Below are 68,696 nucleotides of genomic sequence, written 5' to 3' on the forward strand. Positions count from 1 at the left end.
GTGCCAGGAGCACTTTGGGGTTTGGCTTGGAGCGAGAATCACCTGTTTCTGTTCTCGGTTTTAAGTCTGTTTCTCCTCAGCTTTTAAATCTGAAACACAGCATTGTGAGCCTTGGTTGTGATGACTCATTGCGCCATCCTCCTCGAGCCTGCCAGAAGCTCTCTGCTGCGAGATCCGAAGCTGCAGCCTGGCTCGGACTCCGTCTACATTTTCTGCAGAGCTTACATTTTGCCAGCTGTTGATGAGTTTTGCTGTGCACAGCGCCTTGCGTAAGAGATCTGAAGGAACGGCTGGAGCCTGGGCTTGGTATTAAATCTTTTCTGGAGGAGGCTGAAGTGACTCCAGGTTTGGCATAATCTTCACATCTCGTCTGAAGACGTCAGAGTGACTCAATCTGGGCGTCTTATCTGTATGCGCTGGATGTGGTCAGCATCCAGGCATTCGGCTGACTTAACAGATCTTCCCCCTGTTGTGGAGCCGCCGTGTGGGATGTTACAACCAAGTCACGCTCCTACCGAGAAGGGCAGCTACCTGCGTTTGGCAATCGCAGGGAGGGCGGCCGTGAGAAGGGACGCCCTGTTTTCTCTAACCAAAAATCGAGCTGCCCTACACCTCCCTGGGACTGCCGTCACGAGCCAGCGCACTGGAGCGCGGGCTGGCCTGCAGCTCTTAACTCTGTCTTGGAGATGACAGCCAAGAAATAAGACCCTCTTTGTTCAAGCTGCTTTTGAAAGGCAAGGTGTCCCCTCCGTGCTGTAGGGACGGCTGCCCGGCCTCCATCGGCAGCCTGTCGCAGAGGTCAGGCCACACACACCTGGCTAAGCCTTAGCCAACCGTGACTTGAGTCCCTCAAGGGTAGGATGACCCTTGGCCAACCATGGCTTGAGTCCCTCAAGGGTAGGATGACCCTTGGCCAACCATGGCTTGAGTCCCGCAAGGGTAGGCTGACCCTTGGCCAACCATGATTTGAGTCCCGCAAGGGTAGGATGACCCTTAACCAACCATGGCTTGAATTCCTCAAGGGTAGGATGACCCTTGGCCAACCATGGCTTGAGTCCCTCAACGGTAGGATGAGCCTTGGCCAACCATGGCTTGAGTCCCTCAAGGGTAGGATGAGCCTTGGCCAACCATGGCTTGAGTCCATCAAGGGTAGGATGAGCCTTGGCCAACCATGGCTTGAGTCCCTCAAGGGTAGGATGACCCTTGGCCAACCATGGCTTGAGTCCCTCAAGGGTAGGATGGTCCTTGGCCAAACTTGACTTGAGTCCCTCAAGGGTAGGATAATCCTTGACCAACCATGGCTTGAGTCCCTCAAGGGTTGGATGACCCTTGGCCAACCATGACTTATGTCCCTCAAGGGTAGGATGACCCTTGGCCAACCATGACTTGTGTCCCCCAAGGTAATGCTCTCCACTCCCCACACCCTGTGCTTGAAAGAGACTGGTGTCGCGCAGCCTCCGTTGGAGGGACAATGACATTTATGTTTCTGACTCCTCTCATGGCTTTTGAAAAGGTTTCTCTGGGCTGGTTTGAGGTGTCGGTGGGTGAAGGCTGCTATCGGTGATACTTTGAAACAACACGTAGTTGCACAAGTCGTATGGGTGAGTGTGAAAATTCAAACACACGTGCATTCCACTTTGGATGCTTAAGGGCAGTGTAATATTGGACTGCTGAAATGCTTACAAGGTTTTAAAATATATTTCCCTTGGCATTTATTGATGATTTTCAGGAATAAGCACTAATAAAATATTTTTTTCCTTAAATTTCATACACGTAACTAAAATGTGTACTTGATTAACGAGACCCAGAGGATATCTGCACAGTGTCTCTCTGGTGCATTTCCTTCTTCATAGCCAGATAGCTTCTGCACGAAACATTATTGTTTTTTAATTTGAAGCAGCAGCTGTTGTCTTAAAAACACAATTCTCTAAAATGAATTTTGTCAGCGCCCCTTCTTGCCCCCACCCGAAATTTACTGCGGTCAAAGACGTGGGCAAAGACACCACACCTCTCAAAGCACACTTCATATTCAACAATATTTTAACTGTTAGTACTTAAGAAAGCATCGGAGCTTCTTCTACCTTTTAGTTGCCCTTGTTTCAGAATGACCAAGTACGATGAACTCAGCCTGGTCATTTGCCTACCAATTTAGGTGAAAAAGCCATTATTTTAACAAGTCACTGTTATCCCTGCATGCATTTCCCTGCTGCTGGCCTGTCTCCAGCCATCGTTCCCACGTCTAGTGCCCGAAGCGTCCTCTCAGTCCTCTGCAGCTTTGGCAGTGCCCGTGGCCATCTCCAAAGCACAAGGAAGGAGCTGGGCCACCCGCTCGGGTGCTCAGAGCCTCGGTACCTGCTACCTCAGACTCTGGGAGACACATTTTGCAGGACTGTGCCCTAGAAGGCGGCACTCCCATCCCAAGTGATGCTCTTAGGAAAGGAACAAAGCACCTCCTTTCCGGATAAAGAAGAAATGCTGACTGTCGTTAAATGTTAATGTGTGGTATTTTTGCTCCGCACTGGGAAACTGCCTCTTGGAAAGCCCTCGGTAATTTTCCACTTAAGAAGGAGGTTTGGGGTGTGCTCGGGGCGATTGTGAAAGTCTCATTCAGGTCGGTTTTCACCAAAATGCTTGCCTGACGCCGAGTGTCAGTGCGAACGGTCCGGATTCAGGCAAACTGCGAAATCATTAAGAAGAGATAGAAAGGTGGGAGGAGGGAAGAACATGACTACATCACCGTAAAACATATTTTTCCAGATGCCATAAAGATAGGAGAGTCCACTTACTCACTGAGACCTGTTCCAATGCTCTTGCTCTTTGATTCTCTCCTGCACTGCAAAGCGTATTTCTGGGTGGAGTCAACAATTTGGCAAAAATCTGTTAACCACACCAAGCTGATGAAGACAGTAAATTTGTTTCCTCTTTACGCCCTTGTAGACCCAGCCCACCTCCAGGAGCGGATAAAAGGGAATGCCTGGAGCTGGGGAGCCAGAGAAGACTGTGCAGACTTCTCTCTGCATTCACCCCTCAGCAGCTCAGCCCCGTTGGTCCTTCTGCTCGCCTCAACTCTGCTTGAAAGCAACAGCCATGTCTCGGCAGTCAATCTGCAGAAGCTTTGGAGGCGGAAGCAAAAGGGGATACAGCTCTTGCTCTGCCGTCGGTGGTGGCTTTGGAGGAAGTGGGGGCAGAAGCAGGATCAGCTATAGCTCGTTCTCCACATCCAGGGGAATTGGAGGCGGCGGACGTTGTGGAGGTTTTAGCAGCAGGAGCCTCCATAACCTGGGTGGCAGCGGAAGAATTTCCATGGGTGGCTCTTATGGCGGTGGATACGGATGTAGAATTGGAGGCTTTGGTGGAGGCTATGGAGGAGGATTTGGCAGCATTGGAGGAGGTGTCATTGGTGGAGGAATAGGCAGCTTTGGTGGCCCTGTGAGAGGTGGTCCTGGGTTCCCCGGAGGCATCCAGCCGGTGCAGGTTGACCCAACGCTCCTGCGGCCGGTCCATGTTGACATTGATCCGCAGATCCAACAAGTGAAGTGCCAGGAGAAGGAGCAGATCAAGACTCTTAACAATCAGTTTGCCTCTTTCATTGACAAGGTGAGAGGCCGGAACGGTGCGTGCTTGGGAATGGGGGTCTGAGGAACTTTCCTGTGCTGTGGAGAGGGAAATATTGTCCTCTCAGCTCAGAGCTGGCAGGTCTGGAGGGCTGGTAGGGTTTTCATTGAGTCCTCCTAAGGAAATGCAGAAAATTTACATCTGCAGAGGAAGCAAAGGACTTTCTCTAGTTTTGGTTGATCCAAATTCCCCCTCAGCGTTTCTCTCTGGTGCGCTCTGTGCAGTCAGGCCAAAGCGATCATCACATACTCGTCATCCCAAGCGGCTCTTTAAATCTCTGCTTTTTCAAGGGTGGTTTCTTCTGGAGGAACTTAGAATGTAGGAATGAGCTATCAGTTAATTCCTGGCCGTTCCTTATTTCAGATCAAGTACAGATGAGTATTCTTTAGACTGTCCGCACTGGTAGAACATTGGTTATACAGGTGCTTCATAGATTTTTGAATATAGGACATACTCATTGAATGCTTTTTGTATCTGATGAGAGGAATGTTCTCCAATATGGACACTTGTGGGATTTCATTCACTGAGAGGTAAAAAATGAGCTGATGCTTCTGAAAACTAGTGTGGGTCAAAATTTGTAATTGGAAATTACAATAATCTGTAAATCTGGAATATAATCATTCCAACCGGTAACAAAAAAAGATCAGAAATGTAGCAGAAAGAAAAGAGGAGACATTTAAGGATAATTGAAAAAAGAGAGGAAAGAATGGAGGCATCTTCCTCTTGAAAACTGGCTTTCAGCTAGCCATGGTCCTGTTGGGGCTGTGGAAATGATGCCCTTGGCCTCCCAAACAAGCAGGAGGTTTGAGCAGCCGGGTGTCCCCCGAGTGAATGGCTCACGCGCCCCTTTGTGGGCTTTCAGGTCCGCTTCCTGGAGCAACAGAACAAGGTCCTCTCCACCAAGTGGGAGCTCCTCCAACAACAAGGGCCTTCGGGGCCAAGGAAGAACCTCGATGCCATCTTTGAGAATTACATCCAGAACCTGAGGAGGCGGCTGGAGTCTCTCCTGGCGCAGAGGGGGCAGCTGGAGTCGGAGCTGCAGAACATGCGGCAATACGTCGAGGAGTACAAAACCAAGTAAGTGCGGTGCCGGCCTAGGGAAGAGGTGAGCGCCAAGATGGGGCCCTAAGACAGCCTGGAGAGCCCACCCTGCCTTCCCCGTCCAGAAACGGGACCGAGGGTGCCCTGGGGGGAAGAGGGGTTCCACTGGTGCGCTGATGAGCCGTCCAAGAGCCTCGGGCTGTCTTGTCCCCTTCCACAGGTATGAGGAAGAGATCAACAGGCGCACCGCTGCTGAGAACGAGTTTGTGGTGCTCAAGAAGGTGAGTCCCAGGGGCACCGGGAGAGAGCGGGTGCGGGGGGCCAGATGCAAAGACGTTGGAAGGAGGCGGCACCAAGCCGGCGGTTCCGATGGGAGGCACTGGCTGCCAGCAGCACTTCTGGGGTGGGAGGAAGCCGTTGCCTACCGGTGTGATCCTTCTTGCAGGACGTGGACTGTGCCTACATGACTAAGGTGGAGCTGGAAGCCAAGGTGGGAGCTCTGACTGACGAAATCAACTTCCTGAGGTGCATCTACGAGGAGGTAAGAGCCCTCCCTTCCCCAGGGCTGGCTGGAGGTGCAGCGAGGAGCGTGGTGGCCACAGACACTGAGGTTGGGCTGGGGGTCCATGTGGGTTTGGGCTGGAGAGGCTGCCTGGAGCTGCTGCTCTTTCCTTCCCTCCTCAGATGGTCAGGCTAACTCATGTCTCGGTTGTAGGAACTGGCCCAGATGCAGACGATCAGCCGGGACCTGTCTGTGGTGGTGTCCATGGACAACAACCGCCACCTGGACCTGGACAGCATCATCGAGGAGGTCAGGCGTCAGTACGAGCAGATCGCTCAGAACAGCCGGGCTGAAGCTGAGGCGTGGTACCAGAGCCGGGTGAGTCGGGAAGCGGCCAAGGCACCTGGGACAGTCTCTGCCGCCGGCTGCCTCCCTCGCACAGAGCAGGGGAATCGCCTGAGGTCTTGGTAGGTTGTCTCACTCATGGGTTGCTTTGCCCCCACGCCGTCAGTACGAAGAGCTGCAGAACACCGCTGGAAGGCACGGGGACAGCCTCCGCAACACCAAGATAGAGATCCAAGAGCTGACCAGGAACGTCCAGAGGCTGCGGGCTGAGATTGAGAACGTGAAGAAGCAGGTAGGGCCTGGCTACTGTCCCGTGGGGTGCTGGCATCAGGCTGGATCACAGAGCACCGCGTTTGGGCAGACATGGTTCCTTCAACCACCCCTTGTCTACTTCATGTAGATGTTTCATTTTCTCTCCTTGACTTCTTGACTTGGGCTTGAAGGGCTGATCCTAAGTGACAAAAAGAGATCGGAGAAAGAGTCCTCTTTTCTCCCTCAGAACCAGCAGCTGCAGGCAGCTATTGCCGAGGCCGAGGAGCGGGGTGAGATGGCCCTCAAGGATGCCCGGCGGAAACTGGAAGAGCTTGAGTGTGCCCTGAGCAAAGACAAGGAGGAGCTGGCTCGCTTGTTGAAGGAGTACCAGGAGCTGCTGAACATCAAGATTGCCCTGGACGTTGAGATTGCCATGTACAGGAAGCTGCTGGAGGGAGAGGAGAACAGGTACACCTCTTGCTTTGTTTCTATTTGACTAAATTCTTGACAGATTTTACAATGTGTGGGTAAAACCTTTTTTTACCCCAAAACAAAAATGAGGTCCCCACAGGGTATATATCTCAGTGGTTTTGACTGAAGTTAAATGAAACAGGAAATAAAAGGCGTCCTCGGGAAATTGCGCGGAGCTTAATTGCTTTCTATTAGATGAGATCCACAACTTGCGTTCCTTTCCCTACACAGGCTCTGTGGAGACAACCCGTCCAACGTCAATGTCTGTAAGTATCTGTGCTCCGTCTTCTCGGCAGAATGGCTTTTTCCCTGGGTGCCGTGAGGATTCCCAGGTTGTCACTCGATGTACAGTGAGCCTGTCCTTCTCTTGCAGCCGTGGTAGGCAGAACCACCATTGCCGCAGGCAGAGCTGGTGGCTTCGGAGCCAGCAGTGGCCTGGGAGGAGGAGTGTGTGCGGTCGGAGGAGGAAGCGTCCTTGGAGGCCCCTGTGGCGTGGGAGGAGGGATGCTCAGCGGTGGCTTCTCCTCTGGAAGTGGGAGAATGTGCAGCGCTGGAGGTGGCAACTTCGTCTCTGGGGGTGGGTCCTCCTCTGTGCGGAGATGTGTCACAACCACAACGGTCAAATCTTCAGGTGTAAAATACTGAGCCCTGACCTCAGTCCTTCCAAGGAAAGAAGCATCTTCTCCTTCCTCCAGCCAGCAGCACAGCCCCTTCCACCCCGAGCCGGTATCCAGCAAAGAAACGAACTGTTTTCCTTAGAGCTCCCAACCTCCTTAGGCCATCCTGCCCAAGGGGAGATTTGCAGCGAAACACCAGCCCGTTGGCAGGGCCCAGCTCCCCTCTGAGCTCCAGCAGCCTCCAGGGATGAAAGACCTCCCTTGTGGGTGCCAGGGACTGCAGAGCTCCTCGGAGCATCTTCCGCTGCGCTTCTTGCTGCTGCCCCCGGCTGCTGCGCTGGCTGAGGAGGAGCGTGTATGAAACTGCTCTTTCCTTTCACTTTTACGGTCTCTTTTTCAACGGCCGAGTTTCCCTTGCGACTTCCGCGTGTCCTGCATGTCACCCACATGCTTGTTTCAGCTAGTTCAGTAGTTCACGTAAGCAGAAGAAACGTGATAATGCCCCATAGTCAGATTTAGGGGGGAGAAACAGGTCCACCTTCTCTTGGTGGAGTAATTTGGCAGCTTTAATATTTTATAGGTTCCTTTCCCTCTTCTCCTTCACACCTGACGTATGTATGGCCTTATTGCAAACCTCCTGTTGCGCGAACCCTACTGCACGGTTGCTTTCTACCAGCACCCCTTTCCTCCAAGTTCTTTCATTGCCAATAAACTGCAGAGAGATGAAAAGATATCTTTGTGTCGTCTTGTTACTTAACGGTCCCCAGGGGAGGGAAAACAGGCTTTTTTGTTGCCGTAAGGAACGGCAACGCCTACGGGTTCTGTCCTACGGCGCACATCGCTGAGCGCCATGAACTGCCCAGCTGAGGTGAGGAGGAGGAAGACGAGCCTTCTTTCTCCTCTTAGGAGGTGCCATCTTGCTCCTCCACTGTAGACTCCCATCTCTCTGTGGGGTAGGAGAGCCGCGGCCGTGAGAAGTGTGGCACAGGAAGGGAACACGTGATGTCAACCTGGTGGCCATTAGGTGGGAAGGCTGTGCTCATCCCAAGTGTAGCGGGATGACGTGTCCAGCCCTCAGCTGATGGGCACCTCGGGGGCGAGGCAGGCAGAGGCACCAGTGGGGACATTGTGGTTTGGATGTGGCAACAAACGGTGGCAGTTGGTCTGTGGTGATGTGGATGTGATGGTTTGAACGTGGTGGTCTGAACAGGGCAGTTGCGGCATTTGGACCGGGCGGTTCGAACACGGCCCGTGTTCATGATGATGGATGGACGCCCAACACTGGGATGTAGCAGTTGGACTTGGTGGATTGAACGCAGCCTTTAGAATGGGGTGGTTTGATCAGGGCCGTTGCGATGTAGCAGCTGGGATGTGGCGGTTGGCCTGGGGTGGTTTGACCACTGCCGTTGGGCTGCGGCCGTTAGCGCCAGTCATAGAACCATAGACCCACAGAACGGTTTGGGTGGGAAGGGACCTTCAGAGGCCATCCAGCCCAACCCCCTGCCCTGAGCAGGGGCATCCCCAGCTCGACCAGGTCGCTCAGAGCCCCGGCCAGCCTGGCCTTGGATGTCCCCAGGGATGGGGCACTGACCCCCGCTCTGGGCAACCTGGGCCAGCGCTTCGCCACCCTCAGAGTAAAAAATGTCTTCCTTCTATCCAGTCTAAATCCCCCCTCCTTCAGTTTAAACCATCCCCCCTTGTCCTGCCACAGCAGGCCTTGCCAAAGAGGCCGCCCCCACCCTTCCCACAGCCCCCCTTTGAGCACTGGGAGGCCGCAATAAGGTCTCCCCGCAGCCTCCCCTTCCCCAGCTGCACAGCCCCAGCTCTCCCAGCCCGGCCTCGCAGCAGAGGGGCTCCGGCCCCCAGAGCATTTCTGTGCCCCCTCTGGTCCCGCTCCAGCAGCCCCGTGTCTGTCCCGTGCTGAGGAGCCCCGAGCTGGAGGCGGCGCTGCAGGGGGGTCTCACAGAGCGGGGCAGGGGGGCAGGACCCCCTCCCTCGCCCAGCTGCCCACGCTGCTGGGGATGCAGCCCCGGGCACGGCTGGGGGTCGGGGCTGCGAGCGCACGTTGCCGGCTCGTGTCCAGCCTTTCCCCCCCAGCACCCCCGAGTCCCTCTCCGCAGGGCTGCTCCCCGTCCCCCCGTCCCCCAGCCTGTGCGGGTACCGGGGGCTGCCCCGACCCCGCTGCAGGACCTTGCCCTCGGCCTTGCTGAACCTGCTGAGGGTCTCCCAGGCCCCCCTTTCCAGCGTGTCCAGGTCCCTCTGGATGGCATCCCGTCCTTGTGGCGCAGCCGTCCTCGGCACTGCTCTCACCCCAGGAGGACACGTGGCCAACTCATCACCACCACGCAGTGGCTCAGCCCTGATGGTGCCTGGAGCTCCCAGCCAGGCCCCCTGGAGGCCTCCATGGGGGAGGACACCAGCGACAGGTCAGCAGTAGGCGGCTAAAGCGTTGACGTAGGGTGGCTGTCCTCCACCCTTGGCTGGCACAAGGGCAAGCAGCACCATCTATCTGACGAGTCGGGCTCTTACATGGGCACCGCACCGCATACGTGAGCGGTGGGAAGGCCTGAAGACGTTATGTGGACACAAATTACTCATGAAAAAAAGCCGCGTGAAAGTATGAGACACAGCCTGGAACCTGCTATTATAACTCCAGATTGCCCAGTCAGGTTTGTCATTAGCCCTCTCTAAATCACATCCCATTGCAACCAAATTAATTTGATTAATTCTTGGCTGGATTCTTCGCTGGCGTTGGGAGGAGCAGGAGCCGGACCAGTAGGTGAATCAACCCTGGGTGTACTGTCGTGCGCGCGTTGTCCTGGTGCAGTCTCGGTGTTTGTCAGATGAAAGTCCAGGCAGGGAGATGGTCCGTGCTGCAGAGCCCTCATCATCTAAACGAACTCAACAAACGAGAAAGAAACGGCAGTTCTTGTTTGAACTATTACTTTCATGTCGTTTTTCTTATCTTCCCCCAAATATTCTTTCAGTGGACAGGCCTGACTTCTTAATCTGATGTTTGTACCAGGCTATAATATGCCTTATTCTCTTTTTTGAATAAACAATGACATTTCTCATTCTAAATTTTATAGGTCGGGATGGGAGAGACCAAGAAGTCGTCTCCTACTTCCCCGTCCCAGCGAAGTCTCCAAGGACGGGTACCGACCAAGAGGGTGCAAAGCGTTCCTGGGGACTTCCCTGGGAGGATGGCAGAGAGGGTGAAGATCTCCAGTGTGTTGAAACCCAGGAAGCCAAAGATGCAGGCTTTAACCTGCAGAAAACCACAGGCTTTTTATAAGTTCCCTGAGTTCTCCCTGGAGAGGGGCCAGGCTGTAACACGGAGGTGCTGGAGTTTATCTTTCCCATCTGCTGTGCTCATGAAAAAGGGAGTCATGTTAATTGCTCAAGGACATCACGCTTGAATGAAAGATCGTAGCAGCCCCGCGGCGGGGCTCCCCTCCATTTGCTCCACGGGGCGCGGCGCTAGCTGCTGGCTCTGGTGGAAAAGCAGATCCGTATTTGCAGCAACGGGGCCTGTTTTGCTTAAAATGAGTGAATTTACTTGTGAAAGAGCCTCGGTGTGATCAAGCAATGATAACTCTTCAATACTTTTTGGTAGACCTGTTGTCTTTTTGGACATAGAGGATAAAAAATACAGAATAAATTTTTTTTTTCAAGTTCTGGTTTTCTTCAGAGGAGGACATGTGGTGTCTGTGCTAATACAGAACTTGCCCCCAGGACCCTCCTGTGGGCCCTGCTTAGGTGCTCCTGAGAACCTGACTGCATTTTCCGATCATTTTTTGGCTTGCAAAGAGTGGAGTTCAAAGCGAGATGGCAAAAGCCCGAGCCCATCCCGCTGAGTCTCCATCACTCAGCCCGGGTAACGGGGGGTCGTGAGGCGCGCGCTGGGATTGCTGGCCTCTCCAGTTCAGTGCAAGACCAGCTCGGGCTGGCGGGACTCGGAGCACTCTGCCTTCCACCGAGCGGTGTGAGGCGGGACAGAAAGGAGACCTCACCCTCAGCGAAGCCAGAGGCAAAGGGGACGAGCTCTGCAGAGCCCTCAGTGGAGCCAAAGGGTTGCTTGGCCATGCGCTGAAGGAATATCGGGACTTGCTGAGTGTGGAGATGGCCCTGGCCGTTGTGATTAACGTGCGTGGGAAGCTGCTGGAAGGAGAGGAGAGCGGGTAGATGTGGGTCATATAACCTGGTTCAGGGCGTGAGTGGTGCAATGTTCTTTGCATTAGAACATGGAAAGAAATATAATAGGTGCGACATTTTATGAGCTTATTGGGGAATGAATCCAGGTAGCATTATATTGGCTCTAATTAGAGCTGTAATGAGTTTTTAATTGCTACTAATCATGTATATTATGGGAGGGCCTCAGAAGCTACCAAGTTTGCTTCTCTTGGGTTGATCACTGTGCAAATACGGAGGAGACTCACCCACCTTGTAGCTGCATTGGATATGACAGTGAACAGCTGGTGAGCAGGAAGCGTTTGCTTTTATGAGTGGCACGGCTTTGTTGAGAGGATGGGAACAGTGTCTGCTGAGCTTATCTGCCTCTGCATCCTTGGTACTCTATTTAAGTGGCGCATACCTGCTGAGCAGCTGGAGTCCTTCATGATCCTGAAGGATGAGATGTTCAGGGCAATGCAGCAGAGCTGCAGAGGTTATAGGAGGTTAAATGTGGAAATCAGCGTCCTTTGGTTGCTTATCTACACTTCAAAGAGCAACAGCAACACCCCCAGCTCACTCGTCTCCTACTCGACTCGTCCAAGTTCAAAACTAGCTCAAAAACTCACTAGAAAACCCGCTGACTTTCTCAAGAGAGACTGGAAACAGCATATCATGAAAGCAGCACTGACCATGAAGCATCTAGGCTTGGAAGGAGTTTTAAAACCCAACAGTCAAAGACCTAAAAGCTTCTTTAAGCAAATACATTGACAAACATACCTAAAGCTACATAGCTACCAAAGAAATTTAGCTAAGGAGCAAAGTGGAGCTCTTCTGTTCAGTTTTTTTTTCAAGCCGTGCTCCTATTCTTTTCTTCTAGATGCTAAAACACCTCCTTTGGATCCCGGCTGCCCTTGTTTTGGATTCATCACGAGAGAAACTGGTTCTGTTGCCAGCCTCCAGGGATGTCTTGTGTCAGCAGGGTGAATCTTGCTGACTGGCTTACTGTGATCCAAGGAAGTCCGTGTCCTAGAGCATCATCCAGGGCTTTGCAGGAGAATTTGGGCCCTTCACCTGAGCTAATATTCCCCTCAGCTTTGATTGTAGAGATTGTGCCCACAGTCAGGTGCCTTTCGCCGCAGCCTTTTCTTCCTGTTTGATATCAGCCCCCCTGTGAGCGTGCGCGAAGAACTGCAAGCAGATCACACGCCGCTCCTGTGCTACGTGTCTCTGAACGAGCTATCTGCTCCCACGTAGCCAGGTGACCTGGATGAGTGCTGCCAGTGGATGTGGTGTTCCTCCAGCTCCCTCCTGGCCCCATTTCATCCAGTGCTCTCTCAGCTAAAGCTGGGACAGGTAGAGCAGGATTTGCAGAACTTATGGCAACCACATCGCCTCTGTCTGGTGCTGAGAGCAAACCTTCCTCCTCTTCTTCCTCACACCCACTCTGGCTTGGGTGTTGGTGCACCTCTGCCCTTCATCTCGCTTCCATGCTCACAAGCTCTGCCCTACGAGTGGGCTGATATTCCTTTACATTCACATTCACGACCCACAGTCTGCATTTTCTGACCAACTCTTTTGTCGGTGTCCATCAGGCCTAGCTGAATGTCTACGTGCTGTGCCATGGCATGGCATAGCATGGCAAGGCATGGCATGGCATGGCAAGGCATGACGTAGCATGGCAAGGCATGATGTAGCATGGCAAGGCATGACATAGCATGGCAAGGCATGACGTAGCATGGCAAGTCATGGCATGACATAGCATGGTAAGGCATGACATGGCATGGCAAGGCATGACATGGCATGGCAAGGCATGACGTAGCATGGCAAGGCATGACATGGCATGGCAAGGCATGACGTAGCATGGCAAGGCATGACGTAGCATGGCAAGGCATGGCATGACATAGTATGGTATTGCAAGGCATGGCATAACATGACATAGCATGGCAAGGCATGACATGGCATGGCATGGCATGACATAGCATGGCACAGCATGGCAACATCCACTCTTAACTAGAAGTATGGGTTGCAGCAAGTCTACATCTCCCGTAGCCTGGGGACCAGGGCTTGCTGGGCCGACCCGATGAAGATAGGGCAGCCACGGCCATCAAGGCCACTAGAGGGCTTGCAGCCTGCGCGAGGGACACTGCCCCGCTCTCAGACACACCTGAACCTGCTCTCGTCCTCCAGGTCGATGACAAATTGACTTTCCCATGAATTATTGGTCAGGTTGAGATGGGGATTTCAGGTTATGTAGAAACCCACTACTTAAAGGAAGGACTGGCTCCATTCTTAGTGCAGTCACCGCCCACAGGTGACAGCCTGGTGAAAGATGAACGGACAAGTGGTGTGTCGCATTTGCCAATAACCGTGTTTGTGGCAGAGCTGCCTGAGCTGCAGGTCCTGCGCCTTGCCTGAACTTTATAGGGTGTGATATGGGGCCAGAATCAACCGAAACAGGAACCAGTCCTTGTCTCACACTTGGACAGCCACTTCATGCGGGTCCTGGGGGTCCTCGGATCAGCCTCCCTTCCTCCTCCCGCACGAAAACACTCTCTGAAGTGCCTAGAATAAATTCTATAATTTTTCTGTTGTGCCTCCACAGGTATTTGAAATCCACTGGAGTAAAGGCTGGGCTGGCAGCCAGGGAACCAAGCCCTTCAGCTGGCTGGCATCGCTTTCTCTTCACCTCTCCAACCAAGCCCAGCTCCTTGCAGACATAACAAGAGGAAACACACTGCTCCTCTGTTAGAAGGTCTGTTTTAGTGCCACAGCCTCGTCCATTTGAAGTAAAGCAGCTTCACAAGAGCAAGGGTAGGCTGGTATTGTCATACCTGCCGGCAGCACAGCCTGCCTGAAGCCCTTTGGGCTGGGAAGGAAACGCCTTCTGTGGCTTTGCAGTAGAAGTGTCCCTAGAAGTGGTGGGAATAGAAGCGTTTCCTACAGGTGGGAAGTTCTCAGCTGGGAGGGCATTTTGGTGCTGGGTGCTCCTAAGGCGCTGTGGCAAATCTGTTTGGGGAAAATAGGTTGTTGCTTGGAAAAAAGATACGCTTGGTTCGCCTCCATCACATCTGCCGGCATCCAAGAAGTCACCCTGAACCAAGACTTGCTGGCACCTCGCAGTCTAGATGTTGACCAAGTCCAGAAGGTGTGAATGCTGGAGAGGGAGCAAATCAAGATCCTCAATGAAAATGTTGTCTTCTTGGTAGATAAGGTAGGAGTTGTGATTTTTTTCACATTTACACTTGTAAAGACTTCTGGCGGGATACGGCATCCAGGGGTAGGTACATAGGTCCCGTTTCTGGTCAGTCCTGCCTGACCAACCCAGTGGCCTTCTATGATGGAGTGACTACACCAGTGGACAAGGGAAGAGCTGCAGATGTCATCTGTCTGGACTTCTGTAAGGCCTTTGATATGGCCCCCCTCAGCACCCTTCTCTCTAAAGTGGGGAGATGTGGATTTGAAGGATGGACTCTTGGGTGGGTGAGGAACTGGCTGGATGGTCACATCAAGAGGGTCGTGGTCAATGGCTCAACGTCCAGATGCAGACTGGTGACCAGTGGTGTCCCTCAGGGGTCTGTACTGGGGCCAGTGTTGTTTAGTATCTTCATCAGGGACACAGACAGTGGGATCGAGCGCACCCTCAGCAAGTTTGCAGATGACACTGAGCTGAGCCGTGTAGGTGACACAGGACAGGACGCCATCCAGAGGGACCTGGACATGCTGGTGAGGGGGACCTAGGGAGACCCTCAGGAGGTTCAGCAAGGCCGAGGGCAAGGTCCTGCAGCGGGGTCGGGGCAGCCCCCGGTACCCGCACAGGCTGGGGGACGGGGGGACGGGGAGCAGCCCTGCGGAGAGGGACTCGGGGGTGCTGGGGGGGAAAGGCTGGACACGAGCCGGCAACGTGCGCTCGCAGCCCCGACCCCCAGCCGTGCCCTGGGCTGCATCCCCAGCAGCGCGGGCAGCCGGGCGAGGGAGGGGGTCCTGCCCCCCTGCCCCGCTCTGTGAGACCCCCCTGCAGCGCCGCCTCCAGCTCGGGGCTCCTCAGCACGGGACAGACACGGGGCTGCTGGAGCGGGGCCAGAGGGGGCACAGAAATGCTCCGGGGGCTGGAGCCCCTCTGCTGCGAGGCCGGGCTGGGAGAGCTGGGGTTGTGCAGCTGGGGAAGGGGAGGCTGCGGGGAGACCTTATTGCGGCCTCCCAGTGCTCAAAGGGGGGCTGTGGGAAGGGTGGGGGCGGCCTCTTTGGCAAGGCCTGCTGTGGCAGGCCAAGGGGGGATGGTTTAAACTGAAGGAGGGGGGATTTAGACTGGATAGAAGGAAGACATTTTTTACTCTGAGGGTGGCAAAGCGCTGGCCCAGGTTGCCCAGAGCGGGGGTTGGTGCCCCATCCCTGGGGACATCCAAGGCCAGGCTGGCCGGGGCTCTGAGCGACCTGGTCGAGCTGGGGATGCCCCTGCTCAGGGCAGGGGGCTGGATGGCCTCTGAAGGTCCCTTCCCACCCAAACCGTTCTGTGGGTCTATGGTTTTATGAATATCAGGTTGGCAAACTGGGCCTTGGACAAGGGTTTGTCTCGGGCTTGGATGTGACAGGCTGTGACAGGAGGTTTCTCGCACCAAACTACCAAATCCCTGGTGAATGCAAGGGGATCCGTCAGGCTCTGGCCGTGCCGAGGCCTCGGTGCTTGTTTTTACACCAAGTTGTGCCGCACACTGCTGCTGTGGATGATTTGCAAAGCACAGACGATGCCAAGCACCACTAGAGGGCCCAGAAAAGGTTTTAAATGTATAAAAGATAGGCCTAAACTACTCTTTTCTGCATGGTGTTGGCAGCCTGCGTCCCTGCGAGGTACAGAGCCAGCGTGCCTGTGGCTCCAAAGGGGATTTGGTGGCAACGTGTGAATGGTTTTGTTTGTCCAGCGCCTCGCACCGGTGATCGATGGCCCCGGCTGAGGCTCCCAGTGACAATAAATAACTGGATTTAAAACTTTTGTGTATCGTTCACTGCTTCTGGCATGGGAAGAATTGAAAGCAGCATGATTTGGGGAAGACGGTGACCCTTTGAGTCAGAGGGTTACTTGTAGCCGTCTGCAACTCGCTGGCTCTTCCCGGCGGTGGCATCCCGTCGCCGGCCGTGCCGGTGTGCAAAGCTGGTCCTGCAGCCTGGCATTCCTCCGCCTTGGTGAGTGAAGCGCAGCTGCAGGCCAGGGTGGAAGTGGCTGACGGATGAGATAATTCCTGAGATGCTAATACTTCACTTCCAGCCCTCTTGGGCCATGTAGCAATGCTGATGGCTTCCTGCTAACACGGGCAAGGGCTGCAGCACATCCCCTGACGGCGCGGAGTGCTCAGCACCTTCTTCTTCTTCCCCAAACCAGAGGTTGAATGTGGGCTTGGGAGAATTTCCTTTGCTAAAGGACAACTTTAGCTGGCAGCGCCAGCAGAGAGAAAGAAGTCATCATCCCGCTCTGCTCAGCGCTGGTCAGGCCACACCTGGAGCACTGTGTGCAGTTCTGGTCCCCGCTGTACAAAAAGGATGTGGCCAGGCTGGAAGGGGCCCAGAGAAGGGCCACCAGGATGATCACAGGACTGGGCAGCTGCCATACAAGGATAGGCTGGGAGAGCTGGGTTTGTTCAGCCTTGAGAAAAGGAGGCTCAGAGGGGATCTCATCCCCATGTACCAGCACTTAAGGGGCAGCTACAGAGAAGATGGAGACTCCCTTTTTCACACGGAGTCCCATGGAGAGGACAAGGGGGATGGACACAAGTTGCCCTTGGGGAGATGCCGATTGGACACGAGAGGGAAGTGTTTCACAGTGAGGACAGTCACCACTGGAATAATCTCCCCAGGGCAGGGGTCGGCTCGGCCTCGTTGGGCACCTTCAAGAGTTGTCTGGGCAGGGTGCTGGGCCGTCTTATCTAGACTGCGCTCTTCCTAGAAAGGTTGGACTAGATGATCCCTGAGGTCCCTTCCCACCTGGGATTCCGTGATTCTGTGATTCTGTGAACTTTGAGTGGCAGCTCATCATGAGTTCCTCCTGAAGCGCCAGGACCGCCCGTGGACATCATGCGAAACGCCCTATCCCTGTACCGCAATATGAGCCACAATATCTGGAGGTTTTGAGTGATCAAACCAGCCTTTATAGATTTTATGATACTCTCCCACCTAAGACAAACCATACTAAATGTTGCCCTACGAAGCTTGCCCTAAATCCTACAGCCTGATGTCGTGGGACTTCTTACCGCTCGCATGATAAATACTGCTGCAGTCTGGCCCTCTGAGCAAGCGACGCCCACCCCGACTCCCCCCTGAGATTTATGGCCACCACGTAGCAGATCCCCGGGGCCACGAGACAGGCAGCCAAATGCTACCCAGAGAGCTTTCCCAGGTGGGAGGGACGTGGTCGCCCGGCCCAGCGACCCCTTGCCAGGGCTGTGCAGAAGCGAGGGGCGCTGGAAGGAGGCGACGGCATGCTGCCCTCCCTGGGCCCATCGCGGCACCGGCTCGAAGGCGCACGCCAGCAAGCCGTGCCCCACCTGCCAGGCAAAGCGCGCGGGCCCAGACCTGGACGGTGCTCCGTGGCTGCGCTCCAAAAGCTGTCAGACGCCGCTCTGGCACGCAGTGAGGCTGCCAGCCTCAGCTTCTTTGGAAAAAGCTGGACTGAGGGCTTGGGTGGCAAATAAGGGTGGGCAGTTGCTGGTGTGAAGCGGGGCTTTTAACTGGGAGATGCCATGGGATAGGAACTCGTCGTTTGCTGGGGGAGCACCAGGTCCTGGGCTTCAGACACCGTAAGCCTTTGGTGTCTGGAGAGAGGGGTGCGGGCATGGGACTGGGACAACGTTGGCATGACGGGATGGGTCTTCCAGGGTTAGCACCATTTCTGATGGTCTAAAACTGTTCCTGAAGAGGTGTCCCATGATGCCACAGGCCTCTCGAGAGGACGAACGCTGGGGAACCTTATACCTTTGTGTCAAACTCAGTTGCTGGTCCTCATCACGCCTCACACCAGTCAGACCGCTGCAAACCCAGGAGGGACTGGGAGAATGTGGCTCGTCTGAAGACAGCACACCTGGCAGAACCCCTCTGGGGGAAGAGCCCTCTCGGCTAAGAACCGCCGTCCTCTAAAAACACCGCTGGCGTCATCCATGGGGCTGCGTTAGAGGAAACTTGGACTAACTTTGCTGTAATGTGGGGAGAGACGCCTTTGAGGATGGGGTCTCCAGAGAGGGGGTCACCTTCTGGAGGTGGCGGCCTCTCTTTGTGAGCTTTGCGAAGAACCTAAATGGCCGGAGTAGCCAAAATACTTCCCTCCAGAGTCCGGCATCGCATGATGCCCACCCTGGGTGGCCCTTCCTCAGACCTTTCCCTTGCTGGGCAGGAGGTCTAGTCTGAGCATTATCAAAGTTCTGCTGCTTTTTGTGTTGCTTTACCTTTTCTCCTCCTGTTTTGTTGTCCTGTGGACGCTGTAATTGCTGCTGCAGGGCTAATGACAGCGATTGAGGTGCCAATAACTCAAAAGAGCGATTTACTCAATTGATCACAAAGTCTGACCTTGATCGGAGTAATTATCAGCTCTAAGTCAATTGGGAGGCCAGCCCAGGTGATATGCAAGTGTGACTGGGTGTGGTGAACTTCCCAGGTGTAATGACGCTCTGCCCAGAGAAGGCAGCACTGGGACCCACTTCTTTTGTAGGCTGGTAATCACATTGTTTACTGGATTCTGAACATCTGCCAGAATTATTTCCAACTGTTTCAACTTCCTGTGGGAAGGGATGTTATTAAAATTGTTCTCCATCATACACAGTGTCTTTTGATGCTTGCTGTACCTCTCTTAGCCTGTTCTCTACCTCTGCTCTCTGACCGGGCGAAGCGGTCCCCAAGGCCCCAAACCCTTAGAGAGGTCGTCCCTGTGAGCCCTGATTGCTGGTGTCAGTCGCTGAAGTTCCAGCATCTCCCTTTACTTTTTCCCACCATAGATCTTGATCAAGAAGCTGCTTTAATATTTTCGCTCTATTTATATCACGGATGCCACATACATTGGCTGTTTCTCTGCTGGGAAACAGCTGCACATTAAAAAAAGTCGTGTTTTCTCATGACACCTGGTGCATTTAACCTAGCTTTCACCCCCGTTTCCTCTTCATCCTCATTTTTCTTTTTTTTTTTTTAATTTTCTTTCTTTCTCTCTGCAGGCTGCACCTCTCCTCCTGAAACCCTTTGGAGATGCCATCTCTGCCTTGCTCCAGCACCACACGCCCCAGCTCGAGGGCATCAGCTGCAGGTTTGCTTGTGTGTGGAGGAACCAGGACTTGCTCAGCCTTTCAGAGGTCTCAGGGATCAGAGAACATCACAATTTGCATTAGGTTAGCCAACAAAGTAAAAAAAGTATGAAGCTTCTGCTTCAGCCGCTCACTGCAGTTGTTAATAATAACAGCGACAGGAAAATTACTCCACTACTTTAACGCTTTATATTAAATCGATGCATTCACATTCTTGTAAAGGAGATAAGAGATTAACAGATATCATAATTATGATTAGTATTTTCTGAATAGATAATGCAATATTATAGGCGGTTACAAGTAAGTTATTGACTTGTTTACCTTCCTGTTAACCCAGAATAATTAGCCATTTCTTAAAATGGCCATTAGTCATTTGTTAACGGGGTTGTGAGGTAGAGTAATATTTTGGTTTGTGTTAGAAGAATACTTGCTGGTCCAGACCTCAGACTAAACTCAAGCCTTAACACAGCCCACCTCTCTCCCCACCCAGAGTGTCTCAAGCAGGCAAGACAGAGATGGGACGTGACCTACCCCGAGACATAGGGGACCTACCCGGCACCCGGTGGGATCCATCCCGCCTGACTCTGGCTTTCTCAGAGTCAAAGGTCTATCTCCAGCCGTCACGCAGGCTGCCTGCACAGCCGAGGAGGGAGGTTCGTAGCGCCAGGGACAGCCCTCCTTGCTCCCAGCAGGACTTCCACCACTTCCCACGCCGTGTCTCCTTCACTTCCCTCGCTGTCACTGTACTTACGAACGGAGCGCTTGGTTCCAGCCTCTTACAGGCTGGTCTGTGCTGCCCCGACCTCTTGGTCTCCACCTTATTCTGCTTGTTGTCCTTCCTCCGCTCAGGAGATCCCTCACACGCCAGCAGAGATGCGCTGTGGCTTCGCACCCTCCGAAACGTCCGCTTCCCTACGTCCGTATGACGGAGCAGCCACTGATGGAGAGGCAGTGACAGGTACCGGGCCACGTTCCTCCTCATCTACCCATTGCCCTCGCGTGGGCCGGGGAGGCCAGCTCTGCCCCCTCACCTTCGACCCCAGCCTCCACCCTGGCTCTGTGCAGTTTGACCAAAGCATTTCCACAAGATGCTTCTGTTTATCAACATTTCCTCCCCCCAAAACACTCCCAACCAGCTGAACGTGGTTCCCTCTTCCATCAGCCTGTGGAGCACAAAGCCCCCCCACCTCAGGGGCTTCCCCGACCTCCTCACATTATCACAGCTTCGCTGCGAAGGGTTGACAGCTCGTGTAATTCTGCACATGCCCTGATATCGGGCGCTTTTTCTGTGCTCTAATAGCAGCTCCCAGTCTCACCCAGACGTAGGTTTGTGTCTGATCTCTATGTCCCACAGATCACGAACGTGGGATCATATTCCTGCTCCCCCCTTGAGGGGTCTGTATAATTAATACAATATATTCTTGCAGACAAGGTGCTCTCCGAGCTGGGGAACCTCAGTATTAACGTAGCATAAACCTTTGGTAGAATACCAGCATTTCACTTTTTTTTTCCTGCCATTACAAGGTTTTTGATGCTTTTCCTTTTGTCTCTCCTCAGAATCTCTTATTGCCTTCACCAGCCACAGAAAAGAGTTATCGTTAGTCCCTGCGATGGAGGGTGGGAGAAAATGAAAGTCTGTGGGATGAAAGGCATTTTTATTAGTGTGTCTGTGTGATCTCCGTCCCATTTTAAAGTGAGTTAGGGCCCTACTTATGCAGGTATTCAGGCAACTACTGACCTGCTACTTCAACCCGGGGTGTGTGTGTCTACCTACTTTACCTGGGCAGCTGTTAAATCTAAGTACTGTATTTATTAAGCTGCTACTGTACCACACTGCTGAGTGTCCACCGTTCAGGTGTGCTGTAGTTATTTAACAGTAATAAGTACGTTGCTGTACTTCTTTAACTCTGCGCTGCCAGTGTGGCTTGTAAAGATCACTAGTTTATGTTCGGCAGAGAGAAAAGCAGCTAGATCTTCCGGGACATCTGCAGGATTTTAGTCATTTAGGCTCTCTATTTTGAGGTGATTAAAATGGTCCTGTAGGAATACCTGGACACGCTGGTGAGGGGGACCTAGGGAGACCCTCAGCAGGTTCAGCAAGGCCAAGGGCAAGGTCCTGCAGCGGGGTCGGGGCAGCCCCCGGTACCCGCACAGGCTGGGGGACGGGGGGACGGGGAGCAGCCCTGCGGAGAGGGACTCGGGGGTGCTGGGGGGGAAAGGCTGGACACGAGCCGGCAACGTGCGCTCGCAGCCCCGACCCCCAGCCGTGCCCGGGGCTGCATCCCCAGCAGCGCGGGCAGCCGGGCGAGGGAGGGGGTCCTGCCCCCCTGCCCCGCTCTGTGAGACCCCCCTGCAGCGCCGCCTCCAGCTCGGGGCTCCTCAGCACGGGACAGACACGGGGCTGCTGGAGCGGGGCCAGAGGGGGCACAGAAATGCTCTGAGGGCTGGAGCCCCTCTGCTGCGAGGCCGGGCTGGGAGAGCTGGGGCTGTGCACCTGGGGAAGGGGAGGCTGCGGGGAGACCTTATTGCGGCCTCCCAGTGCTCAAAGGGGGACTGTGGGAAGGGTGGGGGCGACCTCTTTAGCAAGGCCTGCTGTGGCAGGCCAAGGGGGGATGGTTTAAACTGAAGGAGGGGGGATTTAGACTGGATAGAAGGAAGACATTTTTTACTCTGAGGGTGGCGAAGCGCTGGCCCAGGTTGCCCAGAGCGGGGGTCGGTGCCCCATCCCTGGGGACATCCAAGGCCAGGCTGGCCGGGGCTCTGAGCGACCTGGTCGAGCTGGGGATGCCCCTGCTCAGGGCAGGGGGTTGGGCTGGATGGCCTCTGAAGGTCCCTTCCCACCCAAACCGTTCTGTGGGTGTAAGATTCAGTGTAGTGGCATTTCCTTGAGCATTAGCCTAAGTACTAGAATTTATTATTCCTATTTATTATTTGGGTTTCCTGGAGGTGGACAGAGATGGATGTGGGTTGTGGAGGCTGGCAGGTTCCTGCAGCCCTTGTGCTCAAAGAGTTAATCTTGGGTCTGTTTGTGAATTGTCCCCCTGTGCTCGGCCCTGGGGAGGCCCCACCTCGAGTGCTGGGCTCAGGTTTGGGCCCCTCGGGACAAGAAGGGCCTTGAGGGGCTGGAGCGTGTCCAGAGAAGGGCAGCGGGGCTGGGGCAGGGTCTGGAGCACAAGTGTGCTGGGGGGCGGCTGAGGGGGCTGGGGGGGTTTAGCCTGGAGAAGGGGGGGCTGAGGGGAGCCCTTCTCGCTCTCTGCAGCTGCTTGAGAGGGGCTGGAGTGAGGGGGGGGCTGGTCTCTGCTCCCAAGTCACCAGTGACGGGACGAGAGGGAACGGCCTCAAGCTGCGTCAGGGGAGGTTTAGGTTGGAGATGAGGGAAATGCCTTCCCTGCCAGAGGGGTCAGGCCCTGGCACAGGCTGCCCAGAGAGGTGGGGGAGTCACCGTCCCTGGTGACAAACACCGTGGAGACATGGTACTTGGGGACATGGTTTAGGAGGCCTGGGGGTGTTGGGTTGGGGGTTGGACTTGATGATCCGAGAGGCCTTTTCCAACCTTCATGATTCTGTGATTCTATGATTCTGTGAATTGTCTCTATGGTTTGAAGATGTTAATCCTTGGCGCAGCCTCTGTGACACGGGTCTGATGGAGGACAGCTCAGCTCGCGTTACTTTCACCACCTGAAAGGCAGGAGTTGAGCGAGCTCTCCAGGTTCCCTTATGGCCCACAGAGGGAAATGGGACCATCCAGAAGGGCACGCTCAAGTCACCTGCCTCAGAGGCTTCTCCAGATGGGAGGAACGTCATCACCTGCTTCACGGATTGTTCTGGATGGGAGGAATAACACGTGGACATTCTCTGTTTGCTCCAACAGCTATACAAGAAGGCCAGGCGATCCATTTTATATGAATAACTTCTGGGATGCAATTTAAATTTGCCTTAAAAATCCCCAGTAACCAAAAGCCAGACGGACCACGCAGCTATTCGAATAGCCCCTGAAGACCTCCACTCCCTGGTGGACTCTGTGATAACCCATCCCTGTGGCAAGGGTGTTGGTTGGAGCCGTGGTCCTTTCGGTCGCTGCGTGTTGGGAACCGCTTCCCTGTTTCTTTTAAGGGATCGGAGCAGAAGCTACCCAGGCGCATCCGAGAGCAATGCCAACTCATTGCAGGGGAGAGGAAGGTGTCACAGGAAGCTCCCCCTTCCTCCGCAGGACGCGTGAACACCTCTCTGGGTGCATCGCTGTTTCTGGAGCCAGCTCGACAGGTTCAGGTGGGGCTTGGTCTGTTGTGCCAAGGCTGAGCTGGTGCCAGCGACGCTCACAACAGCAGCCTACACGCCGTGCTCTGGATTATGTGGCACGTGGGGTGGGATGCAGGGTTTGCGGGAGGCCTTCTCAAGCAGGACAGGGCTGCTTCAGGGATCAGTGCAGTGCTTCCGTAGGAATTGCCACCTGGTTCGCTTCACGCAGCGAGTTGATACATGTATTTAGGGCAATGGTTTTGGATAGACATCTATCTAACCGTTGTTCCACGCGGAGCTGGTTGGTTTGGTCTGTGGGTGTTCCATCCCCTAGGTCATAACAATTCCTTCCGAGATCCATGTGGATGATCTGAAGCCTTGCCTGATGCAGCGTGCATTGGAACGAGCCACTCTCAAAATGCAAAGAGGAGGGATGAAGCTGAATTGCACCCAAAGTAGCCATTCGCAAACTCAACAGAGGTGAACAGCAGCAACCGTTTAGAAACTGTTGTGCAGAATCAGAGAACCACAGGGTGCCCTAAGCTGGGAGGGACCCGCAAGGACCATCGAGCCCAGCTCCCGGCCCTGCACAGGACACCCCAAATTCACACCGTGTCTCTGGGGGCCTTGGCCAAGCGCTTCTGGAACATCGCCAGGCTGGTGCCGCCATGCCTCCCTGGGGAGCCTGTGCCAGGGCTCCACCACCCTCTGGGGGAAGGACCTTCTCCTAATGCCCAGCCTCACCCTCCCCTGGCACATCTCCCTGCCATTCCCTCGGGGCCTGGCGTTGGGCACCAGAGAGCAGAGACCAGCCCTGCCCCTCCTCCTGCCCTCGGGAGGGGGCTGCAGAGCGCCATGAGGCTGCCCTCGGCCCCCTCTGCTCCAGCTGAACAAACCCAGGGACTCCAGCCGCCCCTCGTACGGTTATGTTGCTGAGGAATTGTTAATTAAAGAAAGCAAAAGGGACATTTTAGCTCAGACTTCACAAGGAAAATCATAGAATTATAGACTCATAGACCAGTTTGGGTTGGAAGGGACCCTTAGAGCCCATCCAGTCCAGCCCCCGGCAGTGAGCAGGGACGTCTTCAACTAGACCACGTTGCTCAGAGGCCCGTCCAGCCTGGCCTATCATGGGCCAGGCCCACTGAGTCTCACCTTCTCCTGACATGAAGTCATGTATCGTCCTCCTAATCTTTACCTGAGCCTAATAATGGCTCCAGGGTGACACAGGAGTTTCGGTCTCAGCATTGTTCAGACACGGTTTGCCCTACACAGAATTTTGCAGGGAGCAGATACGGTTCTGAAAGCGTCTTTCAGTGCGACTGAAATATGGGAGCGAAGGAGGACAATTCGCATTGGTTTCTCTTGAGATGCATCAGCATCTAGAAACTACTGAGCCCAGCTGAAACAGAACAGGAAATATTTCGGTGTCGTATCCTAGTGCTTTGGCAAACCTTACCCAGATGTGTTGAAATGGGTCTGTTTCCAGGTTTTCCCCCACTTGCTTTTAAAATCACGGTCATTACACATTTTTTTTTCTGTTCACCACAATTATTCTTTCCAGCAGGTGACAGAATTCCCAATCCCAGACATCTTTTTATATAGCTATATAAAAAGGGGGAATTCAGTGGGAAATTGCATTGAAATTCTCGGCAAAATGTAGATAACTGGTAAAGTTTAATTACAAAAAAGGAGGACAAACGGCAAGTCTGAGCTGCCAGTTGGGCATTCCTGCTGTAAGGCTAGAAGAAACCAAGTTTGGTAGGGGAAAGCGGTACTTCTCACCTGGCTGCCTGGAAAACACTGCGTCTACTCCTGGGAAATGCCCTTCGTCTGTTCAAAATCTTGTCCACCTCAAGATATTTCAGCTGGTCCAATTACAGCCGATTAATCACGTACAAACCTTTCATTTAGAGGATTTAGGAGGCACTTTCCAAACGGAGCCAGAGCGAGGATTGCAAAGCCCTGACCACACAACCTCTATATAACTGAAGGGCTCACAGTGTGGCTTTACCCAGCACCTTTGGAAGGAAGAGCATCCCATTCGGGTGAGGCCCAGCTCCTCCTAATGCCGTGTAGGGGACAAAGGGGAGGTGCTGGCCACGTGGAAATTGTTCCACTGCTGCTCTTGGAGACGGCGTCCCAGATCTCGCTTGTCTTCTTGAGCTATCAGTCAAGGCTGAAGACCCTCAGCGGCAGTGTCAGCAGCAGGACTTGGCTCCCAAACGCTTTTTAACGAGTCCGTGGTTGCTGAGCCTTGCGCCGGAGTGTGCTCAGGCTGCACAGGTGGACTCTTGCAGAGATGAGGAGAGGAAAGAGGGGCGGCTCAGGCAGATGCTCAGTCCATCAGTGATCAGGCAGATATCTCAGCTCTGCAGCAGCGGGGCCTTTAAAAATGCCCCACAAACAGGCCGTTTTAGTTCATGGTCTGACACATGGAAGAGCAGGAGTAGCCAAGAGCAGAAGGGCCAAGAGTGCTAGACTATGGAAGTGATGGGTCATGTGTTCCTACGGTGACCTCATCTTAATCTTTAGTAGTTAAAAGGTTGGTTTTATCTCAGAGCTTTCTCTTTTCCACTTAAAACTCTGTATCCATCTATTTAAAGCTAAAATGGATACGGAGAGATCCTGTCTTTTCTCTTTTCCAGACACTCTTTCAGCTTTATGAAGCAAAGGCAGATTCTTTTTTCATGCCATTAGCAAGAAGGCCAGATCGCAACTCCTCCCCTCTCCCCGCAGAAGCAGTACTTACTCGGGGGAGGATATACTGGGAAAGAGAGAAAAGAGAGAATGCGGAGCCAAGGGAGCTGTAGCCTTTGGTTTCTGTAGCAGGCACTCCTGGTGAGGTGGTGAAGCAAGGAGAGCCACCCCCAAGTCAACATGAGGACAATATCGAGGCCTTCTATCTCATGAAATGCCAAAAGAGGTGGGGAAATTTGAGAGAGAACAAACGATGGTGATGTGCATGGGTAACTGTGCGAACTGTAATTAATGATGGAGGGCAGGCTAATGAGATAAGGCGATCTCATCTCAACAAAGCTCATGAGTCAGGCAGGGTTTGGGGAATTTCACAATTCCTCCATTGGTGCGTGGTGTTTACTCTGACCTCCCTTCGGGCAGCCATTAATTGCTGCCTGATGAACCAAACCCAATAACAACATTAATAGACCTGCTTATTACCACGGAATGGAGACTAACTCCTCCAGAACGTATAAAGGAGAACTTCTGTCACCCCAACCAGAGGAGCTGAGGATCCTTCTCTCTCATTTCTCCTCCTGTGTTACAACCTTCCCCACCTGCTCTCTCATCTTCGCCTAACTCTCTGAAAGCGACGCGATGAGCCATCACTTCTCCAGATTTGGGGATGGGAATTTCAGTTCTTTCTCTGCCCACTGGGGCACACTGGGGGGCGGGAGAGGTTTGTCTTCCATAAGGCACTGTGAAGACGACAGAGGACAAGAAAGATACGGTGGTTATGGGTATGGGTATGGTTATGGCAGCAGGAGTCTCCACAACCTTGGTGGGTTTAGGACCGTTTGTATTGGTGGAGGCTACGGAGGAGAAGCAGGAGGATATGGGAGGTGCCTGGGATTTGGTGGTAGGACACCCCTTGATAGGGGCTTTGGTAGAAGAGGATATTTTGTGGGAGCTTTTCGAGGTGGTGAAGCGGGGCTTGGTAGCATGTGTGGAAGAAGTTCAGGCAGGGAGGTGCTTGGGGGAGGCCTTGGTAGAAGCGCCTTTGGTGAACAAGGGGCTGGACAGGGCTTTGGGCAGGCTGGTGTTAGAGGCATCGAGGAGGTGCACGTCAACACCAACCTCCTGAGGCCAATGCAAGTGCAAGTCGACCCCGAGTTCCAGAGAGTGCGCTCAGATGAGAAAGAGCAGATTAAAGCTCTCAACAACAAATTTGCATCATTCATCGATAAGGTGAGTCCCTGTTCTCCTTTTTAACTTGTTATTTGGGAAGTGGGAAATGTAAGGGGTCCCGCTCTGCCTCCGTGAGTCATGGGGACACCTTTACATTGCATGGGCTCCCCCCAAACCTCACAGCATTGGCCGGATTTCCTTGTGCTGGCGGGAAGTTCTTAATAGCTTGCTATAAATGCCGCTGCATGATTCACTTACTTTTAGCCCTGGGATAAGTATCTCGGAGCTCTCTTTTGTGGCAGGACAATAGCAAACTGCTGGGGCGTCTCTGGCACATTCACTCGCTTCTCTTTGGAGGAAAAGGGTTTCCGCATGGCTGGTAATATTCTGGTGCCTGGGAATTGTTGATGGTGGCAGGAAAAATGGGTGATGGACTTGGACATCCTCGATGTGTTCTCGTTCTTTTTTCTAAAGCAAAGCAAAATGTTGCATTTCTTCAAATTACAGAACAAAATACTTCTTTGCTCGGAGGCCCTGGCCTCTTTCAGGTGGCCAGTGGCCCCCGCATCTTTCTCCTCTACCTCTTTCTTAGCTTACCCTACAATACTTCCACCTCTGTCTGCAGCCTTGTCTTCTCTTTCATTTCTACTCACGGGCACAGGAGCAAACCAGCCACAAAAGCACTCCCACCCACGCAGACCTGGCATGCGCCTTTGCTTGGGTGGTGACAGGAGTCTCTGCATAGGGTGGAAGCTCCTGGTATTTGTTACACGTGAAGACTGAAGGGCTTCTTGTATTACCCTGCGGAAAAGGCGGTGGTTACACCCAGAAGCTTTAAGCACGCTTAGTCCTGAAAGATAGGAGCACATTTGACTCGTATTTTTTATTTTGTATTTTTTATTTATTTTATTTTTAGATTTCTTAAAAACTTTTTAATATTTAAAACCTTCTGGATATCAGCTTCCAGGTTCTAACCTGTTCACTGTCCCAGTGAACAGGAGGAGGGGGCTAACCCTTCCCATGTATTTGGGTGCCTAAGGGTGTTCGGGAACAGCTGAAGTCTCCCTCCACCCCAACCGTCCCCCTAAATAAAGCGCATTTAAGAGATGAAAAGCCGGCGATGATTTCAGTATCAGCTTTGTGAAGCAGCAGCAAAATCATACCCTTCTTATTCAACAGATTGGGGAAAGAAGAGGCTGCCCCCCTTCAGTCTAAGCTGCCTCGTGTGTTGGTACCAGTGTCACTACGGCTGGTCCCACCTGACGAAACCTCTAGACGCTGCTGCGTTGGAAATCTTACCTGGGGTTTGCTTTGCTGTAGGGGCTGATGTCGGCGCTTCCCCCAGCGCCTTCCGGCGGCTGAGACGCTCGTCTGCTTTGCCTTTCAGGTCCAATGTCTGGAGCGGCAGAACCAGGCTCTGATGGCCAAGTGGGAGCTTCTGCAGCAGCAAAGTGCCGGGCCAGAGGAGAGGAGAAATATCACTGCTTTCTTCCAATCTTACATCAGCAACCTGCAGCGGCAGCTAGAAACGCTCCAGAACCAGAAGGAGCAGCTGGATCCGGAAGCGTATAATATACTTCAGCTTGTTGAAGTTTATAAAAAGAGGTGAATAATCACAGCTCTGGGGAAAATCATACTGGAATTTTCCAAGGCGATGGTAATCACGCCCTGGGATGGCATAGCTTAGCTTCGCACCTTCGAGAGTTTTGTGGCCGTTATAGCACCCCTCTGCACTAGGTTCCTCATGGGGCTTTGACGCTGGGAGACCAAAGCAGAGTTGGTGAGGGTAGAACCCAGGACAGAAAAAGGAAAATCAAAGGCCCTGTAGGTCTACCCCACTCTTCTCTCCCTCCTCCCGAGCTCCTTCACGCCCTTCCTCCCCCAGGCAATGAGTAACTCCTTACTCCCACTGGTAGCTGTGGTCAACCTGGAGAGCGGGGAGGGGAGGGTGGGGAGGGAGCCCAGCACTGGGAACAGGCTGAGAAGAGTCGCTTCTTCTGGCTTAGCCGCACCCAAAAGATAATATAAGTCCGCCGCTCGGAGAAATGGGGAGTTTAGTTCAGAATTACAGGGATGTTACCACATTTTGCTGCGCCCGGTTTCGCAGAGGGTTTGCCGTTGCCTTTGCCGTTGCCAGACATGGCAGGTAAATGAAGACGTGACACATTGCCTTGTTGGGGGATTCCCTTTGGATTCTGATCCACTTGACTGACAAAGTAAGATAGGCAACGAGCTACCTGTTCCTTTTCTCTGCTGCAACAGGTTCGAGGACGAGATCAACAAGCGCGCGTCTAAAGAAGAGGAGTTCGTGGACCTCAAAAAGGTGAAGTAACCCAAGACGCTGAGCTAAATCAAAGCCTCAGAAATAAAGCAAAAACTGGGTGGCTGGTGAGGTTTTCAAAAGCAAGGTCGTCGCCCAACTTTGTCTAACTCTTCTCTAACTGAAGTCATTGAAAGTGTGAGCTTTTTACTGCAAGACTGGAGGGAAATTGTTTCCTCTGGAGACTGTATGGGTCCTCTGTAAAAGGAATATCTAAAAAATGCCGGTCTTTATTCATGCAGACAGAGCCTAGGTGAGACGTTGTTATCAGGGGTTAAATAATATCTATAGGTGGCTTACACAGGAGAATAGAAAACGTCAACAACTTTTTATTAGAAGAATTAATGAAATCTATGTTTCTACATTTCGCATTTTCTGCAGGGACACGTTTATTGCCGCAGCTATTTTGCTTATTTCCAAGCCATTCTTTTCTTCTGAGAGCTAAAAGCTTTCCCTTTGTTCCCATTGCTTTTCAAATGAAACCTGAGATTCGTGGGCCTTTGGCCCCAGGAATGAAGGCTTTAAAGAAATGTACCAAGTCTTGCAAGAACCGCACTTCAGTGGAGAACTTGGATCACAGAAATACAAATATGCCTCTGGCTTTTTTCACAGGAACTGGACAGTGCCTACATGGGCAAAATGGAATTTGATGTTCGGGTGGAAATCCTGAAGCAGGAGCTTGAGTTCCTCAGATGCTTACATGAGGCTGTGAGTACCCTTCTCAGATTAAAACCTTAACCTCAGGTCTTGGAGGACCTGTATCTCCTGGAGGTTCCCAGAAGAGGACTTTTTGGTGCGGAGAGTGGGTCACCCTCGGCCTTTGGTCTTATCAAGTCTTTTTTTAATCTGTGAGAGAAAAGGGGGTCTGGTGTGTCACAAAGACTGGAAGAGACACCTGAAAATTAAAACTGGTGGTGGAACAATAGGACCTGGGGGGGATGCAGGTAGAGAAGGTCCAGTGGGTAACTGGCCAGAGGGTCCCACTTCTTTCCTCATAACACAACCTGGACTGCTCACGTGCTCTGTTAATATCTAAAATCTTGTTTTCCTTGCAGGAGCTGTCCCAGCTGCAAACCGTAGTTGGCAACACCGATGTCTTCCTGTCCATGGACAACCAGAGAGAACTGAACATGGATGGCATCATTGAAGAAGTCAGGCAGGAGTATGAGGCAATTGCTCAGAGAAGCAAAGCTGCAGTAGATGCCATGTATCGGGGCAGGGTGAGTAGACGTCAACGAGGTGGGGAGGCAAGGCTTTCTGCTCAATGGAAGAGAAACCAAAACCATCTGTTCTCTCCTCTGCGCACCAGGTCCAGGACCTTCAGAACATGTGGGTAAACCAACGTGAGCAACTGAGGAACAGTTATCAGGAAATCCAGGAACTGAGCAGGCAGATCCAAAGACTACAACCAGAAATTGAAATTGCAAGGAAAAAGGTAAGGCTGATACTTTCCAACGTGACTAAACTAAGTCACTTTTAAGTGGGGACTCAGTGCAGGAAGGCGTAGTCTGTCGTTCAGAGACAAATCTAGTGATGATGTTTTTTCTTCAAAAGGAAGCAAGATTTAGATTTTGGCTGTCTACACTGGGATTTAATTTGGGTTAATTTACCCAGTCTAATGTATCTTCCGAGTTCGGTCACCGAAGCAGGTCTTTTAATTTCCAAGGACTGCCAGAAGGGTTTGAAAATCCCAGTCCCAGGGAGGGGAATGGACAGGCTCTGTTTGTGCCCTCTGCAGAATGCCAGCCTCCAAGAGAACATTAAAGATGCAGAGCAGCGTGGGAGCTCTGCCGTTGAGGATGGACAGCGAAAGCTTCAGGAGTTGGAAAATGCCCTGCAGCAGGCCAAAGATGATCTTGCCCATCTTCTCCATGATTATCAGGAGCTCTTGAACTTGAAATTGGCCCTGGATATTGAAATTGCTATGTACAGATCACTCCTCGAGGAGGAGGAGACCAGGTAGGTACAAACTATTCATCCTGGTTAGAAGCACCTGCGCACAGCAGTGTGTCCCAGAGAATCACAGAATCATGAAGGTTGGAAAAGACCTCTCGGATCATCAAGTCCAACCCCCAAACCAACACCCCCAGGCCTCCTAAACCATGTCCCCAAGTACCATGTCTCCACGGTGTTTGTCACCAGGGACGGTGACTCCCCCACCTCTCTGGGCAGCCTGTGCCAGGGCCTGACCCCTCTGGCAGGGAAGACATTTCCCCTTATCTCCAACCTAAACCTCCCCTGGTGCAGGCTGGGGCCGTTCCCTCTCGTCCCATCACTGGTGACGTGGGAGCACAGACCGACCCCCCCTCACTCCAGCCCCTCTCAGGGGGTTCCAGAGAGCGAGAAGGGCTCCCCTCAGCCCCCTCTTCTCCAGGCTAAACCCCCCCAGCCCCCTCAGCCGCCCCCCAGCACACTTGTGCTCCAGACCCTGCCCCAGCCCCGCTGCCCTTCTCTGGACACGCTCCAGCCCCTCCAGGCCCTTCTTGTCCCGAGGGGCCCAGACCTGAGCCCAGCATTCGAGGTGGGGCCTCCCCGGTGCCGAGCACAGGGGTTCCTTGCTCTATCTTAGATGTCCAGGGTGAATTGCTGCCTGGAAAGAGCGACCTCTTCCAGTGCCTCACCGACAGAGCACAGTCTGACTTACTTTTATTGCACGCGTTATATCACAGTGTCGCTTTTCTTCGCAGGCTAGAGGAAGGCTCACCAACCACAGTCTGTAAGTATCTCAAGGCATTGCTGTGATTTTTTAAGAGGACTGTTACCATTTTTTTGCCTCTGGTACTTGACACCCACCATCAGAACAAGCTATCGCAGTCCCTATCTTAGTTTTCCAGGGAAATGAAGCAAACAGTGGTCTCGTGTGAGCGTGTGAACACGTGCCTGTGCATTAATATGTCAACATGGAGCTACTGAATTTGGAACTTATTGGCTAATTTCAAACAAATTGGTAGGAAGTGGGAAAAACCTCATTTACTTTGCGGGCCAGTGCACGTCAGAGGTGAAGGAAAAAGGGGATCTAATCCTAAAATTTGCGGAAGTAGGAGGCCAGCTAAAGGAGAGAGAAACCGGTACTCTTGGCCTCCATAAAGTAAGGGCTGCACTGGGTGTTCGTGTACAGACTAAAAACATAAGTCATGTTAACGATAAGCAATTAAAGGCAGAACCGCTTGAGAAGAAAAGTCACAGGTACCTCCACAAACGAAGATACTTGTTGCCCCTTTTTAAAAATTATGACTATGACCAGCAGCGTAGCTACACTGATGGACACAGATACATATCAGCTGTGCTCAAAATATTCTTGATTCAAAAGAATAAAGTGGATGTAATATCTGTTTCTTCCAGGTGTCACTGAGCACAAGGCAAGTGCCATTGGAGTCACTGGCGAAGGACGTGGACATGTGAAAAGCACAAAGGGAGGCCTGAGCTCCGATGGATGCAGCAAAAACAAAAGGAAAGGACAAATAACAGGAGGAGAAAAAAGTGGAAACTATAGCAGAAAGGGATCCAGCTCTGGCAGTGGGGGCTCCATGTGTGGAGGAGGCCCCAGCTATGGAGGAGGGGGCTCGAGCTCTGGCAGGAGAGGGTCCATGTCTGGAGGAGGAGGAGGAGGAAGCTCAGGTCATGGAGGATCCAGCTCTGGTAGCGGTGGGTCCATGTGTGGAGGAGGCTCAGGGTATGGAGGCGGGGGAAGCTCAGGCAGTGGAGGCTCCATGTCTGGAGGAGGCCACAGCTACGGAGCAGGGGGCTCGAGCTCTGGCAGGAGAGGGTCCATGTCTGGAGGTGGAGGAGGAGGAAGCTCAGGTCATGGAGGATCCAGCTCTGGTAGCGGTGGGTCCATGTGTGGAGGAGGCTCAGGGTATGGAGGCGGGGGAAGCTCAGGCAGTGGAGGCTCCATGTCTGGAGGAGGCCACAGCTATGGAGGAGGGGGCTCGAGCTCTGGCAGGAGAGGGTCCATGTCTGGAGGTGGAGGAGGAGGAAGCTCAGGTCATGGAGGATCCAGCTCTGGTAGCGGTGGGTCCATGTGTGGAGGAGGCTCAGGGTATGGAGGAGGAGGAAGCTCAGGCAGTGGAGGCTCCATGTCTGGAGGAGGCCACAGCTATGGAGGAGGGGGCTCGAGCTCTGGCAGGAGAGGGTCCATGTCTGGAGGAGGAGGAGGAGGAAGCTCAGGTCATGGAGGATCCAGCTCTGGTAGCGGTGGGTCCATGTGTGGAGGAGGCTCAGGGTATGGAGGAGGAGGAAGCTCAGGCAGTGGAGGCTCCATGTCTGGAGGAGGCCCCAGCTACGGAGGAGGGGGCTCGAGCTCTGGCAGGAGAGGGTCCATGTCTGGAGGAGGAGGAGGAGGAAGCTCAGGTCATGGAGGATCCAGCTCTGGTAGCGGTGGGTCCATGTGTGGAGGAGGCTCAGGGTATGGAGGAGGAGGAAGCTCAGGCAGTGGAGGCTCCATGTCTGGAGGAGGCCCCAGCTACGGAGGAGGGGGCTCGAGCTCTGGCAGGAGAGGGTCCATGTCTGGAGGAGGAGGAGGAGGAAGCTCAGGTCATGGAGGATCCAGCTCTGGTAGCGGTGGGTCCATGTGTGGAGGAGGCTCAGAGTATGGAGGAGGAGGAAGCTCAGGCAGTGGAGGCTCCATGTCTGGAGGAGGCCCCAGCTATGGAGGAGGGGGCTCGAGCTCTGGCAGGAGAGGGTCCATGTCTGGAGGTGGAGGAGGAGGAAGCTCAGGTCATGGAGGATCCAGCTCTGGTAGCGGTGGGTCCATGTGTGGAGGAGGCTCAGAGTATGGAGGAGGAGGAAGCTCAGGCAGTGGAGGCTCCATGTCTGGAGGAGGCCACAGCTACGGAGGAGGGGGCTCGAGCTCTGGCAGGAGAGGGTCCATGTCTGGAGGAGGAGGAGGAGGAAGCTCAGGTCATGGAGGATCCAGCTCTGGTAGCGGTGGGCCCATGTGTGGAGGAGGCTCAGAGTATGGAGGCAGGGGAAGCTCAGGCAGTGGAGGCTCCATGTCTGGAGGAGGCCACACCTATGGAGGAGGGGGCTCGAGCTCTGGCAGGAGAGGGTCCATGTCTGGAGGAGGAGGAGGAGGAAGCTCAGGTCATGGAGGATCCAGCTCTGGTAGCGGTGGGTCCATGTGTGGAGGAGGAGGAAGCTCAGGCAGTGGAGGCTCCATGTCTGGAGGAGGCCACAGCTATGGAGGAGGGGGCTCGAGCTCTGGCAGGAGAGGGTCCATGTCTGGAGGAGGTGGAGGAGGAAGCTCAGGTCATGGAGGATCCAGCTCTGGTAGCGGTGGGTCCATGTGTGGAGGAGGCTCAGGGTATGGAGGCGGGGGAAGCTCAGGCAGTGGAGGCTCCATGTCTGGAGGAGGCCCCAGCTATGGAGGAGGGGGCTCGAGCTCTGGCAGGAGAGGGTCCATGTCTGGAGGTGGAGGAGGAGGAAGCTCAGGTCATGGAGGATCCAGCTCTGGTAGCGGTGGGTCCATGTGTGGAGGAGGCTCAGGGTATGGAGGCGGGGGAAGCTCAGGCAGTGGAGGCTCCATGTCTGGAGGAGGCCACAGCTACGGAGGAGGGGGCTCGAGCTCTGGCAGGAGAGGGTCCATGTCTGGAGGAGGAGGAGGAGGAAGCTCAGGTCATGGAGGATCCAGCTCTGGTAGCAGTGGGTCCATGTGTGGAGGAGGCTCAGGGTATGGAGGAGGAGGAAGCTCAGGCAGTGGAGGCTCCATGTCTGGAGGAGGCCCCAGCTATGGAGGAGGGGGCTCGAGCTCTGGCAGGAGAGGGTCCATGTCTGGAGGTGGAGGAGGAGGAAGCTCAGGTCATGGAGGATCCAGCTCTGGTAGCGGTGGGTCCATGTGTGGAGGAGGCTCAGAGTATGGAGGAGGAGGAAGCTCAGGCAGTGGAGGCTCCATGTCTGGAGGAGGCCACAGCTACGGAGGAGGGGGCTCGAGCTCTGGCAGGAGAGGGTCCATGTCTGGAGGTGGAGGAGGAGGAAGCTCAGGTCATGGAGGATCCAGCTCTGGTAGCGGTGGGTCCATGTGTGGAGGAGGCTCAGGGTATGGAGGAGGAGGAAGCTCAGGCAGTGGAGGCTCCATGTCTGGAGGAGGCCACAGCTATGGAGGAGGGGGCTCGAGCTCTGGCAGGAGAGGGTCCATGTCTGGAGGTGGAGGAGGAGGAAGCTCAGGTCATGGAGGATCCAGCTCTGGTAGCGGTGGGTCCATGTGTGGAGGAGGAGGAAGCTCAGGCAGTGGAGGCTCCATGTCTGGAGGAGGCCACAGCTATGGAGGAGGGGGCTCGAGCTCTGGCAGGAGAGGGTCCATGTCTGAAGGTGGAGGAGGAGGAAGCTCAGGTCATGGAGGATCCAGCTCTGGTAGCGGTGGGTCCATGTGTGGAGGAGGCTCAGGGTATGGAGGCGGGGGAAGCTCAGGCAGTGGAGGCTCCATGTCTGGAGGAGGCCACAGCTACGGAGGAGGGGGCTCGAGCTCTGGCAGGAGAGGGTCCATGTCTGGAGGTGGAGGAGGAGGAAGCTCAGGTCATGGAGGATCCAGCTCTGGTAGCGGTGGGTCCATGTGTGGAGGAGGAGGAAGCTCAGGCAGTGGAGGCTCCATGTCTGGAGGAGGCCACAGCTATGGAGGAGGGGGCTCGAGCTCTGGCAGGAGAGGGTCCATGTCTGGAGGTGGAGGAGGAGGAAGCTCAGGTCATGGAGGATCCAGCTCTGGTAGCGGTGGGTCCATGTGTGGAGGAGGCTCAGGGTATGGAGGCGGGGGAAGCTCAGGCAGTGGAGGCTCCATGTCTGGAGGAGGCCCCAGCTACGGAGGAGGGGGCTCGAGCTCTGGCAGGAGAGGGTCCATGTCTGGAGGAGGAGGAGGAGGAAGCTCAGGTCATGGAGGATCCAGCTCTGGTAGCGGTGGGTCCATGTGTGGAGGAGGCTCAGGGTATGGAGGAGGAGGAAGCTCAGGCAGTGGAGGCTCCATGTCTGGAGGAGGCCCCAGCTACGGAGGAGGGGGCTCGAGCTCTGGCAGGAGAGGGTCCATGTCTGGAGGAGGAGGAGGAGGAAGCTCAGGTCATGGAGGATCCAGCTCTGGTAGCGGTGGGTCCATGTGTGGAGGAGGCTCAGAGTATGGAGGAGGAGGAAGCTCAGGCAGTGGAGGCTCCATGTCTGGAGGAGGCCCCAGCTATGGAGGAGGGGGCTCGAGCTCTGGCAGGAGAGGCTCCATGTCTGGAGGTGGAGGAGGAGGAAGCTCAGGTCATGGAGGATCCAGCTCTGGTAGCGGTGGGTCCATGTGTGGAGGAGGCTCAGAGTATGGAGGAGGAGGAAGCTCAGGCAGTGGAGGCTCCATGTCTGGAGGAGGCCACAGCTACGGAGGAGGGGGCTCGAGCTCTGGCAGGAGAGGGTCCATGTCTGGAGGAGGAGGAGGAGGAAGCTCAGGTCATGGAGGATCCAGCTCTGGTAGCGGTGGGCCCATGTGTGGAGGAGGCTCAGAGTATGGAGGCAGGGGAAGCTCAGGCAGTGGAGGCTCCATGTCTGGAGGAGGCCACACCTATGGAGGAGGGGGCTCGAGCTCTGGCAGGAGAGGGTCCATGTCTGGAGGAGGAGGAGGAGGAAGCTCAGGTCATGGAGGATCCAGCTCTGGTAGAGGTGGGTCCATGTGTGGAGGAGGAGGAAGCTCAGGCAGTGGAGGCTCCATGTCTGGAGGAGGCCACAGCTATGGAGGAGGGGGCTCGAGCTCTGGCAGGAGAGGGTCCATGTCTGGAGGAGGTGGAGGAGGAAGCTCAGGTCATGGAGGATCCAGCTCTGGTAGCGGTGGGTCCATGTGTGGAGGAGGCTCAGGGTATGGAGGCGGGGGAAGCTCAGGCAGTGGAGGCTCCATGTCTGGAGGAGGCCCCAGCTATGGAGGAGGGGGCTCGAGCTCTGGCAGGAGAGGGTCCATGTCTGGAGGTGGAGGAGGAGGAAGCTCAGGTCATGGAGGATCCAGCTCTGGTAGCGGTGGGTCCATGTGTGGAGGAGGCTCAGGGTATGGAGGCGGGGGAAGCTCAGGCAGTGGAGGCTCCATGTCTGGAGGAGGCCACAGCTACGGAGGAGGGGGCTCGAGCTCTGGCAGGAGAGGGTCCATGTCTGGAGGTGGAGGAGGAGGAAGCTCAGGTCATGGAGGATCCAGCTCTGGTAGCAGTGGGTCCATGTGTGGAGGAGGCTCAGGGTATGGAGGAGGAGGAAGCTCAGGCAGTGGAGGCTCCATGTGTGGAGGAGGCCCCAGCTATGGAGGAGGGGGCTCGAGCTCTGGCAGGAGAGGGTCCATGTCTGGAGGTGGAGGAGGAGGAAGCTCAGGTCATGGAGGATCCAGCTCTGGTAGCGGTGGGTCCATGTGTGGAGGAGGCTCAGAGTATGGAGGAGGAGGAAGCTCAGGCAGTGGAGGCTCCATGTCTGGAGGAGGCCCCAGCTACGGAGGAGGGGGCTCGAGCTCTGGCAGGAGAGGGTCCATGTCTGGAGGTGGAGGAGGAGGAAGCTCAGGTCATGGAGGATCCAGCTCTGGTAGCGGTGGGTCCATGTGTGGAGGAGGAGGAAGCTCAGGCAGTGGAGGCTCCATGTCTGGAGGAGGCCACAGCTATGGAGGAGGGGGCTCGAGCTCTGGCAGGAGAGGGTCCATGTCTGAAGGTGGAGGAGGAGGAAGCTCAGGTCATGGAGGATCCAGCTCTGGTAGCGGTGGGTCCATGTGTGGAGGAGGCTCAGAGTATGGAGGAGGAGGAAGCTCAGGCAGTGGAGGCTCCATGTCTGGAGGAGGCCACAGCTACGGAGGAGGGGGCTCGAGCTCTGGCAGGAGAGGGTCCATGTCTGGAGGTGGAGGAGGAGGAAGCTCAGGTCATGGAGGATCCAGCTCTGGTAGCGGTGGGTCCATGTGTGGAGGAGGAGGAAGCTCAGGCAGTGGAGGCTCCATGTCTGGAGGAGGCCACAGCTATGGAGGAGGGGGCTCGAGCTCTGGCAGGAGAGGGTCCATGTCTGGAGGTGGAGGAGGAGGAAGCTCAGGTCATGGAGGATCCAGCTCTGGTAGCGGTGGGTCCATGTGTGGAGGAGGCTCAGGGTATGGAGGCGGGGGAAGCTCAGGCAGTGGAGGCTCCATGTCTGGAGGAGGCCCCAGCTACGGAGGAGGGGGCTCGAGCTCTGGCAGGAGAGGGTCCATGTCTGGAGGTGGAGGAGGAGGAAGCTCAGGTCATGGAGGATCCAGCTCTGGTAGCGGTGGGTCCATGTGTGGAGGAGGCTCAGGGTATGGAGGAGGAGGAAGCTCAGGCAGTGGAGGCTCCATGTCTGGAGGAGGCCCCAGCTACGGAGGAGGGGGCTCGAGCTCTGGCAGGAGAGGGTCCATGTCTGGAGGAGGAGGAGGAGGAAGCTCAGGTCATGGAGGATCCAGCTCTGGTAGCGGTGGGTCCATGTGTGGAGGAGGCTCAGAGTATGGAGGCGGGGGAAGCTCAGGCAGTGGAGGCTCCATGTCTGGAGGAGGCCCCAGCTACGGAGGAGGGGGCTCGAGCTCTGGCAGGAGAGGGTCCATGTCTGGAGGAGGAGGAGGAGGAAGCTCAGGTCATGGAGGATCCAGCTCTGGTAGTGGTGGGTCCATGTGTGGAGGAGGAGGAAGCTCAGGCAGTGGAGGCTCCATGTCTGGAGGAGGCCACAGCTACGGAGGAGGGGGCTCGAGCTCTGGCAGGAGAGGGTCCATGTCTGGAGGTGGAGGAGGAGGAAGCTCAGGTCATGGAGGATCCAGCTCTGGTAGCGGTGGGTCCATGTGTGGAGGAGGCTCAGGGTATGGAGGCGGGGGAAGCTCAGGCAGTGGAGGCTCCATGTCTGGAGGAGGCCCCAGCTACGGAGGAGGGGGCTCGAGCTCTGGCAGGAGAGGGTCCATGTCTGGAGGTGGAGGAGGAGGAAGCTCAGGTCATGGAGGATCCAGCTCTGGTAGCGGTGGGTCCATGTGTGGAGGAGGCTCAGGGTATGGAGGCGGGGGAAGCTCAGGCAGTGGAGGCTCCATGTCTGGAGGAGGCCATAGCTATGGAGGAGGGGGCTCGAGCTCTGGCAGGAGAGGGTCCATGTCTGGAGGTGGAGGAGGAGGAAGCTCAGGTCATGGAGGATCCAGCTCTGGTAGCGGTGGGTCCATGTGTGGAGGAGGCTCAGGGTATGGAGGAGGAGGAAGCTCAGGCAGTGGAGGCTCCATGTCTGGAGGAGGCCCCAGCTATGGAGGAGGGGGCTCGAGCTCTGGCAGGAGAGGGTCCATGTCTGGAGGAGGAGGAGGAGGAAGCTCAGGTCATGGAGGATCCAGCTCTGGTAGCGGTGGGTCCATGTGTGGAGGAGGAGGAAGCTCAGGCAGTGGAGGCTCCATGTCTGGAGGAGGCCACAGCTACGGAGGAGGGGGCTCGAGCTCTGGCAGGAGAGGGTCCATGTCTGGAGGTGGAGGAGGAGGAAGCTCAGGTTATGGAGGATCCAGCTCTGGTAGCGGTGGGTCCATGTGTGGAGGAGGCTCAGGGTATGGAGGCGGGGGAAGCTCAGGCAGTGGAGGCTCCATGTCTGGAGGAGGCCCCAGCTACGGAGGAGGGGGCTCGAGCTCTGGCAGGAGAGGGTCCATGTCTGGAGGTGGAGGAGGAGGAAGCTCAGGTCATGGAGGATCCAGCTCTGGTAGCGGTGGGTCCATGTGTGGAGGAGGCTCAGGGTATGGAGGAGGAGGAAGCTCAGGCAGTGGAGGCTCCATGTCTGGAGGAGGCCCCAGCTACGGAGGAGGGGGCTCGAGCTCTGGCAGGAGAGGGTCCATGTCTGGAGGTGGAGGAGGAGGAAGCTCAGGTCATGGAGGATCCAGCTCTGGTAGCGGTGGGTCCATGTGTGGAGGAGGCTCAGGGTATGGAGGAGGAGGAAGCTCAGGCAGTGGAGGCTCCATGTCTGGAGGAGGCCCCAGCTACGGAGGAGGGGGCTCGAGCTCTGGCAGGAGAGGGTCCATGTCTGGAGGTGGAGGAGGAGGAAGCTCAGGTCATGGAGGATCCAGCTCTGGTAGCGGTGGGTCCATGTGTGGAGGAGGCTCAGGGTATGGAGGAGGAGGAAGCTCAGGCAGTGGAGGCTCCATGTCTGGAGGAGGCCCCAGCTACGGAGGAGGGGGCTCGAGCTCTGGCAGGAGAGGGTCCATGTCTGGAGGTGGAGGAGGAGGAAGCTCAGGTCATGGAGGATCCAGCTCTGGTAGCGGTGGGTCCATGTGTGGAGGAGGCTCAGGGTATGGAGGCGGGGGAAGCTCAGGCAGTGGAGGCTCCATGTCTGGAGGAGGCCCCAGCTACGGAGGAGGGGGCTCGAGCTCTGGCAGGAGAGGGTCCATGTCTGGAGGTGGAGGAGGAGGAAGCTCAGGTCATGGAGGATCCAGCTCTGGTAGCGGTGGGTCCATGTGTGGAGGAGGAGGAAGCTCAGGCAGTGGAGGCTCCATGTCTGGAGGAGGCCCCAGCTATGGAGGAGGGGGCTCGAGCTCTGGCAGGAGAGGGTCCATGTCTGGAGGTGGAGGAGGAGGAAGCTCAGGTCATGGAGGATCCAGCTCTGGTAGCGGTGGGTCCATGTGTGGAGGAGGCTCAGGGTATGGAGGAGGAGGAAGCTCAGGCAGTGGAGGCTCCATGTCTGGAGGAGGCCCCAGCTACGGAGGAGGGGGCTCGAGCTCTGGCAGGAGAGGGTCCATGTCTGGAGGTGGAGGAGGAGGAAGCTCAGGTCATGGAGGATCCAGCTCTGGTAGCGGTGGGTCCATGTGTGGAGGAGGCTCAGGGTATGGAGGCGGGGGAAGCTCAGGCAGTGGAGGCTCCATGTCTGGAGGAGGCCCCAGCTATGGAGGAGGGGGCTCAAGCTCTGGCAGGAGAGGGTCCATGTCTGGAGGTGGAGGAGGAGGAAGCTCAGGTCATGGAGGATCCAGCTCTGGTAGCGGTGGGTCCATGTGTGGAGGAGGCTCAGAGTATGGAGGAGGAGGAAGCTCAGGCAGTGGAGGCTCCATGTCTGGAGGAGGCCCCAGCTACGGAGGAGGGGGCTCGAGCTCTGGCAGGAGAGGGTCCATGTCTGGAGGTGGAGGAGGAGGAAGCTCAGGTCATGGAGGATCCAGCTCTGGTAGCGGTGGGTCCATGTGTGGAGGAGGCTCAGGGTATGGAGGCGGGGGAAGCTCAGGCAGTGGAGGCTCCATGTCTGGAGGAGGCCCCAGCTACGGAGGAGGGGGCTCGAGCTCTGGCAGGAGAGGGTCCATGTCTGGAGGTGGAGGAGGAGGAAGCTCAGGTCATGGAGGATCCAGCTCTGGTAGCGGTGGGTCCATGTGTGGAGGAGGCTCAGAGTATGGAGGAGGAGGAAGCTCAGGCAGTGGAGGCTCCATGTCTGGAGGAGGCCACAGCTATGGAGGAGGGGGCTCGAGCTCTGGCAGGAGAGGGTCCATGTCTGGAGGTGGAGGAGGAGGAAGCTCAGGTCATGGAGGATCCAGCTCTGGTAGCGGTGGGTCCATGTGTGGAGGAGGCTCAGAGTATGGAGGCGGGGGAAGCTCAGGCAGTGGAGGCTCCATGTGTGGAGGAGGCCCCAGCTATGGAGGAGGGGGCTCGAGCTCTGGCAGGAGAGGGTCCATGTCTGGAGGTGGAGGAGGAGGAAGCTCAGGTCATGGAGGATCCAGCTCTGGTAGCGGTGGGTCCATGTGTGGAGGAGGCTCAGAGTATGGAGGAGGAGGAAGCTCAGGCAGTGGAGGCTCCATGTCTGGAGGAGGCCACAGCTACGGAGGAGGGGGCTCGAGCTCTGGCAGGAGAGGGTCCATGTCTGGAGGTGGAGGAGGAGGAAGCTCAGGTCATGGAGGATCCAGCTCTGGTAGCGGTGGGTCCATGTGTGGAGGAGGCTCAGAGTATGGAGGAGGAGGAAGCTCAGGCAGTGGAGGCTCCATGTCTGGAGGAGGCCCCAGCTATGGAGGAGGGGGCTCGAGCTCTGGCAGGAGAGGGTCCATGTCTGGAGGTGGAGGAGGAGGAAGCTCAGGTCATGGAGGATCCAGCTCTGGTAGCGGTGGGTCCATGTGTGGAGGAGGCTCAGAGTATGGAGGAGGAGGAAGCTCAGGCAGTGGAGGCTCCATGTGTGGAGGAGGCCATAGCTACGGAGGAGGGGGCTCGAGCTCTGGCAGGAGAGGGTCCATGTCTGGAGGTGGAGGAGGAGGAAGCTCAGGTCATGGAGGATCCAGCTCTGGTAGCGGTGGGTCCATGTGTGGAGGAGGCTCAGGGTATGTAGGAGGAGGAAGCTCAGGCAGTGGAGGCTCCATGTCTGGAGGAGGCCACAGCTACGGAGGAGGGGGCTCGAGCTCTGGCAGGAGAGGGTCCATGTCTGGAGGTGGAGGAGGAGGAAGCTCAGGTCATGGAGGATCCAGCTCTGGTAGCGGTGGGTCCATGTGTGGAGGAGGCTCAGGGTATGGAGGCGGGGGAAGCTCAGGCAGTGGAGGCTCCATGTGTGGAGGAGGCCCCAGCTATGGAGGAGGGGGCTCGAGCTCTGGCAGGAGAGGGTCCATGTCTGGAGGAGGAGGAGGAGGAAGCTCAGGTCATGGAGGATCCAGCTCTGGTAGCGGTGGGTCCATGTGTGGAGGAGGAGGAAGCTCAGGCAGTGGAGGCTCCATGTGTGGAGGAGGCCCCAGCTATGGAGGAGGGGGCTCGAGCTCTGGCAGGAGAGGGTCCATGTCTGGAGGTGGAGGAGGAGGAAGCTCAGGTCATGGAGGATCCAGCTCTGGTAGCGGTGGGTCCATGTGTGGAGGAGGCTCAGGGTATGGAGGAGGAGGAAGCTCAGGCAGTGGAGGCTCCATGTCTGGAGGAGGCCCCAGCTACGGAGGAGGGGGCTCGAGCTCTGGCAGGAGAGGGTCCATGTCTGGAGGTGGAGGAGGAGGAAGCTCAGGTCATGGAGGATCCAGCTCTGGTAGCGGTGGGTCCATGTGTGGAGGAGGCTCAGGGTATGGAGGCGGGGGAAGCTCAGGCAGTGGAGGCTCCATGTCTGGAGGAGGCCCCAGCTACGGAGGAGGGGGCTCAAGCTCTGGCAGGAGAGGGTCCATGTCTGGAGGTGGAGGAGGAGGAAGCTCAGGTCATGGAGGATCCAGCTCTGGTAGCGGTGGGTCCATGTGTGGAGGAGGCTCAGAGTATGGAGGAGGAGGAAGCTCAGGCAGTGGAGGCTCCATGTCTGGAGGAGGCCACAGCTACGGAGGAGGGGGCTCGAGCTCTGGCAGGAGAGGGTCCATGTCTGGAGGTGGAGGAGGAGGAAGCTCAGGTCATGGAGGATCCAGCTCTGGTAGCGGTGGGTCCATGTGTGGAGGAGGCTCAGGGTATGGAGGCGGGGGAAGCTCAGGCAGTGGAGGCTCCATGTCTGGAGGAGGCCCCAGATACGGAGGAGGGGGCTCAAGCTCTGGCAGGAGAGGGTCCATGTCTGGAGGTGGAGGAGGAGGAAGCTCAGGTCATGGAGGATCCAGCTCTGGTAGCGGTGGGTCCATGTGTGGAGGAGGCTCAGAGTATGGAGGAGGAGGAAGCTCAGGCAGTGGAGGCTCCATGTCTGGAGGAGGCCCCAGCTATGGAGGAGGGGGCTCGAGCTCTGGCAGGAGAGGGTCCATGTCTGGAGGTGGAGGAGGAGGAAGCTCAGGTCATGGAGGATCCAGCTCTGGTAGCGGTGGGTCCATGTGTGGAGGAGGCTCAGGGTATGGAGGCGGGGGAAGCTCAGGCAGTGGAGGCTCCATGTCTGGAGGAGGCCCCAGCTATGGAGGAGGGGGCTCGAGCTCTGGCAGGAGAGGGTCCATGTCTGGAGGTGGAGGAGGAGGAAGCTCATGTCATGGAGGATCCAGCTCTGGTAGCGGTGGGTCCATGTGTGGAGGAGGCTCAGGGTATGGAGGAGGAGGAAGCTCAGGCAGTGGAGGCTCCATGTCTGGAGGAGGCCACAGCTATGGAGGAGGGGGCTCGAGCTCTGGCAGGAGAGGGTCCATGTCTGGAGGAGGAGGAGGAGGAAGCTCAGGTCATGGAGGATCCAGCTCTGGTAGCGGTGGGTCCATGTGTGGAGGAGGAGGAAGCTCAGGCAGTGGAGGCTCCATGTCTGGAGGAGGCCATAGCTACGGAGGAGGGGGCTCGAGCTCTGGCAGGAGAGGGTCCATGTCTGGAGGTGGAGGAGGAGGAAGCTCAGGTCATGGAGGATCCAGCTCTGGTAGCGGTGGGTCCATGTGTGGAGGAGGCTCAGGGTATGGAGGCGGGGGAAGCTCAGGCAGTGGAGGCTCCATGTCTGGAGGAGGCCACAGCTACGGAGGAGGGGGCTCGAGCTCTGGCAGGAGAGGGTCCATGTCTGGAGGTGGAGGAGGAGGAAGCTCAGGTCATGGAGGATCCAGCTCTGGTAGCGGTGGGTCCATGTGTGGAGGAGGAGGAAGCTCAGGCAGTGGAGGCTCCATGTCTGGAGGAGGCCACAGCTATGGAGGAGGGGGCTCGAGCTCTGGCAGGAGAGGGTCCATGTCTGGAGGTGGAGGAGGAGGAAGCTCAGGTCATGGAGGATCCAGCTCTGGTAGCGGTGGGTCCATGTGTGGAGGAGGCTCAGAGTATGGAGGAGGAGGAAGCTCAGGCAGTGGAGGCTCCATGTCTGGAGGAGGCCACAGCTACGGAGGAGGGGGCTCGAGCTCTGGCAGGAGAGGGTCCATGTCTGGAGGTGGAGGAGGAGGAAGCTCAGGTCATGGAGGATCCAGCTCTGGTAGCGGTGGGTCCATGTGTGGAGGAGGCTCAGGGTATGGAGGCGGGGGAAGCTCAGGCAGTGGAGGCTCCATGTCTGGAGGAGGCCCCAGCTACGGAGGAGGGGGCTCGAGCTCTGGCAGGAGAGGGTCCATGTCTGGAGGAGGAGGAGGAGGAAGCTCAGGTCATGGAGGATCCAGCTCTGGTAGCGGTGGGTCCATGTGTGGAGGAGGCTCAGAGTATGGAGGCGGGGGAAGCTCAGGCAGTGGAGGCTCCATGTGTGGAGGAGGCCCCAGCTATGGAGGAGGGGGCTCGAGCTCTGGCAGGAGAGGGTCCATGTCTGGAGGTGGAGGAGGAGGAAGCTCAGGTCATGGAGGATCCAGCTCTGGTAGCGGTGGGTCCATGTGTGGAGGAGGCTCAGAGTATGGAGGAGGAGGAAGCTCAGGCAGTGGAGGCTCCATGTCTGGAGGAGGCCACAGCTACGGAGGAGGGGGCTCGAGCTCTGGCAGGAGAGGGTCCATGTCTGGAGGTGGAGGAGGAGGAAGCTCAGGTCATGGAGGATCCAGCTCTGGTAGCGGTGGGTCCATGTGTGGAGGAGGAGGAAGCTCAGGCAGTGGAGGCTCCATGTCTGGAGGAGGCCACAGCTATGGAGGAGGGGGCTCGAGCTCTGGCAGGAGAGGGTCCATGTCTGGAGGTGGAGGAGGAGGAAGCTCAGGTCATGGAGGATCCAGCTCTGGTAGCGGTGGGTTCATGTGTGGAGGAGGCTCAGGGTATGGAGGAGGAGGAAGCTCAGGCAGTGGAGGCTCCATGTCTGGTCCGTGCAGTCCACACAGTGCAGTGCCGATATATGGTGTTGCAGATTGGTCTGGAATTGAAAGGGATTTTTGTGGTGGGAATGTTGGAGGTGTGAGTTATGTCTTTGATGATGGGACTGGGGAACGCAGCTCTGGAGGTGGGCTATCTTCCTGAAGGTGGGGTTATGTTTCTAGTTTTGAAAGTGTCTCAGATTCCTTTGGAGATGTTGCTTTAGAAATAGCATTTGCTTGGAAAATCTCCTGGTGGAATGGAAAGTAGGCATTTGCCTTTGTATTGGAAGCAAGTTTTTCTTTCCTGCCCACCACTGAGTCACTTCTGGTCTGAACGGGTCACACATAATCCTGAGCTCTCTTCTCCTTTGACAGCCACCTCTCAAATTCTCCAAGCACACACTTCTGTGTTTTCACAATATTGTGACGGTTGCTCTTGTTTTCTTAGACTTTTCTGAGCACTTCAGCTCAGGCTGTTTGTAACCTTTGTCTTTGGCAACTAAAACCTTGAAACCCTGTCTCTTTCATGTGTGTTGGTCTATCGAGGGGCATGACTCTGACACGTACAATAAGATTTTTGAATGAACTCTTTAAATACATAAACCAGTTTTGAAAGATCTGATCCAGCCTCAAGAAGAAATTAGTCAAAAAGTGGCAGAAGGTGTTTACAAAAGAATGTCTGTTGGCGGCGGGGCTTATGCTGAACATCCGCTGTGAAAACGGGTTTCAGGGGACAAGGCCTATTGGCTCATCTAGCCAGTCATCCAGGAGACGTGACGTCAGCTCAGTTCCATCGTTCCCTCCAGGAGTCACTCAGTAAATAAGCAGGGGACAGATCGAATTGCCCATGTAGATCTTTGTTAGAACTGCAGCTGCAGATAAAGAAAGGAGTAGAAAGTTTATGGACAACAATGTGTCCTTATCTCATTTCTCATCCTTTTTTTCCACCTGGAGGCTGAAATCAAAGGATGATATGTACCCAAGTAAGCCTTTTTTGGCCAACATCTTATTCAATGTTCGCTTCTATGCAGAGGAAACAAAACATTTTCTAAACGTCTCATAGAACCTCCTTTAATTCCAGTCAAAAGTTCCAATGAAGAGGAGCTGGGAAAGCTTGTTCAAGAAGCTCAATGAAACTGTGTCACCTTAATTTAGCAACACTCCATTTAGATAACTGAAGTGGCACAATCCTGTCATAGAACAGAATCACAGACCAGTTTCGGTTGGAAGGGACCTTCAGAGGCCATCTAGTCCAACACCCTGCCGTGAGCAGGGGCATCCCCAGCTCGACCAGGTCGCTCAGAGCCCCGGCCAGCCTGGCCTTGGATGTCCCCAGGGATGGGGCATCGACCCCCGCTCTGGGCAACCTGGGCCAGCGCTTCGCCACCCTCAGAGTAAAAAATGTCTTCCTTCTATCCCGTCTAAATCCCCCCTCCTTCAGTTTAAACCATCCCCCCTTGGCCTGCCACAGCAGGCCTTGCTAAAGAGGCCACCCCCACCCTTCCCACCCCCCCCAAGTCCCTCTCCGCAGGGCTGCTCCCCGTCCCCCCGTCCCCCAGCCTGTGCGGGTACTGGGGGCTGCCCTGACCCCGCTGCAGGACCTTGCCCTTGGCCTTGCTGAACCTCCTGAGGGTCTCCCTAGGTCCCCCTCACCAGCATGTCCAGGTCCCTCTGGATGGCATCCTGTCCCTCAGGTCTGTCAACCACACCACTCAGCTTGGTGGCACCTGCAAACTTGCTGAGGGTGCACTTGATCCCACTACGTCATTGATGAAGATACTAAACAACACTGGCCCCATTACAGACCCCTGAGGGACACCACTGGTCACCATCTGGACATTGAGGTGTTGACCACTATCCTCTGGTTGTGACCATCCAACCAATCCTGCATCCACTGAACAGTCCACCCATCAAATCTGTATCTCCCCACTTTATAGAGAAGGATGCTGTGGGTCAGAAGGTCTTACAGAAGTCCAGACAGATGACATCCGTAGCTCTTCCCTTGCCAACTGATGCAGTCAGTCCATCTTACAAGGCCATTAGGTTGGTCAGGCAGGGCTTGCCCTTGTTGAAGCCATGCTGGCTGCCTCGGATCACCTCCCTGTCCTCCCTGGGCCTTAGCGTAGCTTCTAAGAGGCTCTGCTCCATGGTCTTCCCAGGCACAGAGGGGAGGCTGACAGGTCGGGAGTTCCCAGGATCCTCCTTTCTACCCTTTTGGAAAAGGAGGGTAATGTTTCCTGTTGTCCAGTCACAGGGCTTGCCCTGACTGCCAGGACTTTTCAAATATCACAGAGCTTCGCTTGGCAACTCCATCATCCAGTTCCCTCAGGACTCGGGGACACATCTCGTCAGGTCCCACAGACTTATGCATGTTCCGGTTCCTCAGGTGGTCACAAACCTGATCTTCTCTGACAGCGGGAGGGACTTTGCTCCCCCAGCCCCTGTCTTGTGGTCCATCCACTCAAGAGGTGTGGGAAGAGATGTTGTCAGTGAAGACTGAGGCAAAGAAGTTGTTGAGTACCTCAGCCTTCTCCTCATCCGTTGTTACCAGTTTGCCAGTCTTGCTCATCTGGGGGGTATGCTTTCTTTGACCTTCCTTTTCTGCCTGACGTCCCTGTAGAAGCCCTTATTATTCATTGCCTGCCTTGCCAAATTCAGCTCCAGCTGTGCCTTGGCCCTCCTGACCCCTTCCCTACGCAACCGGGCAGTGTCGCTGTATCTTCCCAGGATACCTGTCCCTGCTTCCACTTGCCTGGGCGTTTCCTTCTTGCCCTTTAGTTTGACCAGCAGGTCTCGACTCAGCCATGCTGGTCTCTTGCCTTCCTTTCCAGACGACTTACACCTGGGGATGGAGAGCTCTTGTGCTCTGTGGAAAACGTTCTTAAAGATCTGCCAGCTCTGTTCTCCTTTATCGCTGAGGGTGGTTTCCCGGGGGGGGGGGGGGGGGGGGGCGTTGACTGACTCCTTGAAGAGCTGGAAGTTTGCTTTCCTAAAATTCAATGTCTTGACTTTACTCTTCGCCTGACGCATATCCATCAGGACTGCGAATTCCACCAGTGCGCGACCGCTGCAGCCCAGGCTGCCTCCGCTCTTGATGTCACCGATGAGCTCACTTGCGTTGGTGACCATCAGGTCCAGTATCACATCCCCTTAGTAGGGCTGTCTGTCACCTGCCTTAAGAAGCCCTCCTCCATGCGCTCCAGGAGTCCCCTGGATCGCCTACAGCTCGCCGTGCTACTTTTCCAGCAGACGTCGGCGGGGTTGAAGCCCCTCAGCAGGACGAGAGCCTGCGAGCGCGATGCCTCCTGTAGCTGGAGCGAGAAGGCGTTGCCAACAGGCTCCCCTCGTCGCGCGGCCTGCAGCAAACACCAGCCACAAGGTTCCCTTTGTTGCCTTGGTCTCTGATTCTTACCCATGAGCCCTCAACCCACTTGTGGTTGTTCTTCAGAGACAGCTCTTCACGCTCGACCCGTTTCTTGATGCAGAGGGCAACGCTTCTGCCCCTCCCTCCTCGCCTGCCCCTTCTGGAGAGCCCGTAGCCATCGACAGACACACTCCGGTCACGGCATTCAGCCCACCAAGTTTCAGTAATGGCAACTAGGTCGTAGCTTTCCAGCAGCTCGGTGGCTTCCAGCTCCTCCCGTTTGCTGCCCGTGCTGTGCGCACTGGCGTGGGGGCACTTCAGCCCCTTAATTCCTTTGAGGTATTTCACTGGCGTTTCCCTAATGGTTCCTATTGCCTCAGGAGCCCCTGAGCCATCTCTGTAGGGCTTCAGGTGTGCTGCAGTGTAGCCAGCATGTCTCAGAGCAACAGGCTGAGGGCCCTCGCTAGCACCCCGTCCCTCTAACCTTGGTGTGTCATCCCACAGCTTGTCATGGGCAGGCCTGATGTCATCCCCCTCCCGTTTTGAGTCTAGTTTAAAGCTTGTCAGGGATATTTCGTGCCTTTTCCCCAGTTGGAGGGAAGGTAGGATCCTTTTAACTGTTTTTCAAGGAAATCCAGCTGCGAAGATTTCTGGGGGTGGCAGCCGGTGGGGAGCGAGATCCTCAGCTCGGTGGGAAACTCACAGTGGAGACCCATTTGCAAATGGCTGTAGAGCCATGAAAACAACTAGAGAAGATTGACAGGGAGCCACAAAGGGCTAAATCAAACCGTTATGGGACAGTCTGGAAGCAGTTATGAGTACCCTGCATGTGGGGAGGTCTAGACGCTGTATTTCAGTCAGAACTAGGTTATCGCTGCCCTCATCGAACGCAGAAAGCCCGGCGCAAGCTGCGAAGCAGTCAGCTGTGGTAGTGAAATCTGGAGAGCGTGTTAGCAAACCCTGCTGGGAATAGCCTGTGTGTTCATCTGCACTGGCTCCCATCCCACGTGTGGGTGGTAGGCACCTACCTGGGCTTGCAAAATGCCGTGTCGCGCTACCTTCCAACAGCTGAGACAGTTTATTCACCCTGTTAATGGCTGCTTCTACACCACCCACTGAAGCAGTTCATTTCTTCAGGGTCCAAGTGATAAATGAGCTGCATCATCACAACCCCATTTTTTATCTGAGCGATTAGGTGAGACTCTTCAGTCGAGACAAAGCCTCCCTTCTTACAACAGAAGTCGAAGCTGTGAAAGGCAATTCTGCACACTACCGAGCTGGGCTTCAGCTTCACGGCTAAATTAATTATGCAGACAGGGTGCCTACAGCTTTTCATCTCTAATCAGAAGAAATAAAGAATTAATATGACCACTGTGGTCAGGTCTGTGGGTTTTTTTACTGATCTGCTTTGCAGAGTGAAAAGTCGAGAAGGAAGAAGATAGAGTCAATGGGGAGAAACAGGCACTTCTGGAGGCAGGTCAAAAGACCTGATTTGTGCATCTACCTTAGGATGGGATGAATCACCTGCTGGAGATCAGACAAACCGTCTGCTTCAGGTGACTGTAACAGGCGCCCGGGAGACCTGCTTAGAGGAGAGATCGCTAACCCCCAACTCGTATGAGGGTCTTGCCCAGCGTTTCCACTAAGTTGTTTTAAGCGCTGTTTACGGACTGGTAGCACATAGCCCTAAGTGCTGGGCTAACTTAGTGAAGGAAGGGTTTGGAAGGGTTTGTTCTGCTTGTCAGCTAAGCTATAATCATATCTCCAGTTTCTGGAGACGAGTGTTCTGGCACCTCCTTCCGTACAAAACTATCCCTGAGTAGGAGTGAAAAGTCTTGCCCAGGATTTCAGTTGTCTAAAAATATAAGACTTTTCAAATGCTTCATTATTGCTGTTCCTTTCCTTCAGCAGTTATGTGGTCCAGCTCCTGCTGGCACCTGTGAGGAACCTGTGTACGTGGCTAAGACCAAGGCGGACTTGGGGCCTTTGGACCAGACAGATTCGAGCTGGGATGATCAAGCAGATGATTTTCTTTCTACAGCCACAGCACGTGCAAAGGGTGGGAAGTGGCTAAAAGAGGTGCAACGTCCATGTGGGGAGCACGGGGGCATGTCCACTGCTGATTTCTTGTTGGCTCGACGCTGAGTTGCTTACGTCACTTAGATATGGCCCATGTATTTTTTGATGGAAAATGCCGCAAGATGGAAATGCCTAAGGCTGTGCCCGGAGGCGGTCTGATTTTCAAGGTTTAGGGGCTGAGCTGAGGTCATGAGAAGAAGAAGATGGTAAGATGGGGCCTTCAGGAGAATATCGGGTAATGCCTTACCATCAGTCATCACAACACTGTAAACACGCTCAGGCTGTAACACTGAAAGGTGTCTGCTGACACCCTGTGCCTCGGCACAGCTTGAGCCTCCGAGAGTATTGACTGGATGAGCAGGATTTCAGGTACGAGGGGAGGACACCAAGGTGGTGAAGAACATGACAGCAGGTCAGTTGTCATTAAAGCTGGCGGTAGCTCTCTGCCTCAGCGTTGTGCGCCTGCCAGAGGCGCGTCGCTGGACGCACAGGTATTTTACCAAACTTCTCAGGCTCAGAGTCAGCCTCAGCGTACAAACCCATATGAAACCTCACCGTCTCACAAGGAGAGGTTCTGAATGTTCTGGCTTCTAAATATTGCCCTCTACAGCTAGCTCTCACTAGTGGCATCCTGCGAGGCTGCTGAGCGCTGAACTAGGTGTGAACAGGCTCGTGTCACCACCAAGATCCCAACCAAGAAACCCATGTGGACAGGGAGGCTCAAGATACATTAGATACCACCACCTAGTGGGAGAAAAAAGTTGTACCAAGAGGCGCTGAGCTGGTCTCTGCGCCAGCTCTCCCGCTCTCTCTGTCTGATGGGAGTCTGGGGCTCGTGCCCTCTCCGCTGTGCGGAGGTGGCTGGAACAAGAAGTTCCCTCCTGATTTACTTCGGCAAAAAGCTGCAAAATCAGTCAGCCCTACGTTGTAGCACCATGAAAATTGTGGGTTATCTTCATTGCTGGGCCTCTTTCCAAAATTCCTGGTGATTACCAGTAAATTAATGAGCCGTGATTACCCTGGGAGCTACTCCCCTGGTGCCCACGTACACGTACGGCCCTCCCTCTCCTGAAAGGGAGCTGCAGCCAACACAGGTGCTCTGACATGAATACGCTGAGTTCCATCGACTGGATGGAAACAAACGGAGATGATCTGGTGTATTTTAAGCCTGGACACTCTCTGCTGTCAAATGACACACAAAAACTTTGTCTCCTGCAGCAAGTTGGGTGGGATGAGATGCAGCTGGGAGAGGAAGGCAGAGCTGACCTTGTGGTCCTCTTAACTACAGCCCGGGAACAGCCCAAGGGTTGCATCAGGTGGCATCACCTGCCTCTCGGGGACTCGAGGTTATCAGGGGACATCTAGACTCAGGGTCAGAGGTGAGGCTGATCCAGATCGATGAACCTTTCGCTACGTCTGGGCGTGTGAAAACCCAAGTTCAGAAGTTTTGCTTCTCAAAGTGTATGGACGGGAGGAAAACTTTCAAAGCCCTCCATGACGCTGTAGGCGCGAACCGCAGCAAGGAAGCAAAGACGCCGAGCTCTCCTTGCCGGCAGCAGGGCCAGGCAGAGTGCCGGGAGGTCACCCGCCCCTGCTCGGGCGGCGCAGCAGGACCGTCGAGCATCGTGGCTCCTCGTCACCGGGGCCGTGCAGGTGCGGCAGGAGGATCCAGTGGGAGGCCGAGGAGAGACGAACTGAAAGCACAACATGGAGGCCGAGTCGGAGCAGCTCCAGGCCAAGCGCCCTCCTCCCGGGCTCCAATCCTGCTCTTCCAGCTGCGACTGCCACGGACTCTGCCTGTATTTAAGCAGCCGAGTGAGACATCCAGGACTTCAATCATTGCTGCTCTTCGTGTGTGTAGGTGTAATTGATAGTGCTGTCAAGAACCTGCAATTAAGCTAGTTGTCTTTTCAGCTACTTCATACCATCAATTACCCCTCTTGCTGGGCTAAAGGCAGGCTGCTCCAGTGCAGAACATTTGCAAATAATGAGGTACAAGAAAACCTTTGGCAACAGCCGCTCTTGGAGGTTTCTGGTAACCAGTTTTGGTTTTCATCAGCCTTCTTGCGAAAGGTGGTGAAAAAGCCCTTCAATGAGCCTGGTGGAAAGAAAAAAAAAAAAACAGAAAAAATAAATCCCTGCAAAAGCAAGGAAAAAAAATGAGCAACTGAAATGCTACAAAATTTATTGGGAATTTGAAGTGCTTAAATGTTTAATTGCCAAAAAAACTGACCAAGGCTTGAGCCTATTGACAAAGTTAAGGATTAGTTTGGCATAATAGCAGGGGAAACCCATTTCTTTCAAATTGCCTGAAACGAAACCCTTCGCCTTTCTGTTTTGAAAGAGGCTTTGGCAAGAAGCCACACGGACAGAGACGTAATCTTGGCTCCACCTCTGAGGTATTGTGAGGCTCCCAGCAAATATATTAAACTTATCAACCTTTTCTTCCCTGTCTGTCAAGCAAGCCTAATAAATCTTTTTTATTTGCCTTGAGGTATCCCGAGGGTTTTAATTACAAGCTCAAATATAAAGGATAGTAGCAGAGAGTAGCCATACGGCAGCTGTACTAGTAAGGTATTTTTGCAGGATACTGGCTGCTGGTGCATTCATCGCCTGCCCACCGCGGCGAAGCCGACCGCTGTTTCCAGTCAAGTGATTAACAAGCATCCAGTTAACAGCCTTGTGGCTGAGCTTCCTATTTTCTAGGCTATTGGTTGTCTTCTCCACGTGAGCCTCATTTTTCAACGCGTTCTGTACAATCAGAGCCGAAAACTTAACAGGAGGATACAGCTACGCTGATTTATTCTTCTAAAAGTTGGGCATCCAAGTCTGAGCTGGTCACTTTAGGCTTCCCTGGACTCGACGAAGAAGAGGAAGGCTCTCTGGAGAGCACTAGCTCCCACACGCCTGTCTCTCAGCGCAGACCTGGCATCAGAATTAAAGGAGATGGATCCTGCCCAGTCAGTTATGGTCCTTACCTGAGGATGGTTGTGCGGAGGGCTATTTATAAAAAAACAATTATTTTGCCCTCTTGTACCCCAGCGAGGACGTTCGCGTGTCCGGCCCACGCTATGGCTCCCGGCTTCCACGCAGTGGGTCGCCTTTGGCTGTGCCTCGTGGACTCACACTGTCCTTTGCGAAGGGAGTGACTATGGAAAGAACAGATACTGCAAAAATCACTTTTAATTTGCTGTTCAACAGAACATTCCTTTACAGATCGTCCTTGACAGAGGGAGATACTTTTAAGGGCATCTGCTAAACTGTAATTTAGGAACGAGGACAAATTAAAACGAAAGAAGAATCCTCACAAAACCCAGCCCATGGGATCCTCCAAGCTGAGTATGCAAACAAAGCTGTTTAAAATCAGTAGAATTCCATAGGATTTCACAAACGCTTAGTGTTATGCATTGTTTTGCATATTTAAACCCACAAATTGCTGCCAGGTGAGGCAAACTCCAAGAAAACCCCAAATTATTCATCTGCATCAACCAAGCCCCACTTCTGGGATGTGTATAAAGGAGGAGCTCAGGGTTATCGGAGCAGAGGGGCACCTTTCTGAGTTGCATGCTCTGCTGTCCTCCAGCATCCTCTCCTCCACCACGTCCGCCGGCGCGAGCCAGCAGCCGTCAGCTGGAAGGTCTCTTGGTGGACGAAAGCTCCTCTCGTCGCCTCCTGCTGCGGGCGGCGCGAGCCTCCCCCACCGCTGCACTGCGTGGAGGAGGACGTGGAGCCTGGAGCCAGAGCAGCAGAAGCCTCCAAAACACAGATGGGTGCAAATGGATTCCTTCTGGCCGAAGCCTTGCACAGGGGGTCTGCGGGGGCTGGAGGGGCGGGGGCACCCTCGCCAACAGCCAAGGTGGGCATCATGGCTCAGGCTTTCACAGCAGGAGCTGCTACGGGGAAGGTATTCGTGCGGAGCACGTCAGCGAGCGCCTGCTGCAGCCTCCTGATGTGAAGATGGACCCTGAAATCCAGCACATCCGAAAGCAGGAGAGAGAGCAGATGAAGAGCCTCGCTGACCAATTTGCCTCTTTGACTGACACGGTGAGAGCTGAGGCAAGACCTAAAGGGATGGTGAGGTTTAAGTGTGAAGGACACTTTTTTGTGCTCAGGTCTTTGATTCCTCCCTTTCTCTCACCCTACTCCATGAGCCTTGTGCATGGCTCTAGTACAACGAGCTGCAAGTCCAGATCTAGCAGATAATGTTATTTTAATCTGGCAATTTATGTGCTTTAATAATCTGCATCTGTTTTTGTTATTAATAGCAGAAGGGAGCTGTTCCTTCAAGGTATCTTACTGAGCGCCTGCACCGGTGACTCCTCTCTGTGTAGTTAGACCTTGTGAAGCTGCATTGTCTTCTATTGATAAATGATGGTTTCCACTATCAGCTAATTAATACGCAGAGCTATTTAAATATTCCATGGTTTCTGTAGCTGCCACAAAGGCTGTGCTCTCTAGGGCTTCCTTGCAAATCAGGAGAGCATCACACCCAGTATTTTCTAGGATTCTTGGATTACGAAGATCACAACGCCCCCCTTTTGTCCTCTCATCCCCTTCAAACCATAACGAGCCCCTGGAGCATTGGCTCAGAAAAGAAGGTGCCTTGTTCGCCCTGCGTTCGTCCGGTCCCCGTACAATGAATCTAAGCACACGCCTGAAGAAGGTGGCTGTGCTTTCTGAATGCAGGTACAGCATCTGGCGCAGCAGAACAGGGTGTCGGCCACCAGATGGGACCTCCAAAAGCAGGTCCTGCCATCCCAGAAGAACACCGGGCATGTCTCGGACAACTTCATTTGCAGCCTGCAGAGGTGGCTGGACCCACTGCTGTGCGAGAGGGGGCAGATGGAGCCTGAGCTGGACGACACGGAGAAGCCTGTTGAAGAGTTCAGGTGCAAGTGAGTGAGCAGAAACCACCCACGGGGCAGTGAGCTCTGACAGCTTGTCCAATGGGGCCTTCACTTTTGTTCATATTAATGGCCTTCTCTCCGAGGTCCAAAAGCACCCTGACCCCTAAACACCCAGACAAACAAGGTCTCCAGTCTCAGAATAGCCCAAACCCCCGCCTCTTCCCTAACAGATACGAGCAGGAAGTGGACAGACACACCGCTGCTGACAACGGGTCTGTGTTGCTGAAGAAGGTAAGGAGTTTGGATGACTGGAAGGGTTGGATGCGGAGATCCAAGGACTTTCCTCTGATCTGCTCCTCGCAAGGCAAGGGTCACGTCCTGGGAATGTTAAAAGTCATGGGACAAGAATGGATGCAGGAAAACATGTCACAGAGTATTGCCAGAGAGCATTAAACCTCTGCCCTTCAGCACAGAGAATATATTTCATTCCAGACTGACAGCTTGCTAGTCCTAACGCCCAGATCATGGTGATTTTCAAGCAAAAATGCAGCCATGTTGTACACGCTTTTGGGACCCCGCCAGCTGTTGCTGTCCTAGGCATGTTTGAGCTTCCCAATTATATTTCCTAAACAAAATTTCTTACCCTAAAAATATCATGAAATTGCCTTGGGTCTCTGTGCACGCACTATTTTGACTTCTGAACATCTGGGAACTCTTTTAGGATGCAGCCTGTGTCTGCCTGACCAAGGCACAGCTGGAAGCAAAGCTGGAAACCCTAAAGCAGGAGATAAGAGTTCCTGAAATGTGCTTCTGCTCAGGTACGGATGCTCCTGCCCAAACCTTGCTTGATGGCAGCTATTCCTACCAGCTGCTCCTTGCCTACACTGATTTAGGCCTGATTAAACCAATCCATCAAGCTGTCTTTGGGAGGCAATGGGAATCCCAGATAAGGAAGACTTTGAGACCTCAACCTCCCTCCTTGAGCTGCATGTGTGACCAAATCTAGTCTGAACTCCTGGGTCATGGCTCAGGACAAACTCCCAGTGGTGGTGCTACTTCCACTGGAGTGTGAGATAAGAAATCCAGGGGCAGGTTACTGCCACTTCACGCGGCTTCTAGGAAACGAGAAGTCCCCACGACGCCTCTGTCATTGTGAAAACGGACAAGAGCCGAGGCCTGGATGTGGAGGGCATCCTCAGGAGCGGTGAGTGCTGGTATGAGGACACGGCTCGGAAAAGCAAGGCAGGGCTGGGTGCGTTGTACAGAACTAGGGTAAGTTGTAGCATGCAGTGACATATCCTTAATGCTCTCACCGTTGAAGGTAGTAGTGGAAAGTTGGTGGCTTTTCTCTTTTTGTCTCCACTATGTAGCTTCCAGACCTAATTTTCCGTTCTGCTAAACTGGATGGGGTGTCAAAGTCAGGAGAACATCCCCAAAACAGGCACAGTGCGATGGGACAGGAGTCAGTCATGCTGGGAACGGGGAGGCTGTAGGTGAGCTGAACAGCCAAAGCTACAGGAGGGAAGTTCCATTTGAGCTGAAAGTCTCAGGAGCTGCAAAGTCAGGAGGACTTCGCTAAAACTAGTTTAATTCACTTTGGAAACAGAAGCAAGGTGCCCATGTTGCACACGCTGCCTGTATTAACTGCCGCCTCTCTTTTTTCCTACAACCAGTACCAAGAGCTTGAGGAGTCAAAGGGGAGACGTTGCAATGAACCAAAGTCCCACCAGCAAGAGACTGAGGAGCTGAGTTTTGTGATCCAGAGAAGGCAGCATGACCTTGAAAATATGAAGAAGCGGGTACGATGGATCACATCTACTCCCTGGATCTCCTAGATGTGAGATCCCAAGTCACGTTCTCTACAGCTCTGTGGCATTTCTTTCATCTTTATCGAAGACCATCAACTCACGTGGGCTCTATTGGCCTAGAGAAGATTTTACCAGTGCTGAGCAGGGAAGAAGAATTATCTGCTGGCCTATTTTCTGCTGGATTATTTTGATTATTGCAAAGAACTAATTGTGCCAAATCACATCATTGGATTAGTTACAGCCACTTGGAAAACTGCTAAAATTGCTCCAGCAAGAATTTTGGCAGGAGACAATGCTTCTGACACAGCTTCAAAGCATCCAATAAGTAGGGTAGCATTATGACTCACCAGTAATTCAGCACCCATAGAAACTGGTATAATTTGCAGACCATCTAATTCATTATATAGTTTATAACGGGAAGTAATGGAAAACCTTAATTATTAGTTCCAATTAGAAGAAAGTACTGCTATCCTCCAAACAAGGCTTACACACAGCCTGGCAGGACAGGGACATGGCCAGCTTTTCAGTATTTCAGAACTGATATTTGATTTTGGAAATATTTGGCTTTCCTAAAAGCATCCTCAATATTTCCCAATTTGGGACTCTCAAAAAAAAAATATCGAGAGTTTATCTTTCAAAGGTGAGCATGGCAAGAAAGAGGACAGGGAGAGTAAGGACTTCTTGTGTCTCCCCTGACAGGTGTCCCCTCTGCACGCATCAGTTTGTGATGTTGAGCAGCGTGGGGACTGTGCCCTGAAAGATGCCCGGGAGAAGCACGTTGAGCTGCAGAACGCCCTCCAGAAGGCCAAGGATGAGCTGGCTTGCATGCTGCGGGATTACCAGGAGCTGCTGAACGTCAAGCTGGCCCTGGATATTGAGATTGCAACATACAAGACTCTACTGGAGGGTGAAGAGAGCAGGTGGGTACCACTACGACCATGCGTGGGCAGTGCTCAGTCCTTGGGACTCTTCAACAGAGACAAGGAGGCTGGAAAATGCTAGAAATGCTCGTTACATGGTGGATGTGACCTTCTCCTTCAGAATACGCCTTGGGAGCCCTGTGAGAGTGCGTAAGTTAGCTCCAGGTTGTCTATTTGCCTTACAACATCAGACAATCTGGTTCTGGTTCGCAGGGGGAGGAGAAAGGCTGCGTCCTCCCCATGAGAGGTTCAGCTTGTGTTTTCCCATGTCAGCGATCACCACCACCCCTTGCCACACCATCTCTGGCTGTGAAGCCGCCCTGGGACGTGGATCGGGTAGTCAGTCCAGAGGATGGATGCAGGTCCTCCAGTAGTGCTGGTAGAGCATCCCTACCCGAAGACGCTGCTGGATGCTGAAGGCTTCACCTCCAGAAGCGTTGCCAGCTCTGTAGGCAGGCAGTATATCCCTGGAGCTCCCAGCTGCATCCCTGGGAGTGAAGAATTTAGGGCCGGAGATGGGGGCTATTCGTGCCAGAGCTCAGCCCCTCTGGGCACGGGGCCACTCTGCAGTAGGACTGCAGGGAGGTGTGGAGCGAGCTGCAAAGAGCATGGGAAACTCAGCTCACCCACAAGGGATGTGTAGGCCAGGGGTGCGGATTTCATCTGCGCCTCCACGCCGCAGGAACACGCGGATCTAGACGTCAGCTGTGAGAGTCAGGAGAACCAGGACATAAGACCTAAAGTTGAAAAATGAAAGCCCCGTTCGACTTCCAGTGGTAAAAATAGCCTCAACCCCCACCTTACACACGAGGGAGAGGCACGTTGGGTACAAGCACGTTGCAGCATCGTGAAACCACATCAGAGAAACTCCAACTGGGATCACAGCAAAAAAGGGACACTTAAAACACTCCTTTTGATTTCGGCTCTTTCTTTAAAGGACTAGTGGTTGTGTTGGGGCACTTATTATCGCTCGAGTCCCGCTTCCCAATAGCATTTTTTTTTTTTTTCCTGATTAAACCTGTGCTATCTGTGAAACGAGTTATGGCATTTAATTCAGCACCCTTTCCCTAGAGTGCTCTGGGAAGTGTTTCTGGAAACGAGCTCTCCAGGACTCACCGTTTCATCAAAGTCTCTCTGACGTCATTTTAGGCAAGTCAGTGGAGTCATAGCAGTGAGACACACGGGGTCACGGAGAGCGGGGCAGGACTCCAGGGGTGCTCTTTGTTCGCTGTCTCGGAGCAGTTTGGTCATCCATATGCAGGCAAGTCATAAAGGAAATCTCAATTCAAAACACCACATTTCACCTCCTGTAGTCAGCACAGAGTAATTATGCTGCTTGTATTGCTGTTGCTTAATGTCCTGACATACGCATAAATTACAGCACCCTCGCTTCTGTCTTGGTGACTCAAGACCTCTAAAGGTTTTGCTCTTTTTCCGATAAAGTGCATGGAGTCGCCACCCGGTTTTTAGTATTTCCCAAGAATACAGAAACGCCCTGTTCCTAAATTGGACAAGACGTATCTGCTCGTTAGAAGTCTTAACAATTAAGCAGAGGTGGCAGGGCCGCCCGGAGCGTGTCATATAGATCCAGGTGTAAATAAGGGAAGCCTTTTAAATTCAGCTAATTTATGCTGATTTGCACCAAATTTGGCTCCTACCCAATGCTATTCAATGGGTGTTTTAAGATTCGTAGAGAAGTCATGTCAGTCTCTTTGCATTTTTATAGCGTGTCTACCACAGAAGTGTGATGATAAAACACATTTTATACCTCTTCAAAATCTGCTGCAATGGGGTCAGTATAGGAAAAAAAAACCTCAGGAATGTGCTTGGTTGCTTTTTTTCCAGCATCTTTTTAGAAATCCTACAACTACCAGCTCAGGATTTCAAAACAGATCAAAGGGAGATATTTTATTGGACATTTGAGCAGATTAAAAAAAGAAGCCAACAAATTAGGACGATAAATCAACCACAAAGCACTGAAGCGCTTGGTGATTAAATTGATGAAAGCCAACGAGCAGAACAAAGAAATGAACCTTAGAGAGGCAAGTTGGACAGATAGTTTTTACAAAAGGGGGAATCCAGAGGGAAGGTCTTTCCTGTCCAAAGCAATTGTGATTCAGAACTGGGAGAGCTTTCTCTCCCCCGCCATAATTCTCCTGTCATAGGAAGCTATTTCCCAATCAAATATGAAAAGCGCAAAAGAAAACAGTCACAATCTTTAATGAAGAAAACCACAAGAAAGATTTGACAAGTAAAGAACAATTGAGCATCCATAAATATTCATTAAGAGGGGTTTAAGTGTCTCATAAAGGTTATGGTGTTCCCACTGAAAATAGACGATCCTGTCACTTTTTATGCAAGAGAAGAGTAAGTCAGGGAAATGACACAGAATTAGTGTTGCTTTGTCACCTCCAAGCTCCCCCCCCCCCCGCCATCATTTCTTCACCTGATAAGTGAATTTAGCAAATGCTTTACTTTAAACCTGTGACCAGCCTCTCCGACCACCAGCGCTTCGTGAGTCAGCCGGGCGTTTCACCAGACGTTCAGCGGTGCGTGGCAAAGCCGCACAAATCGCACCCAACGTGGGCTGGGGCACCAGGGCTTTCGCGTAACGAAAGGACGAGCTTATCTCCAGTGCTTCCCAGGAGGACCTGACCCAACTTCCACGGGCAATTCCTTCTGTATGGCTCGGGGACCCTCTCCTGCCCAAGGAAGCCGCTTCAGCTGGGAGGGCTAAGAGCTCCTGTAGATTATAGGGAAGATGCTGTAACCTAGGAACAGCGGCGATATTTTTTTTCCCCCTTTCCTAATCTTTTTGCTTTCACAGGCACTGTGATGCCACCCCGTTCGGGGGCCTGCATTCCCATACATCCCACATTCATTTCCACCGTGCAATTCTGTGGGAGGAAGACGTCAACATGAAAAAGATCAAAACAATCCTTCGCTTTGTTGCAAGCCTCAGCTTTACAGGCGCTCATCACCGCGCGGAGATATGCGATGTGCATGCATCAGGGGCTGAGCAGATCTGGAAGGCGTGTGATGTTGTGTGCTCTCATTAAGACTTCAAAGGCGCTAAAGAAATTCGGCGCCCAAAGGGTGGGACTAAATTCACCTAACTTTAACCATCCAGAAGTGGGGCGCCTGGTCTAGTTGTCTGGTTGTCTAGACTGCCTCTGGTAGTCAGTAAGAAGAGAGGTAACTACCTCCAGAGGTGGATTCCTCCCACCTGTCTTAGCTGCCTATTTTCGGATGCGATGAATCACCGTCTGGAGATGCCTATCTTTTTCCATTAGCCATAGACGGAGTCTCAAAGATGACATTAGAATGCATGGCTAGTTTGATGGCTGAAATAGGCAGGAAGGTGCACCCAGGCCCAGTGTTTGATGAATTTTACGAGCAACATCCTTTGAAAAACCCAGCCTCAACTTCTAACAAAGAGCAGATGTAGGCTAATGAGGGGAAAAAATACATGACCAGATCGAATTCCCTTGGACAACTTTGGTTATAGGGTACAAGGGAACGAGGCTGTGCTAATCAGATCAATTCTTTAGCATCTCACGAATGACGTGGACAAGAGTCGACACAGTCCATGAAACTGTGTGTATAAAACTACATGTTAACGACCCAATCGTCCATCTCTCAAACGCTGTTAGCGCACGTAAGTTATTGCCATTGTCCTGCCTGAATGCCAGGAGTTTTCTATGGCTGCGGATAATTACAGAGATGGAGCATGGCTCTTCGAGACTATCGCATAAAACAAATTTTAAGAGCTAGTTTGGATTCATCTCTGGAGGCAAAAAAAAACAAATTAGTGAACTTCACATGTTCTTATAATGAATTCCATTTCCAGCAGCGCATTCAGGGAGAAGAATGCTGACAAAGGGAGAGATTGCGAGTTGTCCAACTGACTCGTTCAGCCTCTCATCAAAACATTTTCCTTTTTTTGCTTCCTCAGTCCTTCCCCTCCTTTTTTTTTTTTTTTTTGAGTCAAAAAGATGCGATTTTTGCTTCAGAGTATTCTCCCATTTCCCATGGCCATACTCACAATAACAGACTGTTGATTCCTGAGTTCTGAGGTACCAACAGGCGAAACAGTGGTTGCTCCTTGGAAAGACCAAACAGACGTTAACTGAACCTTCTGCACAGCTGCCTTCTCGCGGGGATTCAGGAGCGACACCAGGGATTTGGCCAACGCAGAAATTTTACCCAATTCTGGGCAACTTACACCCAAAATCTCTTACCTACCAGGTTGCCAGTGGCTCTGAAGGTGTTTTGGAAGTGGGGCTGCTGCAGCACGGCTGGCTTGCAGACGCTTAATTGCAGCCTGTGATGCGTTCCAGGTGTCTCCCACACAGCCAGGGTGTATAATGGGGTGCAGAAAGGGAGCCGTGGCTCGCCGGCCTTGGGTCTGGCGTCTGGTCCAGGATGCAGTTTTCCTACATAAAGCGTGTAGCAACTGGCTTTTGTACTCTTCTTTGGATTCAAATGTGCATTTTGCGTCTGATAAATCTTTGTTTGGAACTTAAAGGACCTGTGAGGTTACAGGCTTAACTTCAAGTCTCTAATACTTGTTTTAACTGATATTGCCAATTGTGCTGGCAACCCAGTATAAACTGTGAGCCCTAAAAGGCTATAAACAAAGGTGTAATCTGAAAGTCATGCTGTAAATATGTTGATTTATCCCACCTGTACAGGGCAAAAGTACCAGTTTAGGCAACTAATTTATGCCACCAGCCCCTCAAACTCACGTAAGTTGCAATTACACGTTCAATTAATAGCCTGGCGGATCTCGGTGCTGCAGTCACGTCCTATGGTTTCAGTGTGCGTGACTTCTTTTTACGAACTTGATATTAGGAGGTTTCATGTTTTAAGGAGGTTTAGCATTGTTTTTATGATTTTCACCGCCTGATCCTAACTCTTGGAAAATGTTTTTGGAGGGGCGGGGTTAATGAGGATGGGGGAACACGGCTACCACGTGTCTCCAGAGCCCGTCGTGTTGTATGTTTAACATACAGTCTCTCCTAACTTCAGTTAGGAAAGGCTGAGGGCATTTAGCTGTTTGCACTGTAATGTCTCTTTTTCTCCCAAACACTTTACTCTCAAAGAGCTGAAGGAGCCCTATTGTTTTGGCTTTCCAAATGTCAGTGTGGCGAAGGCCCCGAGATGGTTGGCAGGTAGGTTCACTGCCTCACCTCCTTGGGCTGGTGATTAGGACCGAGGGCTTCATCTTGCCAACGTGAGTCAAAGCCATCTCTGGTGTCCAGCCTAATCTACTCATTAAGACTTCCTCTGTTGATGGAGAAAGACCAGAGCCTGCGGAGGGTGAATCACCCTGGTTGCCCCAAGCACGGACCCGAGGGTTGCTGTCTCTCTCGGAGGTGTATCTCCACTGAGTGTCAAGGACGTGTCTGGCAAAGTCACGCAATTTTTAGCTCTCGCTTCTTGAATGAGGTGGATCTCACCAGGCTGAAATGTGCTACTGTTCCTTTTTTGTTCCCTGTAGAGACTCCCAGAAGATGCATCAAAAAGGTCTCCAACACCCAGCTTGGTAGAAGCTCCAATATAGCAAGGGCCAAACATTTACCTGTGTCAAATGAGTATCACGTTCAGAATTTGCAGCATTACTCAAGTGAAAATGTCACCGACTGCATGGAACATAAACCTAAACATAAAACTGAAATTTGCCTCGGTTCCTGTATGCAACCTCCTCTGTTTTGGTGGCGTTTCATGTGGCAAGAGAAGGTCGGTGTGAAATGCTTCACGGGAATGTTTTTTAGAGGCATTTTGAGTCCTTGTATATGAATCCAGACCCATAACTCAGTGAATTTGCTGGTTCTTCAGGCACAGAAATGATCCGTCCATCACAACATGATTCCACAGTGTTTTTCCATGGTTGAATGACTTTTTTTTTTTTTTTTTGGTTACTTTTCCGCACCCAGAACAAGCCTGGTGAGAGAAAAAAAGGAGAGATTGTGAAATTACCCCCACAAAGTGCAAGTCTGCAAAACATGCCATCATACACAAAAACCCATGAGACACAAAACCCCAAACGACACACTGCAAACAAATCACAAAGAGTTTCTTCAAAAATGTTTGCTAAACTATAATTAGCGTAAGTTAGGGGAACACTTCAAACCGTAATATATTCTAAGCCAACTTGCAAACAGAGCACTTTTAGATTCCTTTTTATTTCCTCAGTAGTTAGTATTTGCTGGGCTGTTTTGCATTTTGAGGAGCATTTATTGCTGCCAGGCAAACCAAACCCTTAAGCGCTTTAAATTAAGGTCCTGATCCTATCAAGGCCAGCTTCCCAAATGTATATAAGGGGTAGCATCACTGTGTCACTTCAGCGGGATCTCTGTTCCTCTCCTGCAGAAGAACTTCCCCCTAAACGTTCATATTCCACCTTCAAATAAGCCACGATGAGCAGACAGGCGCCTACAGTGAGATCCGTCCTGGGACGAAGAGGCTTCAGTTCAGCTTCGGAGGTCTGTGGTCGGAGCTACGCCGCCTCTGCCTGCCAGCCCGTCCGATGCGGCGCTGGTGCCTATAGCAGCAGGAGCGTCTGCAACCTGGGTGGAAACAGGAGGATTTCCTACGTGAACGGGGTCTGCGGTGCTGGATGTTTTGGAGAGTTCGGCTTCGGCGGCATAGGCTACGGTAATGTTGGAGGAAGGGTTGGCCTTTGCGGCCCCAGGGGATTTAGTATTGTGAGAGGTTACCCCGATCGCAAGGCTGATGGCATCCAAGGCATCTGCATCGACGAACGCCTCCTGAAGCCCCTCTGTGTTGGGGTCGACCCGCTGGAACATGAAATACGCTGTCAGGAGAAGGAACAGATCAAGACCCTCAACACCCAATTTGCCTGCTTCATCGACAAGGTGAGTGCAAACCTGCTCCCCACTTGCACTTCTCTGAGGAAAATAAAACACAGCCAACCTCTTCCAAAAACCCCGGACGAGCTCCTGCCACGAATCACTGAGCTGGGTCCGTGCAAGGGTCCGGATTCCCACAGAGCCATCTCGGTTCAGAGTGAGATCTTCGGCACTGGGGAAGGACTCGTTTCAGCCACGTACTGGTCCTGGTATTTGATGGTGTTTGTATTGTGGCCGTGGTAGCACTGGGCTTTCTTGCAGGTGTCTCCTCCGTGGATGGCCGCAGTTCAAGGCTGGATTTCTCGTTGCAGCCTTGTTCTAGCTCAGCTGGAAGTTACAGCCCTGGCAGGCTCATCTTTCCGTCCCGTATCAGACCCTTTCCCCCCCTTTGTCTTTAAATATAGTGACCATTCCAAAAACGTCCCTGAAGGCAAAGGAAGTTAATCTTGATTCGGGCACCAAATGTTAGATTTCTAAGTCTGAGCTGTCACCTTAGGATGTCTTTGTAGAAAAAAACAGAGGCAAACAGGTTCCACCCTCTGGGGACTCAAACTCATCCTAAAATACATCACAGGGATCATCCAGAGGGGCTTTATTTCTATTCATTGGCGAGAAAGGCAGATTTAGAGATGTGACTTTTTAGATTTCTAAAAATTTAGACATGTGACTTTCAGATCTCTAAATAAGGGCAGATGATTTTATGATCCTCACGGCATATCACCTCTCACTTCCCCAAAATCCTGTTCTTACCCCTGCAGTTTCACTGTGAGAGCGGACAGTTGACCCAGGTGTTGAGTTATTGCATTCATCTCTTTATTTGAAGAATTGCTATTTTTTGGCCTGCAGGTCCGATTCCTGGAGCAGCAGAACAAAGTGCTGGAGACCAAGTGGGGCCTCCTGCAGCAATACGTCCTACCAAAGAAAGGGAAAAACCTTGAACTGTACTTTGAGAATTACATCTGCGACCTGCGGAAGCGCCTGGACTGCTTGCTATGTGAAAAGCAAAAACTGGGCAGCGAAGAGTGTGCCACGAGCCAGCTGGTGGAGGAGTTCAAGTGCAAGTAAGGACCTTCTGGGCTCCTCTAGCTGTTGGCACTTCAATTCTCCTCTGGTTCATCTCAGGCAACGTCTCCCAGACATGTGGCACATCCCCTTTGGGGACGTCACATTCCTCTGTCTCACTAAGTCTTTGCATTGTTAATGTCGTTCATGAAGAAGCTTCTGATCTTGGGCTGGTGTAATGCTCGGTCTCCGTACCCTGATCCTGGAGTGCCTGATGGCAGACTCAGAGCAAGGGGAGGTTGTTATTTATACCTGATCGTTAACATCTGATAGAATTGCTTGGCTCAGGCCTTTTCTTCTCCTTTTCCAACAGATATGAAGAGGAAATCAACAGGCGCACCACCGTAGAGAACGAGTTTGTGGCACTCAAAAAGGTGAGAAGCTCCAAATACATGAATCATTATACCTCTAATGGGTTTATTTGGTGTAAAGCTTGGCTGAAATAGTGCTTTATTAGCAAATGCCTGGCAAAAGTGTTATATTGATCTGAAGGAGGGAGGCCTGTAAAGAGACGCGGGGTCAGAAAAAGAGGCAACTGCAAGTAGAAAGTAAAAATCTATCCCCAAAGCTTCTATCATCAGCGCTACGGCAACACTTCTGTTACCCCGAGCACATTCTGGAAGCGTGATGGGAGGGTGTATTTGTGGAAGGGGGACAGAGTGGGAGGTGTCACACCGGAACACCCGGCGTCTCATACGCTGACAGCCTCGTCACGTCCTTTATACTCGGACAACAGATGAGTAGAAATCATTTGAACAATATTTTAAAAAGTTATATTTAAATACCCATTAGTCAATTCTGAGTTTGTAGCTAGGTCCTAAGTATAAATAAACTAATCCCTGTAAGTCACATTGGAATGGTTTGGTTTTCCTTTAGGATACACCAGGGCATCTTGACTCACCCTCTCACACCTTTCTGCTCTTGAAATCTTGTAGAAACACGTTTCTGTTTTTTTGGCGCTGCCTCTGTCTTCTCTGTGTTTCTCCAATGTTTTCAGCAAGATTGGGCTGGAATGTGTCTCCTCTTTTTCAGGATGCAGACTGTATCTTTTTGAACAAGGAAGAGTTGGAGGTGAAGGTCGATCTGTTAAGAAGGCAGTTAGAGCTGTTGAAATGTGTGTTTGAGGAGGTGAGTTTCTCTGGTCCATCCCAGGAGTCTGGCAGTGCTGCCTCATCCTTCAGGCGCTCCAAATTTCTACTGTTTGAAACCCCTCTTGGACCCATCTCATCCCAAGTCCTGAAAACTTGAAAGCATGGCCATACAGGGTCGATGTAATATTAACACGATTGTGCTGGAAATAGGGTGGTTCCCCTTTTCTTAATGCAGCTGCAGGTATAAATTGGCTGTGTCTTAACTCTACCCCTGAGAAAAGAGATGCGTCTGTCTAGTCACTCCGGATCGCAGTTGTCTGATTAGAGCTAAAGAACCTCCCAGCTTAATCCTGTCATTAACATCAGTAAAGCAGCTGAAGATGACAGGATACCAAGGGTTAAGTCACTCAAATTCCTTGCCCTTGATGTGGGCAGAATTGCTGCAGGTCAGCATGTAGGTCACCAGC

At 53.5% G+C, this 68,696-nt stretch overlaps 3 protein-coding genes across 3 annotated transcripts in view; all 3 read left to right on the top strand.

Annotated features, from left to right (window-relative positions):
• The first annotated feature begins 3,087 nt into the window (after nucleotides 1–3,087).
• LOC135317865 (keratin, type II cytoskeletal 6A-like) lies at nucleotides 3,088–6,871 on the top strand. Its single transcript, XM_064474414.1, has 9 exons — nucleotides 3,088–3,597; nucleotides 4,478–4,692; nucleotides 4,877–4,937; nucleotides 5,102–5,197; nucleotides 5,372–5,536; nucleotides 5,670–5,795; nucleotides 6,003–6,223; nucleotides 6,458–6,492; nucleotides 6,600–6,871. The coding sequence occupies exons 1-9, from the start codon at nucleotides 3,088–3,090 to the stop codon at nucleotides 6,869–6,871; spliced, it is 1,701 nt and encodes a 566-aa protein (XP_064330484.1).
• Nucleotides 6,872–26,864: 19,993 nt separating this feature from the next.
• LOC104053086 (keratin, type II cytoskeletal 1-like) lies at nucleotides 26,865–59,899 on the top strand. Its single transcript, XM_064474180.1, has 8 exons — nucleotides 26,865–27,455; nucleotides 28,783–29,000; nucleotides 29,658–29,718; nucleotides 30,328–30,423; nucleotides 30,771–30,935; nucleotides 58,147–58,272; nucleotides 58,981–59,201; nucleotides 59,884–59,899. Exons 1-8 carry the CDS (start codon nucleotides 26,865–26,867, stop codon nucleotides 59,897–59,899), a joined length of 1,494 nt encoding a protein of 497 aa, XP_064330250.1.
• Nucleotides 59,900–65,623: 5,724 nt separating this feature from the next.
• The window catches only part of LOC104046231 (keratin, type II cytoskeletal 4), a 5,469-nt gene continuing 2,396 nt past the window's right edge, over nucleotides 65,624–68,696 (top strand). Inside the window, exons 1-4 of the mRNA XM_064474397.1 lie at nucleotides 65,624–66,082; nucleotides 66,923–67,137; nucleotides 67,452–67,512; nucleotides 68,171–68,266. Coding sequence (XP_064330467.1) covers nucleotides 65,624–66,082; nucleotides 66,923–67,137; nucleotides 67,452–67,512; nucleotides 68,171–68,266 — 831 coding nt within the window. The remainder of the gene's footprint in view (nucleotides 66,083–66,922; nucleotides 67,138–67,451; nucleotides 67,513–68,170; nucleotides 68,267–68,696) is intronic.

The sequence above is a fragment of the Phalacrocorax carbo genome, chromosome 27 (genome assembly GCF_963921805.1).
Source record: "Phalacrocorax carbo chromosome 27, bPhaCar2.1, whole genome shotgun sequence".
Classification (NCBI taxonomy): Eukaryota; Metazoa; Chordata; class Aves; order Suliformes; family Phalacrocoracidae; genus Phalacrocorax; species Phalacrocorax carbo.

Coding starts and splice junctions, on each gene's coding strand:
- LOC135317865 (XM_064474414.1), top strand. CDS start 3,088: ATGTCTCGGCAGTCAATCTGCAGAAGCTTTGGAGGCGGAAGCAAAAGG. Junction 3,598..4,477: donor TTGCCTCTTTCATTGACAAG/GTGAGAGGCCGG, acceptor GTGGGCTTTCAG/GTCCGCTTCCTGGAGCAACA. Junction 5,198..5,371: donor TGAGGTGCATCTACGAGGAG/GTAAGAGCCCTC, acceptor TCTCGGTTGTAG/GAACTGGCCCAGATGCAGAC.
- LOC104053086 (XM_064474180.1), top strand. CDS start 26,865: ATGAGCCATCACTTCTCCAGATTTGGGGATGGGAATTTCAGTTCTTTC. Junction 29,719..30,327: donor AGTTCGTGGACCTCAAAAAG/GTGAAGTAACCC, acceptor CTTTTTTCACAG/GAACTGGACAGTGCCTACAT. Junction 30,424..30,770: donor TCAGATGCTTACATGAGGCT/GTGAGTACCCTT, acceptor TTTTCCTTGCAG/GAGCTGTCCCAGCTGCAAAC.